This window comes from Humulus lupulus, chromosome 1 (assembly GCF_963169125.1).
Source record: "Humulus lupulus chromosome 1, drHumLupu1.1, whole genome shotgun sequence".
NCBI lineage: Eukaryota > Viridiplantae > Streptophyta > Magnoliopsida > Rosales > Cannabaceae > Humulus > Humulus lupulus.
The window spans coordinates 9,153,356-9,225,444 of NC_084793.1; the positions used below are offsets into that span (position 1 = coordinate 9,153,356).

The 72,089-nt window shown below is 37.1% G+C and overlaps 4 protein-coding genes across 5 annotated transcripts; all 4 read left to right on the forward strand.

Annotated features, from left to right (window-relative positions):
- The first annotated feature begins 11,264 nt into the window (after positions 1-11,264).
- Positions 11,265-14,742, forward strand: LOC133785285 (CDT1-like protein b). Its single transcript, XM_062224538.1, has 7 exons — positions 11,265-11,681; positions 11,766-11,885; positions 12,218-12,452; positions 12,848-13,699; positions 13,780-13,981; positions 14,083-14,173; positions 14,334-14,742. The coding sequence occupies exons 1-7, from the start codon at positions 11,344-11,346 to the stop codon at positions 14,389-14,391; spliced, it is 1,896 nt and encodes a 631-aa protein (XP_062080522.1). The 5' UTR covers positions 11,265-11,343; the 3' UTR covers positions 14,392-14,742.
- A 930-nt stretch (positions 14,743-15,672) lies between these two features.
- On the forward strand, positions 15,673-18,632 carry LOC133807993 (CDT1-like protein a, chloroplastic). Its single transcript, XM_062245876.1, has 7 exons — positions 15,673-15,880; positions 15,969-16,088; positions 16,561-16,789; positions 17,187-17,789; positions 17,880-18,081; positions 18,163-18,253; positions 18,464-18,632. Exons 1-7 carry the CDS (start codon positions 15,705-15,707, stop codon positions 18,519-18,521), a joined length of 1,479 nt encoding a protein of 492 aa, XP_062101860.1. The 5' UTR covers positions 15,673-15,704; the 3' UTR covers positions 18,522-18,632.
- A 2,413-nt stretch (positions 18,633-21,045) lies between these two features.
- On the forward strand, positions 21,046-22,392 carry LOC133833148 (hyoscyamine 6-dioxygenase-like). Its single transcript, XM_062263418.1, has 4 exons — positions 21,046-21,237; positions 21,373-21,617; positions 21,692-22,013; positions 22,138-22,392. Exons 1-4 carry the CDS (start codon positions 21,046-21,048, stop codon positions 22,390-22,392), a joined length of 1,014 nt encoding a protein of 337 aa, XP_062119402.1.
- Positions 22,393-24,978: 2,586 nt separating this feature from the next.
- On the forward strand, positions 24,979-26,645 carry LOC133809569 (protein DOWNY MILDEW RESISTANCE 6-like). Of its 2 annotated transcripts, none has more exons than XM_062246128.1 (4): positions 24,979-25,282; positions 25,391-25,638; positions 25,742-26,063; positions 26,166-26,233. In XM_062246128.1, the coding sequence occupies exons 1-4, from the start codon at positions 25,091-25,093 to the stop codon at positions 26,166-26,168; spliced, it is 765 nt and encodes a 254-aa protein (XP_062102112.1). In that variant the 5' UTR covers positions 24,979-25,090; the 3' UTR covers positions 26,169-26,233. The 2 variants fall into 2 exon arrangements, with proteins under 2 accessions (XP_062102112.1, XP_062101977.1); XM_062245993.1 differs by having other exon boundaries at positions 24,980-25,282; positions 26,158-26,645.
- The last annotated feature ends 45,444 nt before the right edge of the window (positions 26,646-72,089 follow it).

A 72,089-nucleotide genomic window follows, 5' to 3' on the forward strand; every position in this document is an offset into this window, starting at 1 on the left:
GTTACGACTGCAAAACTTAGGTCGACATCCATCTCGTCTACCTCCTCTCTCTCGGCACATACAATCATATTGCTTTCCTTGGCTCCCTTCCTTGCTTGAGCTACCGAGGCATTATAACATTCCCTAGCCTCTCTCTGGTCTCCTCGGACGCAGCCTATGCCTGCACTGGCCGGGAACTTTATGGAAAGGTGCCATATAGAGACTGCTGTGTGCAAGGCTGTGAGCAGTGGTCGACCAATAACCACATTATAGGCGGACGGGCAGTCAACTATCAAAAACTCTGTCATCACTGTCTCATGCTTGGGAGCATCCCCCATTGTGACTGGCAACTTGATCGTTCCAGCTGGTGACAATCCTTCTCCAGTGAACCCATAAATGACTTGAGAGCATGGCTTCAAATCATTGATAGATAGCTTCATCCTGTCAGTTTATAAATAATGTTCACAGAACTCCCTGTGTCGACCAAGCATCTCTTTACTTTCATATTCGCAATTTGGACTGTCACGATGAGAGGGTCATTATGAGGATATCTCATGTGTCGAGCATCATCTTCATTGAAAGTGAGGGACTCACTTTCGTATCGTGGGTTCTTTGGAGGCCGCTCCTCCACAGCCATAACTTCGGAGGTTGACGCTGCATCCAACTCATGACGGAGGGTGCGAGCATACCTCTCCCTTGCCTTGTTGCTAGCTAGATGTGGACCTCCACATATGGTGTCTAGAGTGAAGTCCACAGGCTCAGGTTGCAAAGGTGGGGATCATTGCCGCTTGAACCCAGGATTGTTGCTACTTCCCTCTCCTTGGGTTTTTTTTGCTCGATACTTTTTCAGTTTCCCCGACCGGAGGAGAAACTCTATCTCATCCTTGAGATGATTGCATTCATTCATGTCGTGACCATAGTGTTGGAAAAAGCTTATACAAGATCTTTATTTATTTTCATGTATATCTAATATTAAACAAATTAATACGAGATAGCCTAAAACATGTTTCTAAAATTGAATTCAAGAGAAACAAAAAATAGAGTACTTACAGTATACGCAGCAGAATTAAAGAGTCATTCCTTCAGTTTCTCTAACTCTTGTGTCTTCTTTGTCGCAGAGTATTATCAAGAAACTGAACCGATCTTCTATTTTCTTCACGATCTTCCAATGTATCCTTAGAACCACCTAGACTAGTGTGGACAATTCTCAACACATGAGATAGATATAGAAAGAAGAAGAGAAAATAACAAAGTGGCTTAGAAAAGGACTTGTGTTTAGAGAGAATATAAAACTATCAGAAAATCTGACTTGTGACTTATCAAACTTCTTAGAAATCTTAACTGATGACTTCTCTCTAAGCACTCCTTTTATAGACTCAATTAGGCCATTTAATTTAATTAAAAAATCAATAAAATAATAGTCATTTTGAAGCCCTAGATCGAAATTATCATGGGCTATAGGCTCGTGAAATTTCCCATTTGATTATAAGCTCAGTGGACTTAAAATGAAGGCCTGTATTATTTTTTATTAATTTAATTAATTAAATAATTATTTAAATCATTTATCAAATTAATTATTTATAATTTGAACCTTGATTTAAATTTATTTATTAATTTAGATACCAATTTATCTTAATTAATAAATCTGCCATAATTTCTCTTTTCTTCTTAAAATTACACAACTTTGTGAAACTATCCAAAATTGACCTGGTCAACTTTGATAATTCTAATTGATGATTAAATCAATTAATTGAGACTATCTAGATGATTTTATCCAAGGTACAATGTGTTAACCCAAGATATGTTTCCAAGAGGGGGGGTGAATTGGAAATTTAAACTAATTTCGGAAATTTAAAACTTAATATGCCAAATTATGCAATAAATCAAATTTATCAAGTAAAAGCAAATAATATGGCAATCAAATAGATATAGCAAATAATCAAACTTGTAATGTAAAGAGTTTAAGGTTAAGAAATTGCAAACTCTCGAATTTTACAAGGTTCGGTAGAACTAAGCCACCTACGTCCTTGGTCTTCAAAGCTATGGACCTAGCTTTGAGTTCCACTATCGAGCCAAGTTAACGGACTTGACTAACCCTTACAACCGGGAATTTTTCACCAAGGTATTTCCAAACCTCTTACAATAGTTTTCCACCACCAAGGACTATCAACCACTTTTTCGAATTGTTGAAGTGCCAATCTCACTCTAACCGGGTTGTTTACAAAACCGGTGCCAACCTCACCTCAATCACAATATGGGAATGTGTTTGATATTACAAGCAAAAATCACTCTAGAAGTATGATGATATAATGAGAAACCTAGAGTGATTAGCAAGCACACTTAGAAGAAATAAATACAAATTTTGGCTCAAGTGTGTGAATATGTGTTTGGATGATTTAAACTTTGGGAGCTCTTTGAAATCAATGGATTAGGTTTGATATATGTAATAAATGCTCAGCCAACACCTAATTTCGAGTGAAAAACGAATTTATATAGAGTTTGGGAAAAAACTAGCCGTTTATAGCCGTTGGGGGTTATTTTTTGAAGCTGCCTGCCGCGAACCGGAAGTCCGGATGGGGAACCGGAATTCCGGTCTGGGAGCAACCAGAATTCCGGTTGCCAACCGGAATTCCGGATGGCAGGCAATGAGCAAAAGTTCAAAATATGCCTATTTTCCCGTTTTTCAATTCTTTATAACTTTTAACTCGTTTATCCGATTTCAAAAATTCCAATTGCGTTACGACCGTATCGGGATGTATTTTCTTAAAAGTGAATTTAGGATGTCTAGTTCTCATTTTGAAAAATCACCATTTTTAGCACGTGAATGAGCCAAATTTTATACTTATGACTTAAAGTAAACTTGCAATCACTTTACAAGACTAAGAAATGAAATTAAACCTTTATCTTGAGTTTTTTGAGTCTTGAAATCCATTTTGGGTCATTTCCGGAAAATTTGGTAGAATGACCATTTTGCCCTTGGTCATAAGTTTGACTTTGAATTTGCTAATTCACTTTGGTTTTTGCTACAAAATCAACAAATCATTAGTAACAAATAATAATCAAATATTTGTTAATCATCAAAACAAGGAGACTTAAGAGTTTGGGTCAACACAATGGGGACCATGGGCCTATGAAATCAAGCTCCAATAAGTTATCATAAATCTAACAAATATAGATACGCTATTAATTATCCATTGATACAACCATAATTGTCACTCAATCTTCTATAGATGGTCTACAATGAGATAGGACTAAAATACCGTTTTACCCCTCATTGTATTTTCTCCTTAAAACACTTAGTTCCTTGTAAATGATATTTCAGTAAACGAATTTAATTACTGAAATGAGATCTCTATCATTTAACACCTTGAACCAAACTAAAAGGAAACCATTGTTTCACTTCTTCATTAGAAGCTATAGATGTTCATATCTATGATTAACACTCCCACTCAATTATACTACCGAGTTCCCAAGATGTAAGTATGGGCTAGTCCGTAGGGTAAGCTGGTAACGAACAAGTCAAGGAACTCAAATAATACAATCAGTTAGAATACTAACCACTCAGAATTGAGATTGAATTGACCTATGGTCAACTATATGATATGACTAGAATAGATAATAACGGTATGTTTACTTATCTTATCAACTGTCAATATCGGTCCTGTCCGATGTAACAAATACATCCGATCTTATCTACTTTGCTAATGTTCTGGAAAGAACATAACACTGTAATGTGTAAGTAGATCATATCGTAGATTGGCAAGTCAGTGTAAATCCGGTGCACTGACTAATCTTAGGACTAACTTATTTTGAACATATAATCATATTTATATTCCACTGTGATAACGTCACTATAAATAAGATTAGCTATATGCTCGGGATTTCATAGAAGTTTATATTAAACAAATAATCATGAAAATAAAACATGTGAGCAAAGTGATTGACCAAGTAAAAAAATGATTTCTATTCTTTTATTGATAATAAAATGAGATTACAAAGAATTTGGGTTTTAATTAGGGCATAAAACCCCAACACATAGTCCCCATGGAAACGACAGAACTTGTTCATATCTCTCTTACTCATATCCTTCTTTATTGGTGGGGGTTTCCGGTAGGGGACCTCTTGATGACTCACGAGATATATCTCCTCTCGGCTCACCGAAAGAGTGGTGTAATTGGTGAATCGAGGTTCATACTTAGTTGGCTTGTCGTTTGACCCCGACTTAGCCTTCTTTTCATTGTGGCGGTTAGACCCGTTATTCCTACGTTTCTTACCACCACTTTGATCATTTCCACCATTCTTGGGAGGATCAGTCGATCCACTCAGATTGTTCAGGCCCTTTTCTTCCTTCTCAATTGCATCATCCAATTTCATATACTTGTCCGCCCGGTCAAGAAATTGTTGTAACGTTGAAATTAGGTTGCGATGAATGCTGTCCCACAAAGGACTCCGATAGATTATGCCGGAAGAAATTGCCACCATCTTCCCCTCATCTCCAACTGTAGTAGCTCGGTTAGCTTCTCTCATGAACCTTTGTATGTAGTTCTTGAGAGATTCGTCCTTCCCTTGTTTAATATCCGCCAAGTGATTGGCGTAAACTGGAGGGGTCCGAGCAGCACTAAACTGCCTGCAAAACTCCTTTCTGAAACTTTCCCAAGAAGTGATGGAGTTTGGCTTAAACTTCCAATACCACTCTTGGGCAGTGTCGGACAATGTAGTAGGGAAGACTCTGCACCGATAGTCATCACTCACTCCGAGCAGCTCCATCTGGTCTTCGAATTTCCCTACATGCCTTATCGGATCTGCCTTTTTTGTATAAACTGGCAGTACCGGCGATTTGTACTTTGCTGGTGGCTGGGCTGCTCTAATTCGAGCACAGAACGGGTTGCCACTCCTGTGGTCTACTGGATCGATCACAGAGGGTCGTTTCGATAGACCCTGAACTACTGTTGTAAGAGCATCAAGCTGGGCTTGGATGCCTGGGGCCATTGCTTGGGACTCATTCTCGAGACCGCCTGGTCGGGCGCTCCTACCTGGTACACCATCATCAAGTATTTCTACTTGACTGGTAGGTCGGATCGGATCTCACCCTTTGACCGGGACGGTCCTTCTCCTGTCAGCAATGACGTCTCTTAAATCCTTCTGGGAGGTATGCTTTCCTAACCGATCGAACACCGTACTTCGAGTTTTTTCAGAAGGCTTGCCATGCGGAACATGCTCCTTGCCATTGCGCTGGTTGGGATGCAATGGTGGCCTTTCCGTCTGCGCTGGGCGTTCTTTTCCTCCTCGATGGTTATTATCATTCTTCTCCTTCGATTGGTCAGTGTGATGACTATCAGCTTCATCACGACCATGCCCATCTTTGAAGTGTGAAGTTTCTTTACCTCGAGGAGCTCTATTTTGCTCCTGCTCAGGTGGAGTTTTCTTGCTACCTGACTTGTGACTTTCGGATCTGGAAGTCTCTGATCGGTGGCTCCTTGAGGGGGTTCTGGAGTTCCCCCTTTGGGTTGAGGCAGTGCCCGATCGGACTCCATCTTCTTCCCTGGGTCAGCTGCGTAGCTGCCTCCAGAGTGAGTGCAGCCTCGCGATGTCACCTATCAGCCTCCTCCTGCTGTCGTCGGATCTCCTCGCTCCTAGCGTCCATCTCCCGTCTTTGCTGCTCGAATGCAGCCTTCTGCCTAGCCATTTCTTTAGCGAACGCCTCCTGCCTGGCGTTGAATTGTGCCATTTCCTCCTGGAAAGCCCCCATGGCCTCCTGGAGTTGTTCAACCTCTGGAGTCACGTCCTCAAGCATGACTCTAGGTTCAGTCTCATGGTCTTGTGGGCCAGGACCTTCTGATCTGGCAGGCTCTTTAGAGGAACCTGTCTTCTTGGAGGCCGCATTGGTGTTCTTAGGCGCCATAATACTTCAGGGATCGTCTGTCTTTCTCTTCAGGCTCTCAATGAAAGCACCAAAATGTTGACTGCGTTTTTGGCCAACGACGTGTAGACGTCCAAACGACAAAAGCCTTCAAGAGAAATAAACGACACAGACGATTTTTATAGTGGTTCAGCCCCAATGTGTTGGTAATAGCCTAATCCATTTAGAGTTGTGATTATAAATCTGCACTCAAGATCAGATGAACCTGAGTCAACTGAGTTTCTTCAGTGCACATTACAAGAATACAAGAATTCTCTCAAGATACAAGTACTCTCTCTCTAGAAAATCAAAATTCGAAAAAAGTCATTTTTATGATGCCATAAGTCTTGTATTTATAGGCTCAAGATTGTACAGATGATATCCCCCATAATCGGGATATTTTGTTATTCTCACTATATTTAATTTACAATAATATTCAAATTATAACGATACACTGTATTCATGGGATAAACTGAGAGATTCCCGCACAAGCCAAGACCGATTCTTGTTGAAGTCGTTTATGGGATTTCTTGCGTAGCCTTGCTCTGTCTAGTCAATCCATATCACATTCAGGCTGGTCGGCCAAAACTTCACTGGGCAGACATGCACCTGGCTGGGCAGACATGCACTTGACTGGGCAGACATGCACTTGACCGGTCGGACATGGTCATGACTGGTCGGCCAAGGTCATGCCTAGTCGGCCAAGGTCATGCCTGGGCAGACAAACATGTAACTGGTCGGACAAGGTCATGCCTGGGCAGACAATCATATGACTGGTCGGACAAGGTCATGCCTGGTCGGTCATGACACTTGACTGGCCAGTCAAAATTCTTCACTGGTCTACCGGGTCACTCCTAAGCCTAATCACCTAACCATTCCTTGCCATTTGTCATTTCTATTGCCACATTATTGTTTTCAAATTTTGGGGATAACAATGTGTAATTACACACAGCTACACATAGATACCCTATTTCACATTATATGGTTCCTTTCCATTTCATTTTAAAATTCGATTAAGACATCAAACATGAGATTGATTCTATTGTAAAAAATATGCATACTATTTCAAAGAATACAAAAAGGTCAGAACATGTAAGTTATCTTCCCAGTTCTGCAAACCTTTAGTGTGATGACCGCCTGTCTCTCTGCTTGGTCCGAGCTGCAATTTTCCATGGTCCAAGTCATCGACTTGAGGGTGTGAAAAAATTCCCTGAATATTAGTGAAAGCCATTTATTTAAATGTGAGTCTCTAGTAGTTTAAATAAAGAGAAACTCATAATGAAGTTGCAACCAACTAAACCAAGAATTGATAAACCTCTAGCTCTAGCATCTGATATCATAACAAAAGGTTTGATGAATCCACATTTATCAATGGTGTATACCAGGATTGTATGTGCTAAGAAATAGGTTGTCCAAAGCACAAAATACAATAAATCAAAACCCAACAAAAGAAATAAAGAAACAAACAAATGAGAGCTTCCTCCTACCATGTTTTCAGGAATAATTGGTGCGCTAGTAGTAGCCCCAAGCCCAGCCACCGTCCCAGCCCGAGCCCCTCCTTGCACAGTCGACCTAGACCCAGCCCAGCCCAACCCGAACCCTCCCTGCGCCGTCCTTGCACGATCGATCCCACCCCCCGAGACCCCCGTGCGGTTGAGCACAGCCAGCCCAGAGAACCCCACTTGCCGTCGAGCCCACCCCCTGAGCCCCTAGCCGCTGTCGAGCCCTTGAACCCCCAGCCGTCATTGAGCCCAGGTAGAGCGAGAGATGGGAGGATGAAGGAGTGAGAGAGCTGAGCCCTCTTCCTCTGCATCGAGCCCTCCGCCGTGATCCGACCACCAGCCACCCACCTCGCCGTGATCCATGCACGCCGTCAAAAAGGAGGGCTGGTTTTTGAGTTGAGGAAAATAGGAAAAGAACGAGAGAGAGAGTGAGATTGAGGTTGAGGGTTGATAGTTGATAGGGTTTAGTTATTATTATTGTTTGTTAAAATAATATATAGTTATTATTATAAAAAAAAATATATAAATACAAAGTATAATGATATTAAGAAAAAATAATACAATAAAATATTAATGATATATTATTAGTTTTTATTTTCTAAGTATATTTAAAAACTAACAACTTATAATTTTTTTTAAGAAATTATTAAAACATTTAACCATATATAAATAACTTACTTTCAGCCCAGTTGTTTTTAGGACTCGCAAAGCGAGTCCTTAAAGAGTATTAAAGACTCCCAAAGTAAGTTCTTAAAATTATTAAGTAAAACATTCATTTTTTAGCTCAGATTTTTTTAGGACTCACATATTTTTTTATGTTACTCATTGTGAGTCCTAAATTGTGTTTTTTCAGGACTCTCAATGAGTGTCCTAAAAACTCCATAAATATTTTTAAGGACTTGCATTTATGTGTGAATCCCAAAAAAGTGTCCCGTAAATGGTATTTTGTAGTAGTGTTAGTTTTTTTTTTCTTTAAAAAAATAATGTAAAAAACGTTTTATAAAATATGAATGATAAAAAATATTACGAATAGATTAAAATTATAAAAATAACGTTAAAATATATTAAAACTAGCTACTAAAATTGTATAAAAATAAAATATGGTATACAAATATATGGGAAAAAATTCCCATAAAAATGTAAAAAAAAAATGCCATAAAAACTTAAGAAAAAAGAACTGCCATATTTTTCAAAGTTAAAAAAAATCTCACATTTCGTGTAATTTTCTCAATAATAATAAGTTGTTTGTTCATAAAAATCAAATCATCAATTAATATATGAGATTGATTATTGATCAATTATTAAGCTAATTTGATTTTTTTCCCCATGAGGTTAAACCAAATGGAGTACTAGAATTTTACTAATAGTAAATTAGGTTGATAATTTGATGTCCTGAATTTTGATAATTTAAATACATAAATGAAATATAATAATAATTTTTTCTAACTCGATATACATAAATTGAAATCTAAAAATCATATTAAATGAATATACAATATTGATGTATTGTAAATTGAATGATAAAATAGTTTTTTTTCTTCTTAAATCTAGGGGGGATTTTATAGAAAAAAACTAATAAAATATGAGAAATTGGAATTATATTGGGAAATTTGACTATTGATGCATTAAATAGGGCACCATAAAAAAAATATCCTACCCACTATACACATGTCCATTTTATCATAGTATTTTCCTTAGTTTCAAAAATACCCTTGTCATTTGTTCACCACTTTCTCTCTCTACTCTCTCGGACTTTCTCTATTCTCTCCCTCACTCTCTCGATCCCAAAACCAAAATCCCCAAAATTCACAAAATCTTTCACTCTCCTTCGCATTCACTGTTGAATCTGTGGGCATTGTCTTCCATGACCACCTCCGCACATCAATGGCAAGAAATCTCGACTCGAGTAGGCGGGTAGGCGAGAAAACCCAAGAGATTAACGAAAAAGACCCAAAATAGAAAAATGTGAGGGATTTACTTGTTTATTATGTAATAAATTGTTTGTGCCTGCTTTATTTGTTGATTTTTTGTTCATAGGATAGATCGGAGCTGGAGAATGAATAAATTTGAGGTTTTTTCAATATTTTTATTCACCTCGATAGAAATCGATAGACCTTGATAATATATGTTAGGTTCTGGGTTTGATTGTACATCGATAAGCCTTGATAGGCCTCGACAGACCTCGATAGAATTAGACATACTCTAATTTTTGCATCTGCCTCGATAGAGTTAGATATATTCTGATTTTACATTGCCTCGATAAGCCTCGATAGCCTATGCAAAATCATAAAATACCTAATTCTATCGAGGCCTATCGAGGTCTATTGGAAATACACATCGATAGGCCTTGATAGGCCTCAATAGCCCAGAGAAAATCATAAAATACCTAATTCTATCAAGGCCTGTCGAGGTCTATCAAGGTCTGTCGAATGCAAAATAAGAATATATCTAACTCTATCAAGACATATGCAAAAATCAGAGTATGCCTAATTCTATCGAGGCATGTCAAGGCCTATCGAGGCACAATCAAACCCAAAACCTAACATATACTATCGAGGCCTATCGATTTCTATTGAGGTGAATAAAAATCTCGAAAAAACCCAGATTTCTTCATTCCCTAGCCCCAATCTATCATATGAACAAAAAATTAACAAATATACCAGGCCCAAACAATTTATTGCAGAATAAACAGGTAAATCCCTCATATTTTCTATTTTAGGGTTGTTTCGTCGATCTTTTAGGTTTTTTTGCCTACCCACGTACTCCACAAATTCGACAGTGAATGTGAAAGGAGAGTGAAAGATTTTGGGGATTTTGGTTTCGGGATTGAGAGAATAAAGAGAGTCCGAGAGAGTAGAGAGAGAAAGGAGAAACAAATGACAATGGTATTTTTGGAACTAAGAAAAATACTAGAATCAAATAGATATTTATATAGTGGGAATGATATTTTTTTGTATGGTATCCTATTTAATGCATTAATAGTCAAATTTCTGTTTACATTTTCAGACAAGTCATTTAATGAATTAGTTTATAAAATTAACTTTACATTTCGTTTATAAACTTTAGTTTTCAAGAAAAAAATTTGGAAGGAAAATTGAAAAGAAATCACGATACTAACTTTTTAAGAGGTTGGAGATTTAAGTTCTTAAGTATTGACATTGATGACCTTAATGTAAAAGAAAAATTATGCTAGCGACTTTTGCTCAAGTAGTGAGCCATAAAATTTCAATTAAAATATAAAGTATTTTACCCATATAGAAAAACAAAATTTATATTATTATTTTTAAATATATATAAATAAAATTTAATTTAAATGGTAGTGCTTATTACAATTCAAGTCAATAATAGGAGTTGAACTCTCTCTCTATATAAATATATATTTTAATGATAAAATGCAATAATAATAAATGGATCCAATATGAAGAAAGAAAATAACGTGAGGAAAAAAAAAGGTATCCATGTACATCAAAAAAGGAAAAAAAAAAAGAGAAAATAAAAGAAATGGTAAGAATAGTATAATTTAACAAAACTACATGGGATTTTTATATCATAAAAAATGTAGCTAATAGATCTCATATACAAAATAACTATCAATTTTAGGAAACTATACATTATAAAATAAGGTTTTTTTAAATATATTTTAATTACTATATTTACTTTAAATTTTAGTGATTTTACAAGTCGAGGGCTTTTCAGCCTTATTTAGCATTGTATATATTTATTATTTGAAAAAAAGCTATATCACCAAACACAAGCGCAGGGGCATTCTCACGCTCGACTAAGACCAGTCTAAATCGCTTGCCAAACAAACCCCAAACAAAACGAGGGAAGCAACGGTACATTTTGGCGGGAACCACGTGGCAGTCATATGGGCTATCACCAACTCAGATTTCCCGCCATGAAAACCCTAATATACATAGCAGACCCTTTCAGACAATCAGTGTCTAATCCAAACTCGCCAACATGAGCTCTTCCGAACGCTCTTCCTCCATACCCTTCAGATCCAAGAAACCCCTAAGCAAAATCCCTAAGGCCCAAAACCTAGATCTTAGCGCTGTTAGCTCCAAGACTCCAGAGAAGCCGCCGGTGCTTCCTCGCCGGGCCGGGAACCGAAATGTAGCTTTGTCTCTAAAGCAAGTAAGAAAAGCAGCTGAAAGCATCCGTGAATCATCGAACCAGAACAGCCCCCGCGATGGGAAGGACCGGATCTCTTCTGCTCGACGGAAAATCGTGGACTTTCCGGCGGGGAGCGCCGCCGGAAAGAAAAAGGCCGATGCCGATGTGCCTAAGTTACCGGAAAGGTAAAATATCTTTAGGTTTCTTTATGTATTTTAGGAATGTGACTGTTTGTTTATTCCTAATAACTGGGAGAAATTGTTTTGCAGGTTTGAGATTCTTGGAGAGTTTTTCAATAGTTTGGGTAATTCGATTCGGTTGTTGCAGCTGAAAGGTTCGGCGACGAATTTTACTAATATTCGCCCGAAAATCGAGTATTTTACCGATAGGTATACTATAATTTTCTTGGTCGATGCATTTTGTACTAGTCTGAAATGGGTTTTATTTGTAATTTAATGTTGGTCAATGAGGGGGAAAAAGAAGGAATTTGTGTAAATAAACTTTGATTGGTTGCTGATATTCTGGAAATGAAATTGATTAGAGGGATCTGTTTGGTTAGAGGTATTATGGAAGAATCAAATCCAAACTATTGTATTCACTAATTTTAACTAGCTCCTTTAAATGAAAGATCAAACTGAACTAGGTTTTCAATTTTTTTTTCTGTTCAAGCAAGGTGCTCTTACTTGTGTATCGTGATTAACATCTTGTATTTTTTTTTCAGGAGGTTTACATATAGTCACTTGGCTCAGTTGAAATTTATTTTACCTGAGGCAATTGAGATAAAGAAGACGCTAATATTCAATGAGAAAACGAGTTGTATGAAGCCAGATCTTCATATTTCTTTGAATCTGGACGCATTAGAGAGTGACGGGAAGTTAAAATCTGAAGATCGGAATTTGTACCTTAGAAGCGTCTTCCAGTCCCGGCTTGCAGATTATTCAAGATCTCATCCTGAGGTATATCTAATTCATTTTGAAGAAGACATATGTTTTACTCATAGTATTTATTTATCTTTTAACAAATTTTGACACTGTTAAGGAAGATTGACTTCAAATTTGAAAATCACATCTAGCTAGGTTGTAGATATCTGCTGATCATAATTTTGCTCAATAGATTAGGTTTTGTGACATTCATGTTCTGAGTAATTAATTTGGTGTTCATTTTAATGATATCATTTATACAAGTCTCAGCAATTTGAGACTTGGTGTGCTGGAATAGTGGCTGCTTATGATGGACATATCCATTCTAAGAGGATGGAAATCAGAAAGTAATTAGGAAGAATTGATGTAATGCCAATATCTTGTATTGTGCTTTTTCCCTAACCAAGTAAAGTTGTTTGATCTATTTTTAGGATCTTGAAGTACCAAAAGAAATGCTGCCAGAGCCATTCAACCTTCTAGGGCAAGGTGTAAATTCAGGCTCTATTAAAGTTCCACCATCATCTTCTTGTGAGGCAGTAGCTGATGTGCAATCAGTTGGTCAAGAATCTAATAAAATTCATGAAGAACTGCAGGCAATTCGGTCTTCTCCTATAAAAGAGGACAAAGTGTCTGATTCAGCACTGCTTTCGAAGACATTATCTGAGAAATCTGAAAACCGACGACCTGCAGTAGCAACTCATCTTCCTCAAACTTTCCAAAGTCGCTTTTCTCAAAGACTGAAAAGCAATAAAGTAGATGACATGCCCCCAAAATCATTCAAGCCTTCAGCCCAACCTCGAGGTGATTTAGTTGCTCACTCATGCCCAAACACAACTTCCTCCAGTGAGGAAGTGGACTTTGGCAAGGAGTTTTCCTCATTGAATGCAACTCCGAGCAAAGTGCTATCTGCCTTCAACAGCGACGAAGGCACTCCCATAAAAAATGCTAGTACTCAGTCAACTCCAGTTAAGCCTGCCTTCAACAGTGAAGAAGGCACTCCGATGAAAAATGCTGGTATTCAGTCAACTCCAGCAAAGCCTGATTCTACACCAGCCAGGCTGATGACTGCCACACCTGTGTTGCGTCCATCAAAGAGAAGTTACATGAGCCCGGAGGATAATTCTATTAGCGACAAGTTGGTCAGGCGCCAACCCCGCACTAGGTCATTAATTTTTGACAGCCCTGTTAAGAATAACAGAGCTAAGGATGAAGCCCTTGATATAAATTGTGACTTGATTGATAAGGACCTTCTTGATATTCTTCCTGAGAATCTTTTGCTTTCGGTAAGTCCTGTACTAGTTCTTAGTCTACACCATGTTGTTTTGATTGTATGATTTAGACTTAACCATGTTTCTCATTACAGATTAGAGAAAAAGAGATCAAAGCTAAGGAGGAACGAGATCCAGCTATCACTCTAGCAAAGAGGAGGCGACAGATGATTGCCAGCCTACCTAAGCTCTTCAACATGATTCATTTCTTATTTCAGTCAATAAATCGATCTGTTATCACAAAGGAAGAGCTTATCTACAAGATAATCTCAAGCCATTTTGATGTTGTTGACAAAAGTAAGACTAAATGAAGATTATCTTCCCATTACACTAAATGAAGATTTTCTGTTCTGTAGAAGTTTTTCTGAGCTAAATTCTTTTATATCCTATCTTCACAGGAGAAGTTGACGAGCAGCTTAGCTTGCTGGTGGAACTGGTCCCAGACTGGATTTCTGAAAAGTTGGGATCTGGTGGGGATTTGCTTTTCCGGTGAGCCTCTAATACCCTTCTGAGTTCCTTTTCCATACTAAAATTGACCATATACTCGAATCAACACTCCAAGTTTCTTTTCTAGCAAGTTCTATTATGTCTGTCATCTTTTGTAGCGGTAGCAAATACTTGAACTGATCCCATTTTCCTTCTCCTACAGTATTAACAAATTGACGAGTCCCGAGTCAATTCGCTCGCGTCTTGAAGAAGCAAAGTGAAGCCATTGTCAGCTGTTTTAATATTGCTGTAATAAGTGAAGCATTTTAGTTGCCAAAAAAAAGAAAGAAAATAGATAGGCTTAGAGTTACCACCCCTTCTGGGAGCTACCAGTAAGAATTTTGTTAATGAACTATTTATGCGAGGCTGAGGCACATGTATGTATATGACTATAACGTAGATTCAATCAAATATATTCAAGAAAGTCAGTAGTAGTTCCCATTTACGTACCTCATTATGTAAAGTAGTTTTGAGATATAAGTGGGCACAGGTTTCTGGGTGCAGAGGGTTGAAGTTGTAGTTCATCTGACTTGGAATGGTAGCTCTTCATTTTTTTGTTGTTTTCTCTTGAATTCTTTTGGAGTAAATTGGATATTTTTCATCACCAAAATCTTCAAACTTACACAACTATTATTTTGTGCTCAATTATGATTTATTGCACTGGACATATCTTTAGAGAAGAATAACCAATCCAATGGCCGCTTAGTGATATTCCCCACTTGTACATTAGATTCCAGGCCATTATAAATAAAACAACTAAGTACTAACAGAGTAATGATTTGTGAAAATTTGAAGCAAAGGTTTGAATAAAAGTTAATTTCTGTATTGAAGGTAATGATGAAAAGGTATCTTGGATCCTTGTTGTAGTGTTATGATGATTTCTCTCTCAGCTGTAATCCTATTGAGTAGATCCCTTAGTTTTGTGTTTTAGAGAATTTCTAAGTGGCAACGCTTGTGCCCAACACTAAAAGTAAGGGTGATAATGTTATAGGTGCAATCCAATATCAGGTCAGTTATTTAAATTTAATAAAAATTATGAGATATCGCTAACAAATCATGAAGCTACAACTCATAAAATTACGATGATATAAGATTAAAAAAAATAAAATTTTCAAATATAAGATTAAAAAAAAGAAGTGACTTTGATATAAACACCGTCCCGATGCTTTTATTTGTTTTTGGTAACTAGTTATTTATTTTATTTTTCAAAATTTAAAAAAAAAACAAATCCCATATTGAATAAATAATATTATTTTTAATCAATACTGAAATAGGTATATATAAATATGTTAATAAAAATAATAGAATTAAATGTGTGTAATTATGTGTAAATCTTCCCAATAAAAATTTGAATAAAAAAGGGAAACAAATTTGAAAAAGGGTAAGTGTGGTTTAAGAGGTGCAGAGGGAAGTAACGGCACAATTTGGTGGGAAACACGTGGCAGTCCAGCTCAGATTTCCCGCCAAGAAAACCTTTACCGTATAAATAGTAGATCTCTTCTATCAACCTCTGTCTGTATAACCCAAACTCGCCATGATGAGCTCTTCGGAACCTTCTTCCTTCATTCCCTCCGAGAAACCCCTAAACCCAAACCTAAATCATCTTAACACTTTTGACACCAGTACTCCGGAGAAGTCGCCGGAGATCTCTTCTGGCAGACGGAAAGATAAGACAAAGGTCAATGCCGACGTGCCTGATTTACCCAAAAGGTAAAATGTCTTTAGGTTTCTTAGTGTAGTTCAGGAGTGAGTGTAACTGTTAGTTTATTTCTAATAACTGGGAGAAATTGTTTCGCAGCTGTGGGACTCTTGGAGAGTTTTTCAGCATTTTGTATAATTCGATTTTGTTGCGGCGGAAAGGTCCGGCCACGAATTTCACGAATATTCGCCCGATAATCGAGCGTTTAACCAATAATAGGTATAATGAGTTTTTCTTGGTTTATGCTTTTTCTACTAGTCTGAATTGGGTTTTATAATTTTTAATTTAGTGTTGCACAATGAAGGGGAAAAGGAAAAAAAATTTGTACATAAACTTTTGTTGGTTGCTGATAATCAAGAAGCGAAATTGCTTAAAAGATTTCTGTTTGGTTAGAGGTTTTCTGGAGAAACAAATCCAAGTTTTCATATTCGCTAATTTTACTTAGTTCCTCTAAATGAAAGATCAAACTGAACTGAGTTATGTACTTGTAGCTTTGGCTTTGGATCAGTGGCTTTTGATCTTGCTCCACAAAATTTTTTATTTGACAAAAAAAAATTTGAAACTTTTTCTGTTCATGCAAGGTGCTTTGATTTGTGTGTCATGATCAAACTGAACTAAGTTTTGAATCTAATTTGTTCAAGTAAGGTGCTTTTACTTGTGTGTAATAATTAACTTGTATTTTTTTTAATAGGTTTACTTATAGTTACTTGGCTCAGTTGAAATTTATTTTACCTGAGGTAATCGAGATAAAGAAGACACGAATATTCAATGAGAAAACGAGTTGTATGGAGCCAGATCTTCATATTGCTTTGAATTTGGACGCATTAGACAGTAGGAAGTTGAAATCTGAAGGTTGGAATTCGTACCTGAGAAGGGTCATCCAATCCCGGCTTGCAGATTTTTCAAGATCTCATCCTGAGGTATATCTATTTCATTTTGAAGATGGCATCTTTTTTACTCGTAGTATTTTTTTTTAACAATTTTTGACACGGTTAAGGAAGATTGACTTTAAATTTTAATATCACATCTAGCAAGGTTCTAGATATTTGATTTTGCTCAATAGATTAGAAGTTTTGTGACATTCATCTTTTGAGTAATTAAATTGGAGTTCATTATAATTAATTCATTGATATAATGCTCTAAACAATTTGAGACTTGGTGTGCTGGAATAGTGGCAGCTTATGATGGACTTATTCATTCTAAGAGAATGGAACTCAGAAAGTAATTTGGAAGAATTGTTATAATACCAACATCTTGGTATAATTACTGTGTTGTGCTTGCTCCCTTACCATGTAAAGTTGTTTCATCTGTTTTTAGGTTCTTGAAGTTCCAAAAGGAATGCTGCCAGAGCCATTTAGTGTTCAAGGGCAAGGTGACAATTCAGGCTTTATCAAAGTCCCGCCATCATCTTCTTGTGAGGCAGTATCTGATGTGCAATATGTTGATCAAGAATCTGAGGAACCTAAAATCCAACAATCAGCAGTGCATTTCCCTCCCACTTTCCAAAGACGCTTATCTCAAAGACAGAGAAGCAAAGAAGTAGACAACAACATGACCCCAAAATCATTCGAGCCTTCAGTCCAATCTTCAGGTGATTTGGTTGCTCACTCAGGCCCCAACACAGCTTCATCCAGTAAGGAAGTGGATTTTGGTGTAGATTTTTGCCCAACGAATGCAACTCCGAGTGAAGTGCTATCTACACCAGCCACACCTGCGTTGTCTCAACGAAAGAGAAGTTGCATGAGCCCAAAGGATAATTCTATTAGCGACAAGTTGGCTAGGCGACCATCCTGTGCTAAATCATTACAATTTGACAGTCTTGAGAAGAAAAACAGAGATAATGGTGAAGTCTTTGATACAAATGGTGTCTCAACCGTTAAGGACCTTGTTGATATTCCTCCTGAGAAACTTTTGAAATCGGTAAGTCCAGTACTAATTCTTAGTCTACACAAAGACACTGTTTTGATTGTGTGATTTAGAAAAGTAATTGGCCATGTCTTTTCGTAACAGATTAGTGAGAATGAGATCAAAGCTAAGGAGGAACGAGATTCAGCTATCCCACTAGCAAAGAGGAGGAAAGAGACGATTGCCAGCCTACCTAAGCTTTTCAACACGATTCATTTCTTATTTCAGTCAATAGATCGTTCTGTTATCATTAAGGAAGACGTTATGCACAAGATAATCTCAAACCATTCAAATATTGTTGACAGAAGTAAGACATAATTAGGTCCGCCCATTACATGAGATTAAGATTTACTGTTCTGAGCTAAATTCTTTTAATCTGTGTCCACAGGAGAAGTTGAAGAGCAGCTTAGCTTGTTGCTGAAACTGGCTCCGGACTGGATTTCTGAGAAGTTTGGAGTTGGTGGGGATTTGTTTCTCCGGTGAGACTCTAATACCTTCTGAGTTCCTTTTGGAGACTAAAAAAGACCATATACTCAAATCAACACTCTAGTTTTTTTCTTAAAATGTTTGTCTTTTTCCACAAGTCAATATTCCAATTTTTTTTTCCTAGTAGGAAGTTCTAGTTTAATTGTCATCTTTTGTAGAGTGTAGTAAATACTTGAACTAATCTAATTTTGTTTCTCCTACAGCATTGACAAAACGAGGAGTCCTGAGTCAATTCGCTCACGTCTTGAAGCAGTAAACTGAGGCCGTTATCAACTTTTTTACTACTCTCGAAATATACGTTACTAAAATATATATACATACATATTTACGTTAGATCTTTAAATTTTTAATGGTGAATTTTTAATTTATAGATGCTATTTGTTTCTTCATTTTTTTTGCCTTTTTCTTGATGCAAACTTTGTGGGCTTCGTATTACGTGTTTTTATTTTAAATTAAATGGCTTATATATGGGAAATTAAAATCAGAGATTATCAACTCTTCATTGCTCACAACAATAAGTTGTTTTGACATATAAGTTGAAATAGATAAGACATTTAGAAAGTCATCATCATCTTCATTGCTCACAACAACAAGTTGTTTTGACATATAATAAGTTGAAATTAAAATAAAATAATTTAGAAAGGTAGCTCTCCATTTTTTGTTGTTGTTATCTCATTAAATTCTTTTGGTGCAATAAAATGGATGTTTTCATAACCAAAATCTTGAACTTATCGCTCCTTTTTGATTTTTCTACAAGATCTTCACATATATTTGGAGAAGAACCCAATGCTGCTTAGTGATATTCCTATACATTAGATACCAGCCCATAATAAAACAGCTATAACAGACTAAAAGATTAGAAGGGTGTGGTGAGAAAGAAGGTGAAGACATGAGTGGCCAGAGATCAGTGCCAGTGCCAGTGCCAGTGCCATTTAGAACGCCACAGCACCCATCACTGGGGACAAACCACTGGGGTGGTGCTTCTCCCTTGTTGGCAAGAGACATTCCCAAGGAGTCCCTCGAGCAGAGATATTTGAGGCTCAACTCAGTTCGAACACGCGATGAGATCTTTCCGGATGACTTTGCAGAGATTAAGCAAGATCATTATGCCTCCAAAACACCTAGCCGCAGCAGCATAATCAGAGGACTCTTACCAAAGTTTATTGTGTTTAGGAGGAAGCAAAATAGTGTTGTTGACATTATTGGTTCTTCTAGTTCAAGGAAAAAGAGATGGCTCCCTAGATTAGATCCTCACAATAGGTGGCCTCAGGGTTGGTGTTAGTTAATTTTTACATGTATGAATTATGATGGCAAACGAACTAGGACATGTTTGGCATTGATTTTTCATTCTTGTAAAGTTTAAAATTACTTTGGGGAATATTTGATTGAATTTGACTAATCTACTAGTTTCTCAATTTTTTTTGTGGAAAGAGAAAGCAAAAGAAACATGAAGAGAGATTGTTGATTTAATGTTTTTTTAGCCCTTTTTGTATAGTGAATTTAAGCTTAATTATTATATTTTTAAATAATTTATTTATTCATACATATTATTACATTTAATATAATTTTTAGTATTCACCACCTTACATAAAAATCCCGAGTTCACCACTGTTTCACAAGTGTAGCTCGGGTTGGAGTACATCAGAAATCTACCAAAAAATAATATCAAGCTAAAAGAGAAGTATTCCTACTAAAATGGCAAACAATTCTCAAGCTATCATATGAATCCCACCCAATATATTAATAAAAATCAAATAAAATACAAAGTCTATAACCTATGTAATTGCAGAGTTACAAACTATATATTTCTAAATGTTGGAATATGCCAACACCATGACTTGATCTGCACTAAACACACTCAGAATATTACAACTCTAAAACTTGTTTACAACAGAATATAACAGAACTAAAACAAAGTCAACTACTAGTCCTCACAAGAGATAAGGCTAACATATATATATATATATATATATATATATATAATAAGAGGCTAGAAGCACTAATAACTGTTCTTGACTTTCTTGGCTGATCCGAGTAGTGCTTTTTAAATGTGCCATTTGGGCTGATAGATATATCATCACTAAATGTAATAATGTTTTACTGAAAGGTCATTTGGTGTATGTTGTATAATCTATGTCGTTTGGGATCAAAGTGGTTGGGTTAATAGTTAACAAGGCGCAGAGTTGCTACATGGTTCTGAAACTTATTCTTTTCTTTGTTGTTCTCTCATTAGTATTTTTAATGTTTTGTTGGGTTGAGTAAACTCAGTGAAAGTATCCAAACACTAATCATACTAAGCCAAGTTGCTTGGACTTTTTTTTGGTTCTCTTTATGCCTTTGATTTGTTTCTACATGGTACTTTTAATAGATTGCATATATATATATATAAATATAGATATTGTAGTCCTCCAATCACATTGCATGATCACCATGGTTGTCCTCTAAGGACATCACATCACTCATGACTACTTCAGCCTAAAAGGACAGGTAGTGGCATCTGATATTGCTTCAGATAGTCATTGGGAGAGCTGGCCTATGCATAATAAAATTATATATTTTTATGCACACATATTTCTCAGGCCAGTTAATATTGCATTATTGAAATTTCTACTTTAACTCTTTAAAGTTTTGCCACATCAATACAATTCTTTTCTGCATCCAACCACCATCATAATATGAATTAGAAGTGGTTGACTTTGTTCTTTAACAATCAACCAGATTACCCAATTGAAGCAAAGTAAAATCCATTGTTCTTTCCATCCAATCAAAGTGGTGATCAGTAGAAATGGAGAAGCTGTTATTAACTAAGTCAGACTTGAAATTTGTACCAGAATCCTACATATTTCCATCTGAATCTAGACCCGGTAATGCCAAAGTTCCACTTTTTGAGACCATTCCTGTGATTGATTTGAAAGAAGAACCAACTAAACTCATTCCCCAAATCATAAATGCTTGCAAAGACTTCGGAATCTTCCAGGTTTGAAATGATCATCATGTCATTATTTTCTTCTTCTAATTGGTTATCAGCAAGGCTTCTGGGACTTTGTTCTTCTTAACTATATACTATTGTTCCAAGTACATGCTATCTAAACTGTTTGATTATGAGATACAGTTGATTAATCATGGGATTGGAGAGAAGCTATTACAAGATGTATTAGAAGTGACTAAGGAGTTTTTTGAGCTGCCTGCTGAGGACAAAGCAAGCTTATTCTCTGATGACCCCAGACAAATTTTTAGGCTCTACACCAGCATTGATTATATGAATGAGCAGGTACATTACTGGAGAATTGCTTTGAGACACCCTTGTCCTGTAGAAGAACACATCCAATTTTGGCCTCAAAAACCAGCTAAATACAGGTTAGTGAATCCTAACTCTCCTTGTAACCAACTTTCCATGTTTCCTCTTCTTAACATGAATCCTGCAATTCCAGAGAGTTGGTTGGAAGTTACTCAGTCGAGCTTAGGAAGCTGAGTTTGTGTATTTTGGATTTGATTGGTGAAGGATTAGGACTAGAACCCGGATACTTTCGAGAGAAAACTGAACTCGCTGCAGCTCATTTAATGAACATGAATCATTATCCACCATGCCCAGATCCAAGTCTAACCTTGGGACTACCTAAACATGGTGATGCCAACATGATAACTTTCCTTCTCCAAGAAATGGATGGTCTTCAAGTGTTGAGAGATGAGCAATGGTTTGCAGTTAAGCCTCTCCCTAATGCATTCGTTGTGAACATTGGCTACATTTTGGAGGTGAACCCTTTTGTTCTCTCTTGCTATGGATGGTCTTTATCAAGTCCTTGAAAGTTCATGGTTAATTAGATTTATTTTTGAGATTTTATATCATAAACTTATACCATGATTAATGAATGTGTAGATTGTGAGCAATGGGAAGCTAAAAAGTGCCGAACACAGAGTTGTGACAAACCAAAATGTTGCGCGCACAACTGTTGGCAGCTTCATTTATCCTTCTTTTGGTTGCCAAGTTGAGCCTGCAAAAGTGCTCATCGACGACAATAGTCCTCCACTCTATAGAGAGTTCGTATTCAAAGATTTTCTGGCCACCTTTTTAATAGATACTAATAGCAAGAACAAATCACCACTTGAGCGCTATATGCATGAACAAACTTGATCTAGCATTATAATATACTCAATTGTTACCTCCTACTTCTAATTCTGTCAACTCAAAAACATATATTTATAGATTCAAATGTCTGTTTAGTTTGTAATAATTAGTGTTCCTCTTTTGACGTGTGACAATAATCATGGATTAATGGTTCAGTATTCTTACACTTGTTCTATGTGAGGTATTATACTCCAATATTCCCCTCAACATGAAGGCTAATTTTTGATGACCAATTTTGAATCACCGGATCATATATGGTATTTCTGAACTCGCTTGCTATTTGGATCTCAAGTGTTTTGTGCACTATGCAGATCTTATGTGGCTCACTATTTGGATTGGTGTGTATCGAATGTCCACTAGGGATATGACTCATGATATCATGACAAGAATCATGAGGTTCTATCTAAAAGCCAATTGGTGATTAGTGGAGTTACCTATGTACTTATCAATGATTCAATATTCTTACACTTGTTCTATACAAGACATTATACTCTAATACTGTAGCATAACAAATGTAGACATAAATCACATCAAAAGTATTTATATCATAGTAAAAATATTTGTATTATTATGTGATGTTGAGTTGAACATGCTCGAGTATTTTCCGAAAACAAACTACTATAAAAAGGTAAAAGCATTTTTGCAGCAAACGTAGATGGTCCATTGTCATTTGAACAAAATAAATTGACGTTGATATGCATTTTGTTTCTCGTTGAAAACTAAATTGAGATATATTTAAATTATAAAAAATCCAATGTTTATAAGAGCGGAGGGAGAATATTTGTTAAGAGCAGGGCTGATAATCATGTATCAAGGAAGAAAGGAAACTCTTTAATTAAAATAAATTGAATAAGGAAAGTTGCTAAAAAATGCATTTTAAAGAGAAGAGATAGACCCCTAGATTCATTTAGGGTTTTTCTTTTTCTTTTAAAAAAATATGTAAATAAAGGAAGGAATCCACCGTTCAAGAAAAATAAGAGCAAATAAATTGTCCTTTATTGCTTAGTTTTGATCATGACAATGATTATTTAAAGCAATTAATTTTGAAATTGTATAACAACATTTTTTGTGATATTTTAAAGAGTAATAAATAAATAAATAAATTCCATGTTAATATTATAATTTTGAGCTAATAAAAATATAATTAACTCTAAAAAGTTATATTTGTCTTCGAAGATATCGTTTGTAAGTTATATATTGTCGTTTTTGATGATTTATTCCCCATCGGTTGCTGCCGACCTAGTAAAATCGGCCACAACCACCACACTTCACCCAACTTTGTTTGGTCACTTGTTGTCGTTTTTACTTTCGAAGAAACTGCCGATATCTAAGAGGCTTTAGGATTTGAAGTCTATACGTTGTCGTTTTCTCATTGTCGTTTGCCAATACCATAAGACTTGGGCTACAAAATATGTCGTTTCTTCAGTTATTACCTGAATCTTCTCTTCTATTCTCTACTATGTCGTCGTCTTCTTCTATAAACAATGAATTAAGGTTGTCTTCATCATCTTTTTTGCGTTATGATTCTATACTTTGTATCTTAGAAATTATCAGCATTATTCCCAAGAGATTTAAATTTTGTGACAAATTCGTACTATTTCTAAGTCAAACATTTGACTTTTGATTTGAATAGAGAATTTAGAAAGTATAGGAAATTGTCCAAAATAAAGCCATCAAGAAGCTAATGTCCTTATTTTTTAAATTGTAGATAAATGATCATTTTACATTGTTGATTACCTAAATTACCCTTTTTTATAATTTATTTATTTATTTATTCAGAACTGTATGATTTTAATATAGTAGTATATGTATATTAGTTTTGTTTAATTAATTTTTATTTAAAAGTTATATTGATTTTTTAAGTTTTTTTATAGGTTGTTAGTATATTATTTTTCAATTAGTGTATATGTTTTTTGTGGTATGGTATATAATTTTTTTTTTGTGATATTTAATTTCTATTTTATTATACATAGTGGTAGTATATAATTTTGTATCATTGTATATATATTTTAATGGTAGTATATAACTTTGTTAGCATAGTATATACATTTTTTAATAATAATTTTGTAAGTTTTGATGGTATATTATTTTTCAACTCAGTATATATATTTTGTGGTATGGTATATCATTCAACAACCCATAAAAAACGAAAAAAAATCAAAATAACTTTAAAATAAAAACTAATTAAACAAAACTAATATACATATACCATAATATTAAAATATTAAGAATAAAATATTAATTTGTTAAAGGATGTATTTGGTAATATGTGATATTAAATAGATGATTAGACTATTTTACTACAAAATTAAAAATATGGACATTTACTTACTTTTACACAACATCAAAGGTCATTTTGCACCATGCCCTGGATAGAGAACATTACGGGTCATTTTGCACCTTGCCCCTATAATATATGCTTATAAAAAGTAAGAAGAAAAAAAAGCTTGGATTTTTAATTTTAATTTAGAAAAGGGTATAATTTTAACAAAACATTTATTAAGTCTAAGAACAATAATGTTATAATATATATATATATATATATATATAAATTGAAGGAATGAGTCATGAATAAAAATAACATTTTTTATTATCAATGAAAGTCTCTGCTTCTGTTACACAAAGTTAATCTTTAATGAAATTATTAGATCTAAGTGGTTGACTTCTTGAAGTTCTTAGTGGTGTTCGAGAGAAGAGAAGAGAAATGGAGAAGCTCTTATCTACCAAGACAGACTTGAAGTTTGTACCAGACTCTTACATATTGCCATCTGACACTAGACCTGGCACTACCAAAGTTCCTCCACTTGAGACCATTCCTGTGATTGATTTGAAACAAGAACCAACTAAACTCATTCACCAGATCATAGATGCTTGCAAAGATTTTGGATTCTTCCAGGTTTGAGATTCTGTCATTACATACAATATATTTTTATATATAGAAATAGAATATGTAAACCAAAGTATTGGAGCTGAACTATGTGATTATGATTATGATGAAAACCAGCTGATTAATCATGGGGTTGAGGAGAAGCTAATACAAGATGTATTAGCTGTGACAAAGGAGTTTTTTGAGCTACCAGCTGAGGACAAAGCAATCTTCTTCTCTGATGATCCAAAGAAAATTTGCAGGCTTTATACCAGCATTGATTATCTGAAAGAACCAGTGCATTACTGGAGAGATGCTTTAAGACACCTTGGTCATCCTCTAGAGAAACACATCCAATTTTGGCCTCATAAACCACCTCAATATCAGTATGTGATTTCTCATATTAATTTTGTTTTCCTTACCAATGCCATAATAATGCACAACACACTTTAGATTATAACAAACATGTGTTTTTTTTTGTGTATTTAGAGAGGTGGTGGGGCGTTACTCAGTTGAGGTGAGGAAGCTGAGTTTGTATCTTTTGGATCTGATCTGTACAGGATTAGGACTTGAACCTGGATATTTTAGAGGCGAAACTGAACTGACTGAAGTTCATGTAATGTCTGCAAATCATTACCCACCATGCCCAGATCCAAGCTTGACTTTAGGATTACCTAAACATTGTGATGTTAACTTAATAACTCTTCTTCTCCAAGAAATGGATGGTCTTCATGTCATGAAAGATGGGCAGTGGCTTTCAGTTGAGCCTATCCCTAATGCAATTGTTGTCAACATAGGCCACACTTTACAGGTCACTCTTTATGCATATCTACTCCTTCTTAGCAATTATATATGTATGTCTATATCAGATCTTTGATTAGAGTTATTATGTACTGTTATTGTAGATTATCAGTAATGGGAAGCTAAAGAGTGCTGAACACAGAGTTGTGACACACCAAAAGCTTGCGCGGACTACTGTGGGCAGCTTCTTATTGCCTTCCTACAGTTGCCAAATTGAGCCTGCAAAGGTGCTCATCAAGGACAGTAACCCCCCACTCTTTAAGTCATTCACATTCAAAGATTTTCTGGCTACCTATATGACTGATACTTATGAGAGAAAACCACCACTTGAGCGCTATAAACTTCAAGTTTATTAGAGATCATTACACAAGTTGCTTGGTCATACTTGAACCAACCACCATTGAAATCTTGTCAAAGGGCATCTCTTATTTTCGTTTGTATAAACTCAGAACTATTGTTTTACAGACTTCTTGTATTTTATGGGTTGTAATATTAATCAGTCAGTGGATGATGAATGTTGAAGCAAAGCATCAATGGTTAAGTATACATATCTACTTCAACACATTATTTATATAAAATATTCTTTTGACTTTTTTAACATGTCTCATTCAACTTCCATCAGCTATATTTAATATGAGTGTTTATTTTAATCTGGTGCAACATTTTTATTTTCAGAGATTAAAAAAAAAAATGATCAACCATCTTATTTGACCAGAAAACAAAGACATTGGCCGGCCCAAACTTTTGAGTGGCTTAGGTAAATTTTATTTTATTTTTTGACAAGGAATACATGATAACCAAACAGAGAGAACACTACAAAGGAAAGGGCAATTCTGCTCTAAAACTCTAGACAATAAGGCCAACTTAGTAACAGTGTGAGCTGCCATATTAGCTCTTGTAGGAACAAAAGAAAACCCAGAAAAACTAGAACAAGAAGTAAGAGAAGAAATCAGGAGAATGAGTAGTCCATCCAAGTCACTATTGTAACTTTCTCTTCAATGCCTTTTGCGAGAATGACATTCTCCATTTGAGCATGCCAAAGAAGGAAGTTGGTACGATCGAGTTTCACAGGTAGAGTGTGATTGAGAGCCTGTGACAGAACCACAAATTGTTGCTGTTGTGCCGTAAGTGGAGTGAACGTGGACGAGGTGGCCACTGGTGCATTCGAATTGCCAGGAGCAGTGGATGAATCTTGGCAAGTGTTGGTCGCCATTGATGAGCGTGAGAGAAATCAAGAAGATTTCGAGAAGAGTGAAGCGAAATTGTGAAAGTGAGAGAGAGGATCAGTTTAGGCCTGATACCATGTCAATAGTAAAATGCAAAGAGTGAAAGTGAAAACTCAAGATCAAGTTGTGATCTGAGTGTAGCTACAGAGTTGTTACAACAGAAAACTAACTGAACAGAGTGAACACAAGTACAACTAACTCAACTAACAAGCTAACTATGACATCTAACAGTGACAAACCAAAGTCATTTATCCTTCTTCCGGTTGTCAAATTGAGCCTGCAAAAGCTCTCATCAAACAGAATAGTCCTCCACTCTATTATAGAGAGTTCATTTTCAAAGATTTTCTGGCCACATATGTAACAGAAACTTCCAACATATATAATATAATCAAATGTTGCCTAGTTCGTACTGCCATTATGTAAGCTTAAAAACATGTCTTGTTGGTTTGTAATAATCTGGCGGGTTTGTAGATAGTGAAGCAAACATCATGATGAGTAATGCTATGAGACACAACATTAAATTATGACATGAAACTCATATTTGTATTAGTGTTTTGCTCAGCAGTACTGGTATGTATTAGCATTACATATTTATATCAACTTTCTATTGGAGTGTTACTATTTTTTATGAATTAACTACTTGGTGATTGTTTTTTAAAAAAATGAATCAAGTTAAATTAGAAATATTTAACAAAAAAATAGGTGTTAACAAACTCAAGCTTTTATTTTTTTTTCTATTTGTTTATGGGACCGTTTCTAAAAAAACAAAATTTTTCTTTAGAAACGATAATATTTGGAAAACGACAATATTAATGAAAAGCGATAACATTTATGAAAAACAATATGATTCTTGGAAAAGACAATATTTTCAAAAACGAATCTTTTTTTTTGAAAACAACAATATTTGTAAAAACGACAGTTTCTCCCAAACGACAATATTCATGAAAGACGACACCATTTACAAAAAACCACATAACGACATCATTCTTGGGAAATGATAACCTTTACAAAAAACGACAACTTTTAATAAAAACAACAATTATCATTAAAAATGTCAATTTTTATTCAAAATGACAGTAAACTCGAACACAACATATTTTATGAAAAATGGCAACATTATTACAAAGACGAGAAAATTCCATAAACGACAACTGGGGGTGAACATATAATCCGAAAACCAGTTAAATCCGGTCGACCCGAACCCGCGACAACCGAAAATAAAAAAAAAGCACATTTGTCGGGTTAAATCCAAGCTAGACTTGAAATTATTCAGATCATTTCAGGTTTTATAATTATAAAATCAAAATTTCAGTATAAAACCTGAAACTCGATTAATGCGTTATGTAAGAATAATAAAACCCTAATTATTCTAGTTTCTAACCCTACCCCTCTCTTTTGTAGAATCTTTGGATTTGAACCTTGGAAATTGAGGAGGAAGGAAGTAGGATGAAAGAAGAAGGATAAAGAAGATTATGAAGAAGATTATGCCATATATACTATGTTTTGGGACTTTATGGACATTTATATATTTTGGGACTTGTGAACATGTTTGCATTTTTGGGACTTTATGGACATTTTACAATTTGAAATTGTGGACATTTGAATTTGATCTAATTAGTATTTTTTTTTAGGGAAAACTAGTTAGTATTTAGAAACTACTAAAAATTGTTATACACATTTTTTCTTTTAACTTTCTTTTCATATTATTAAAATTTAAAAATAATGTTTACAAGTTATTTTTTCCAAAAGCAAAGTTAAACAAACTTGAGAAACGTTCAATTTATTACCAAAAAATGGCATTTTTAAAGATTTAGTTGAAAGGTCCATGACATGCCCATAATCCAAAAAGCAGGCCCAAGCCCGACCGAAACCTAGCCCACCCGTTCGGGTCCGCCCGTAAAATCCAAATATGAAATCTGATTAAACCCGACTTAAATTTGAACAGGTTTGATATGTATTTTTCAAATTTGAAATCTGACACAAACCTGAATTCAATACACCTGAACCCAAAAAACTCATCGGATGTTATTTAGTTAATACATTTTATTTTCATTATAAGTGATATCTGTTGGGGAGAGTGAGATAACATCACCACAAAAAATAGAATCTACACAAAATTTGGATTGATAGAGACTTAAAAAAGATTAAGAAAGAACTTACAAACCCAAGTAGATCAATGGAGTTCTTCAATCTTTGATGAAGCTTTGAAACCCTAGGCAAGACTACCACTTTCTTTTGAGCAAAACCTTTGAGCAAATCAAATCCACAAACCAAGGCTCATACACGTTGAGAAACGCTGTCCTATACTCTATTTCCCAGCCACAATTGATGCTTAAGGCCTTCTCTTGAGGAAATGATGATTGATATTGAACAAGCCTTCAACTTTCTAAGTCAAGCACTTTCGTGGAGAAAACTAGAGATGCTTGGAGCTACAGAGAGAATGAGGGTAGAGAGAGATTAGAGAGAGTGATCAAGTCTCTCAAATCATTGTTTTTGATCCATATATACAATTGGCACTGTCATTAGGTCTAACCAATAGTATTAGACTTGCAAAACACTTCATAAAGAGCATCTACGATTTTTCACGTAATACAGCAGGCGACACGCTAGGGGTTTTGGAAACCTTAGCCAATAGGTGACGTGTCACCTCTTGGGTGGCGACATATCACCACCCCCTTTGACTTTGGACACTTCCAAAGGTCCAAAAAATGCTCAAAAAATGCCACCAAACTTTTTGGGAACCCTTAGATACTTTTATGTATCACTTTGGACCCAAATTTACATTTTCTAAGTGCCTACAATTTGAAATTCAAATTCACATCTACACTATGTGAATTCTACTAAGTGTTTATACCTTTCTTGTATTTTAACACTTCATCATTTGCATTTAACCAATCATAACAATATCTATTTAAAAGATGGGATATATATAACAATTGAAACCCTATTAATTTGACCAATTTAGTTTCTCCACACAAATTAAAGATTAGATTGATTTATGAAATGCAATTGGTTAATCATGGTATTGAGGAGAAGCTATTACAAGATGTATTAGAAGTGAGCAAGGAGTTTGTTGAGGACAAAGCAAGCTACTTCTGTGATAACCCCTTGAAATTTGTAAGAACTTTACTAGCATTGATTATCCAAATGAGGATGTACATTATTGCAGAGATGTTTTGAGACACCCTTGTCATCCTCTAGAAGAACACATCCCATTTTGGCCTCAAAAGACAGGTAAATATAAGTATATATGTGGTTCTGAAGTACTACTCTCTTATATATATTTATATATATCAATACTATTACTACTAGTTTCAAAATAATAACAAATTATCACTACTACAAAATACAAAATTTCCATCACCACCCATGCTAGTCAACTATATTGATTGTCGATATAAATGGGATAGGATTAATTGGGTTAGTAGGTAGATCTCCCACTTGAAGACTGGTTTTAATCTGTCTTTACACCTCGATTAATGCAACAATCTCTCCCTTTCTTTCTACTTTAGCAAGCCAACTAAATTTGGACACAAATTTAGTTTTCCTTCAATCTCTTTCACAACTAGAGCAACAATGTCAATGTATATACTCAATTTCCGCCTTCTGCTAAATTCTTCTATCTTGTACATTCATATATTGTGAAATTTCTTTGTGGACAACTTAACATGTTTCCACATTAAAGACTTTTTTTTCAACTCTCACTTGTTGGAGTTTCCAATCTCACATTCTTCATTGTAGCATTCAAGCCTTCTTCGTTGCACGTTGCTCTGCCTAACAAGTTATTCATCCTAAGAACTTTCGTCAGTCTGCACCATCATAGAACAAATGGGATCCCCTCAACTACACACTGACCTACTTTGCTCCAAGTCTGTAACACCCTGGTTACTCCAAGACCGTTACTGTGGACTTTAAATAATGCTTAACTCACTAAAAGAGTCATTAGGTTATAAATGTGCATCTAGGTATTATTAACAGGCCAGGGTGAAAATCTCGGTCAAAAGGAATTGATATATTTTAATTTAAAACGTTAAACTGTACATGGGCCCATAAAAGTTTTTACAAAGTTATTTACAATCCAAAATGGTCATTACAACATAAATGTTACAACCCGCCGAGCTAAGCGACAAAAATAGGGTTAAACCCTAGTTCCCCTGAGAAACACCTTGGTCGTGGTGGTTAAGCGGCCACATAAGTACACATCACCACCTAAGCTCTCCACTCAAGGATGGGTGAGCTTTTCTTTCCCTTTACCTGCACCATATAGCATCTGTGAGCCAAGGCTCAGCAAGAAAACTTATTACTGCATGTATATAATGTCAATAAATGATCATGTAACTATTCTGGGGCTTGCAGCCCTATTCAGATAAGTGACTAATGAGTCACACTTTGAATAGGTGACTAATGAGTCACACTCTGGATAGGTGACTAATGAGTCACACTCTTGGGCTCTACACCCTATGCCATGTGACGTTTCAGTCACCTGAGCCTTTTTGGGCATGGCTCTAAGTAATTAGCCTTTAGACTAGACAAGCACTTTAGTTTTCTTTGACCTATAGATCGGTTAAGCATTTAATGCTCATGTTGATTAGATATAATCATTTCGGCCTGCATTAAACACATTAATGTCGTTCTAGACTCATAAGCCAATACCATACGGCCAGTGCTCAGTACTACTACCGATTAAGATTGATAAGTCAAGACTTCACGACCAGTACTAACACCAATGCCATTTATGACTAGCAAGTCAGTACCATTCACAAATAAGCAAAGCTACTAGGCATTTACAATGCAATCAATGTACATATATAGAGCACTCAACATGCCTCATCAATAACCATGCATGTCACATAATGGGTGCAGTTTTCTTACCTTTGGTTCGAGCGTGAAATAATAAAAGAACGACCCTTGAGAATGATTAGTCCTTAAGTCCCTTAGCGGTCACCTAATCATAACCAAGTATGAAATTCCATTAATAAAATAGGTAATAAAAGGTTCATGGTCTAAACCCCACTCCCGGGACCTCGAATCGTACCAAAACGGTTAGTAGATTCGATCTCGAGCCTTAAGAAATGAAAACCCGAGCCTAAAACTCTTGAAAACCCATCCTGGCACAAAAGGGAGGGACGGGCCGCGACCTGCCCCTAAGGGCTGCAGCATGCCCCCAAGACAGAAAGCCCCTGTCTGGGGTGCCAGGGGCGGGCCGCGACTTGACCCTGTGGGTTGCGGTGCGCCTGCTAGACAGTAACCAGGGGAGGCTTTGGAATGGATTCAAGTCGCGACTATCATGAACTCGGTCGCGAATTGACCCCACGAACCCAGCTCCCCTGCCTATCTCTCAATTTAAACCTCAATCAAACCTTCACCAAATCAATCCAAAAATAAAGACCAAACATCAACACAACATATCCACCAGTTTAACAACAAAACCTATGCCTTAAACCACTCAAAACATCAACACATACCCAATTCCATGATCAAAACCTCAAGCCTTAAACTAACCTTAAAAACAGAGTAAATACCAGGAATTTAAACTGAAATCCTTACCTTAAACTTGAATTGAACCCTTTCCAATGGGTAAACACAACCCAAAACTCTTAAGCCTTAATTCCTAAGCTTAAATCCTCAAGTTTAGCTTCAAAAATCTCAACCCGAGAGAGAGAAAGGGATAATTGAGAGATGGAGAGAGAGAGAACTCTATTTTCCTTTAGCCTTAGGACCTTCTACAGCCACCAACCTTAAGTATATCCCATGGTCAAAAGACCAAAATACCCCTAGGGTCATTTAAAACCTTAACAACCACCCAAGGGCAAAACAATTATTACCCATATATCCCGGTAATTATAATTAACTTCCTTAAATTCCCATTATTCCCAATATTTTGAAATAATTAATAAATCATATCCCATTACCCGTTCATTCCCAGTAATGTACTAATCATCAAATTACCCCTAGACTCACCCCGAGCTCAACAATTAACCCCGTCATGACCAAACTGCTAACTTGCAACCTAGGATCGTCTCATGCCGAATAGCTCGAAAATATCCGCATAAGGATGTGGTCTCACCCATATATCACAAATAAGCATTTAATCACATAATTTCATTTTAAATCAATTATGGCCCTCCTGGCCCCCTAATCCAGGCATTAAGCCACATTGGGGAGTTTGAGACATTACAACTATCCCCTCCTTACAGAAATTTCGTCCTCGAAATTTACCTGAACAACTCGGGATACTGGCTTTGCATATCTGACTCCAGCTCCCAGGTTGCTTCCTCAACCTTGCTATTCCTCCATAATACCTTAACCAAAGGTATAGTTTTATTCCTCAGGACCTTGTCATTTCTGTTTAATATCTGGATTGGCTGTTCCTCGTAGGAGAGATCTGCCTCAAGCTCCAGATCCTCGTAACTCAAAACATGAGTCACATCTGATACATATCTCCGAAGAGCTGAAACATGAAATACGTTATGCATGGCCGACAATGCTGGTGGTAAGGCCAACCTGTAGGCCACCTGACCAATCCTCTCCAGGATCTCAAATGGACATACAAACCTAGGGCTCAACTTGCCCTTCTTCCCAAATCTTTGCACCGCTTTCCATGGCGATACTCTAAGGAAAACATAGTCTCCCACCTGGAACTCTACGTTTGGGATTTGCATAACTTTTCTGTCTGCTTTGAGAAGCAAGCATCCAAGCTCTCATTTTCTGAATGACCTCATTGGTCCTCTGAACTGCCTCAGGACCTAAGTATCTCCTTTCTCTTGTCTCATCCCAATGAATGGGAGATCTGCATTTCCTACCATACAACATCTCATAAGGAGCCAGCCCAATGGTCGACTGATAGCTGTTGTTGTAGGAAAACTCTATCAGAGGTAGATACTTACTTCAGGACCCACCAAAGTCCAGCACACATGCTTGCAGCATATCTTCTAATATCTGAATCGTCCTCTCAGATTGTCCATCTGTCTGAGGATGATAAGCAGTACTGAACTTCAACTGTGTACCCATGACCCTCTGTAAACTTCCCCAGAACTTGGAAGTAAATGTGGGATACCGATATGATAAGATCGACCTCGGTGCTCCATGGAGGCGCACTGTAATGCCCCAAATTCTCCGATGTGTTTTAATGGCAGGAATAGTAGGCCGGGAGGGCCATACTTGTTTAATTATGCCATTAAATGAGTATATGCATGTTTATGTGAATTATATTATAATATGATGTTAAATGCATGCATTTGGGTCCACATTTTAATTACAGGGGTGTGATGATAATTTGGCCCGTTGAGGGCATAATTGTATATTTGTATGCGTGTCGGTGATATATTGTTGAGACCACATTATAATGTGGGTTTGTTCGAGCTATTCGGCATGAGACGATCTTGGAATATTGATTAGCGATCTAGTCATAACAGGTTTAAGTTCGGAGCTCGGGATGAGTCTCGGGGTGAATTTTAATGGTTAGAACGTTGCCGAGAATTAAAGGGTAACGAGATATGAATTATTGGTGTTTGAGATTATCGAGAATATTGGGAATTGGAGAGTGTTAATTATTATTAACGAGATGGGTGGGAAATACCAATTTTGCCCTTGGGAGCCTTTAGAAACCCTTAATTGACCTAGGGGTATAATGGTCTTTTCACCCCTAGGATTGGTATAAACTTTATTAGGCTGTGAAAAAGAGGGAAAACAGAGCAAGTTCTTGAAGCTTTCCCGTATCTCTTTCTCCTCCATTTCCTTTGTGATTTTTTGAGCACTTGTTGAGGATTCAAGCTTGGGAAGTAAGCCTTGGGAGTTTGGGAGAGTGTTCCACCATTGAAGAGCATCACAACCTGAGTTTGAGGTAAGTTTCTAGCCACTAGTTCCCTGGTATGCTCTGTTTTGGTTTTTAGTTTCAGCTTGTGATTTTGTTGTGGATAGTTGGAATTAATGGAAGTTTTGGTTGGTGTTTAACTTGGGTTTTGATGAGGGTGTCATGTAGATCAAGTTTAAGGGTTGTATTGGATGTTTGGGTGGTGTTTGGGCTTGGTTTGAAAGGTTGGTTCCAAGGAAAATCGCAAGGGAGGAAAAAACCAGAGTATTGGCTGAACTGTAGGTTGGGCTGCGACATGGCCAGGGAGGGCCGCGGCTCTTGAGGGGTGCTGAAGGAGGCTGCCTCTGTTTGAGGGGCGGGTCGCGGCATGGCCAAGGAGGGCCGCGGCCCTTAGTGGCATTTTGTCCAGAAATGAGTTTTTAGCTTGGGGATTCTAGCCTTAGGCCTCGGGATCGATCCTACTACCCGGTTTGGTAGGATTCGATGTCTCGGAGGCTAGGTTTTGGTTTGGGAACCCTTGTTATTCATTTTATTGATGGAATCCCATAATTGGTTATGACCAGGTAATCGCTAAGGGACCAAAAGGTCGATTGTTCTCAGGAGTCGTTCTTATTTTATTTCTCGCTCGAACCTGAGGTAAGAAAACTGCACCCTGTGTATATATGACATGCGTGATTGTTATTGAGGTATGTTGATTGATAAATGTGGACATGGATTGCATATTAAATGCTAGTGAATGTTGTTTACTTGTATATGGTACTGACTAGTCAGGGACACTGACCTAAGAGTCAGAAACGACATAAGAGTCTTGAACGCAGGGCCGAATGAAGATTAGATCTAATCAATATCAGTGTTGAATGGCTCTAAGGCATTAACGCTAGACCGACCCTAAGGTCGATGAAACTTATAAGCGCTTGACTATTTTAGGCTAGTTACTCAGAGCCAGGGTCTAAGGCCCAGGTGACCGTTTGTCACATGGCTAGGGAACGATGTTCCAGGGTTATGACTCTATAGTCATGAGGAAGGTTATGTTGGTGACTAGTCACCATGCACCTACCCTGTTTAAGCTAGTGAAATGTTCACTTATCTGTTAAGCCCCGGTGACCCTATCATCATAAGGCTAAAGGGAGTTGTACCCACATTAGTGACTTTTGCGACTGTCACCTACCTGTTTTGGACTGATAGTCCTGAATGATTATTATGATCATTGTTGATATTATATCATGCTATATTGTGTTTTCTTGTTGGACCTTGGCTCATGGGTGCTATGTGGTGCAGGTAAAGGGAAAGAAAAGCTCACCCAGCCTTGAGTGGAGAGCTTAGGTGGTGATGTGTACATATGCGGTCGCTTGACCACCACGGCCAAGGAGTTCTCAGAGGAACTAGGGGGTTTACCCTATTTTTGCCGCTTAGGTTGGCAGGTTTTTGTAATTTTGAAACAGTAATGACCATTTTGAGTTGTAAATAACTTGTAAATGTTTTGATGAGCTCATGAGCAGTTTATATACTTAATAAAATATATCCTTTCTTTTTTATTGATTTTCCTCCTTAGCCTGTTAATAACACCTAGAAGCACATTTTTAACCAAAGGACTCGGGTAGCGAGTCAAATTTCCGGTTCATCGATCACTGTAACTATTCTGGGGTAACCAGGGCGTTACACGCACGATCTCTCTCACATAGAGATCTACGTACTGGTCAACTGTAAAGTAGTCCTCACTGGTAGAAAGTGAGCTGACTTGGTATATCGATCCATAATAACCCATATTGAATCATGTTGACCCACTGTCCTGGGTAACCCCACCACGAAATCCATCGTGATGTCCTCCCATTTCCACTCTGGAATGTCTAGAGGCTGCAATAGCCCTGTCGGCCTCTGATGGTCAGCCTTGACCTGTTGACATGTCAAGCACTTAGCCACATACTCTACTATAACCCTCTTCATCCCAGGCCACCAATACAACGATCTCACATCCTGATACATCTTCATGGTGTCTGGATGCAAAAAGTAAGGAGTAGTATGAGATTCATCTAGAATCTCCCACCTCAAAGCAATGTCTAACGGAACACATATCCGACCCTTGTATCTCAACAAGCCTATCTCTGATACTGTATAATCTCTGGACACTCCAGCTAAAACATATTCTCTGATCTTGATCAGTTGTGGATCACCTAACTGACCTTCCTTTATTCTCTCCAACAGCATAGCCTGTAGCGTAATGCTGGCCAACTGGCCCACCAGCAACTCTATGCCAGCTCTGGTCATATCCTCTGCTAATTCTCTAGATACCAGCCTCGCACTAAAAATCTGTCCCGGACCCTTCTGGCTTAAAGCATCTGCTACCACGTTGGCCTTTCCTAGATGATACAGAATCTCACAATCATAATCATTTACTAACGCCAGCCAATGCCTTTGTCTCATGTTTAAGTCTTTCTGTGTGAAGAAGTACTTCAGGCTCTTGTGGTCAGTATAAATCTCACACTTCCCTCCATAAAGGTAATGCCTCCATACCTTCAATTCAAATGGACAGCAAACAACATTAGTTCTGATATAATAGACAGGATGAAGTACAGGTTTTTCTTTGTAACAAATAGGAAACTCTCAACCCTTGAGCAGATGTTTTTAGATAGATTAATCATGTAATTTTTGTTATTGGGTTTGGTTGTTTCTTGTAGCTTGCGTTGGAGGGGGTCCCTTTTGGGTCTGGTTGTAATTTTATCTGGCTTGTAATTGTTTGTTTTGCTGGTAGATTAAGGAAGTATTATTCTTCTTGATAAAAAAAATGATATAGAACATTTAATATATAAACTACAAAAACAAGGAAATATCGGAGATAGTTTGAAAAATTTAAAACAAAATGATAATCCAATATGTAAATTATTAATAAAAAATCCAGATTATAAAATAACTGGTCAAGCACTAAAATTTAATCCTATAGACATAGAAGATTTTAAAGATCATATTGGCGAATTATTAAAAAATAAATTTATTAGACATAGTGACTCACCACATAAGAGTCCTGCTTTTCTAGTAAGAAACCATAGTGAAACAATTAGGGGAAAAAGTAGAATGGTAATAAATTATAAAAGATTAAATGATAATACTGATGATGACTCTTATAATATTCCTGATAAAGATGTTTTAATAAATAAAATACAATGCTGTACAGTTTCTAGTAAATTTGACTTAAAATCAAGTTTCTACCAAATAAAGATGGCAGAATTTAGTATTCCCTGGACAACATTTGTATGCTCACAAGGACTATTTGAATGGTTAGTAATGTCAATGAGACTTAAAAATGCCCCAGTAATATTTCAGAGAAGAATGGATAAAATATTTTATGAATTAAGTTATTGTTTAGTATATATTGACGATATTCTAGTATTTAGCAAAGATTATAAGGAACATGAGTATCATTCAAAACAAGTTTTTTAAAAATTTGAACAGTATGGTTTAATTATTAGCAAAAGGAAAATGGAATTAGGAAAAGAATATATAAAATTTCTAGGATCCGAAATAGGAAAATGGAAAATAATATTACAAGATCGTATTAGTAAAAAGATACTAGACTTCTCTGAAAAGTTTGAAGATTTAAAAAATATTCAGCAATTTCTTGAATTACTAAATTATGCCGATCCATATATTAAGAATTTATCAAAATTAATTGGGTCATTATATAATAAAACCAAACTTAATGGTCAAAGATACTTTAACATTGAAGATATTAAACTAGTAAAGAAAATTAAAGAAATAGTTAATATTTTTTTTGTAATTCACTGACATTACCTATTTTTACAAAAAAAATATAATAATTATAAGAGTAAAATACTTTTAAAATTTTAAGTATTTTTTCCATCATTTATTTTATTATTATTTCTTTGCATGAACAAATTAACTATTAGTTTATGATCCAATAGTGAAAAATATTGTCATTACATGTAGTGATTTTTTTTTTAATAAAGACCCTTAAATATTTTGTTCACGTGCTTTATTTCTGTGGTTTTTTTAATTTTTTTAATTTATTTATGATGAAGAAGATGAGTGGGCGTGAGATTTATTATATAAAAATAACTTTATTGAGTAATTAGTGGTATAGTACTATATCCAACCGCCATTAAAAATATTAAGAAAAATAAATGATATACTTAAATATTAAGTTCATGCTTTTCTGTGATTTATTATTATTATTATTATTAAGAAGAAGGAAGATAATTAGGTCCGGTTTGGGACATTAGAATAATGGTGTTTAGTAAACATTCATAAAACAATTTATTAAAAAATTTATGCAATTTTTAGCTTTTTCTAAAAATAATTTTTTTAAAGTTTTTTTACAATAAACTTATTTATTATATATTACTCAAAATAAAAATATTTAAATAAATTAATATTACAATAAAATTAACAATATTTAAATTTTATTTTTTTTTCAAAAAATATTTTTATAATTTATATTTATGAGATATTATTTTATTTTAGTAAATTTAAATTAATTAAAGACATACAAAATATAGCTTAAATTTTACATATTTGTACTATCATCATTATAATTAAAATCTTAGCTATATGGATTAACTATATAATATATATACACAATAAAATATATTATATAATATAATATTTTTATTTATGATTATTTTACCAAACACTGAATAAATTTCTCCCCGACACAATTATAATAATTTTCCTACAACACAACTATAGCTGTATTTTCCTCGCATCAGAGCTGGACCAAACTCGCCATGTTCAAGAATGTTCATTTTTTAAAAAGGTAAATAAATGTAAAAGAAAGAAGAAGATGGGTGGGCCTAAGATTTATTATATATAAGTAATAACTTTGTCGAGTAATCAGTGGCATGGTCTCCGGCTCCGCTGATAAAAAATATTAAGAAAAAAAGAGAAAAGAGGACACTCATTGTGGTGTTCTGCCAACAACTCTACTCATTCCCTAAATATTTGTTTAACGTGGATCCCACATATTGTTGAAATTATGCATGCAAAATTTTCATATATATTGTTTTTTTTTTCTACACAAAATTACTATTTTAATTCGATTTGAAATCTCATAATAATCACAATTTACATAACCAAAACACATCCCAGAGCCGCTCGTTCTTCTGGGAATAACTCACGATCGTCTTCGCCAAGCACCTCAAAATTGTCAATTGACCAAATCGTCTACGTACCCTGTTTTCTGGGTCAATCCAAATAGGACTACTTTGGCTCAACTCAGCCTCTCTGGAACGAGCTTCACTCTCCCACTCACCCAATATAATGTTATATGATAAGAACACAATTAATATATTCTTGTAGTACAGACCAGACTTTATATATGGTAATATTCTCAAAATACAAATTAGACTAACAAGGATATACTAAAGTAAACAATTATTGGAAAAGCATTAACACAAGTTTGCCAACCTTTCTTCTACTTTTGCTTCCACTAATCTGATATCGATATCTTGACCTGAACTCAGAGCAAAACCCAGAATCTACTTTCTTATGTAGTCTCCAAAAAGTGATGCCTGTACTGTACATGTATGCGCAAACAATTGCAACCAGCAGTACATATATCAACCCCAGTGGACTTAAATTGAAACCTTTATTGGTAAATGCTTCTAAAGAACAAGGTGGTGTGGTGATCGTAATGATGGGGGCAACAGGGACTGGAAAATCAAGGCTCTCGATTGACTTGGCGACACTTTCCCCTGCAGAGATCATAAACTCAGACAAAATGCAAACATATGAAGGCCTTGACATAGTCACAAACAAGATATCTTCTTCTTCCGCCACATGACTTCGCTCGCCATCGCCAAGACATCTTTGGACTCATCGGTTCGGGTTGATCCGATATTCGTTATTAATCGAGTTGACCATATCTGCGATGGTGTACGTAGCCGAGGTGGGTCTGGCCCGGTTTAGGGACCAGGTTGACGCGGCAGAGGGGGAGACGAGAGCCAGGCCTCGAGGTGGATCAATCGCAGCGTTTCACTGTCCTCTCGAACTCGTTGAGGCACACGGCGCACTCCAAAGATCCCCTCCCGAGAGTTAGGTTTCAGCGTCAGCTTTCACGGTGGAGTACATGAATGTGCGAAACGTGTCTGTATGATTTCCGACGTAACCGAGCGTGATGTCTTTCATAAACTTAGATTCGCGAAGCTGTCTTCCATGGATGGCGACCGAAGACATGTCTCAGAAGAACAAGATATCTTATTTGTGACTATGTGAAGGCTTTCGTATACTTGCATTTTACTGAGTTTATGATTTCTGCAGGGAAATGGGTCGCCTAGTCAATGGAGAGCAAATCCAGTCCCTGTTGCTCCCATTACGACACCACCTTGTTCTTTGGAAGCTTGACTAAAGGTATGCAATTTAAGTACACAACCACATGGTGGGTATATGTACTGCTGGTTCAATTGTTTGCATACACGCATTATTTTTGGAGACTAAATAACAAGAAGAATAAATAGCATTTTTTCCCTCCGAACTATGATCACTGTATGAGTGTACCCCTGAATGATTTACGGTATTAAAAATTCTCTTCGAACTATGCACGTTACTAAAATATGAGACTTCTGTAAGATTTCGTCATAGGTGACTAATGGAGTGATGATGTAGCATTTTATTTGTTGATGTGACAGTCTCATGTGTAAAATAATTAGCAATTTTGCCCCCAAACTTTGATCACTATCAAATTGTGCCATTTTTATTAAAACTATTTTTTTTCTTTTTAAAAATAATAATTAAATCCTTAAAAATTTAAAAACAAATCATTTTAAAAATTTAGGAAAATAAACAAAACTAAAAGTTTCAAATTAATTAAATAAATTTTTAAATACTCAAAAATTAAAAATCTAATTAATAACAAATAACTTTTCTTTTACAATATAAAATAAATATATCTTAAAATAAAATGTAACAATAAATCCTAAAACAAAGTTTTCCCCTTTTGTCGTCCTGCTCTTAAATTAAAAGTTTTATTTGTTTATTTGAGTCATTCGCCCTCCTCTTTAATTAAAAATTTTTCCTTTGTTTTTTTATTTATTTTAAATATTCATTCTAAAATAGTTTTAATTAATATTGTAAAAGAAAAAGTAAAAAAAATAGCTATTTGTTGATAATTAAAATTTTAATTTTTTATGGATTTAATTATTATTTTTAAGAAAGAAATATTTTTTTTATAAAATAGGTATTATTTGGTAGTGGTCAAAGTTCAAGGGCAAAATTGATAATTAATCTACACGTGTCACTGTCACATCAATAGACAAAATGCTACATCATCAATCTGTTAGCCACGTAGGACGAAATCTAACCGAAGTCTCATATTTTAGTAACGTGCATAGTTCGGGGAGAATTTTTAACACCGTAAATCATTCAGGGGGCACACTCATACAGTGATCATAGTTCGGAGGGTAAAAATGCTATTTATTCTAATGGCTTTAAATTTAAAATAGAGAATGATGAAAGCTAGTATTTAGTTATGAGTATTGCTATTTAGCATCTTAAAATGTCCAACACTATATCAAGTGATATTTTTTAGTTGGTTAGTGACACTCATAATACTTATTAAATTTAAATTTTTGGGATTCTAAATTAGATTGCAATCTTTTATTCCAGCTTTTGATTCTGAGAGATGGAGCTCTAGAAGTGAAGTTCCAAACAATATTGGTTTTCTGCCACTGAGACTGAACATCCACCCGTCTTTGGGGTATCGTATATAAGAAAGAGAACAGCTGCTTTTAGGACTCCGGTGGTCACTTTCGAAAGAGAGTCTCGAGGTGGCGGTGTACGTGTAGCTCCGATAGCATGCATACCCAATCCAAGACCCTAATGGGCCTGTTTGTTGTCGGTGAAGCAAGCAAACGTCTCATTTCGTTCATTGCGAGGTTAGGAAAGGGAGCCAATGAATCCGCGGAGTAATTTGACTATGAATTGGATATTTAGGTAATGCCAAGGTTGATTCACCAAACAGAAGGAAAAGGGTGCTAAAAGCCCCAATTGCCTATGTCTACGGGTCAATCAAAACCTTTTGAGGTTGAAAGAAGGAGCTGCCAAGAAACCTCAATTCCGTCCAAGTTTTCGGCAGGTTGGAAAGAAAAAGAAGGCGCTTTGTTCTCGATCACAATGTGACCCTACTTGCTGCGACTTGTAGCAAAATTGTTTATGTAAAGTGACTTTACTTGTTCAATAAGTTTGGACCAAGTCAAAAGTTATTGAATAAAGTAATAACAAGGTGTATCACAGCTTGCAAATCCGCTTATTCACTGCCACAAAGCACTGCCTCTATGTCCTCTGGAGGTCGTTGCTCGCAACTTTTGCAGGCTTTGGACCAACTGAGCATTGAGGAGAACCACGTAGTTTGGAACGGCTCTTCAATCAGGCTGTCCAATTTTAATTTTATATATTTATATAGAGAAATTTATGAATTTTTTAATATACCAACATAAATTATTATCACAAATATATGATAATTTCAAATTATTTTAGATAAAAATACCCATAATATTTAAACATTTATTTTCTCTTTCAGTCTGAAATCTCTCTCTCTAACGTCTTTCATTTTCTCACTCTCTATCTTAAGAATGTAAATGGGGTGAGTCGGCCCCGCCTCACTAAAGATCTGCCCCGAATATGATAGGGGGTCAACCCTGACCCGGTAAAGTTTTTTTTCTTTAATAAAAAAAAGACTAATTTTTTTAAAATGTTACAATATAAAAATAAATGGCAAAAAAAATATATCATACTAGATAGAATCAGTTGCTTAATTTTTTTTTATAAATAGTCTTGCATACTAAAATAAAATAAAATTTAATGTACTTCAAAGCAAAACATAAATTTTCTCATCTATCTCTCTTAAATATATTGTCTTATTTATATATATATTTGTATTGTGAATCACCATAAATAGTGGTAGTAGTTAGTCTTTTTTTAAAAAATTATTTATTATAAAAAAAAAAAAACAACAACAACCCGACCCACTTCAATTGCTAGCAGGTCGAGTCGGATCTCGACCTGCCCCGATTTTGTCCCGCTTATATCCAGATTAGGGGTCGCTCTGTCCCGTCCTGATCCACTGAATTTTTTTGTCATCTCTACTCTATTTTGAATTGCATTGCAAAAGCATAAAAAAAAACTATCAATTTCGCATAATTTTGTTTACTATGACTATAATGAATATCATTAAAAAAAAAAAAAACGGAATAAGATAAAAGTTAATTTATACGACTAGAACAAGACATTACCATATCTTGCCTTACCTTTAAATTTCCCCATCCTTTTTTACTCTTCATTCAATGTAGTTTTTTAAGAAAACATTTACTTTTTCTTGGTGCATGTTCAAGAGTACTAAAATCTATGTAGTGCTTGATTGAAAATATATATTTTTTCTTTTTAGTTGTATTGAATTTGTCAAATATTAGTAATGACAAGATCATCATAATGTGACATGATGGTACTGCTTGCTGCACTTTTGTTTTTTTGTCCTTTATTAGTTAATTTCCTTGACAGTGTATTTAATTTGAAAACTATAAATGATAACATTGAGATTACTCTTAATGATATTGTAGGCACTAATCCGTCTTTTAAAATATTTCTAAAAATCACACTTTTATTTATTTTATCTCTAAATTTTATATTATATCATATTCTTTGTATATTTTTTTATATTATTTAAATATTATATTTTTAAATATATTTTATTAATTAAAGTAAAATAAAATAATTAAAATAATAATAATAATAATAAATATATATATTAAATAGGAGAGAGAAAGCTTATAAAAAAAATATTATATAAAAGATATGTAAATGTTATGTAAATGTAGATATGAATTAATTGGAATTATGCATAGCTATTATAAATATATGTATAAAGAAGTTGATAGAAAGTGTTTTTGTGAGTTTAAGCTAAATATTATAGAGAAAGTGTATTACAAAATACATCACCAAAATATTTTTTTTTTATAATTTACTTCAAACTTTTACATTATACCATATATCAACTTCTCTATTTTTTCTCTACATCATTTAAATATTATATTTTTAAAAAATATTTTATTTATTTTAAGAAATAAAATAATTAAATATAATAATATCACACTCATATATATACAAAAGTTTATTAAAAAATAATAAAATATTTATAGCTTGATTAATAGTATTTCACTTCATATAAAAAAATACTATTCATTTAGGTGAAAAAATATAACTTTACATTATACTATTTAAATTTTTTTTCTCTATATTATAAAGAATTAGACATTTTATCTCATCCATTGGGAGTGCTCTTATGAGGTACATTAATTATCTTCTATTGATAGTATTATAATAAATTATATTTTATAATATATTTTTATGTAATAATATATTTGGTATTGATTTTTAGTAAAATATTATATATTTATATGTAAATATATAACTTAATATTAAATATGTTATTATATAAAAATATGTTAGAAAGTTTGTATCCAATCAAGATTAGTAAACAATTTCTATTATTAACAAATTTTACTTCTTTTTTTTTCCCAAGTATTTCTTGCCGGTCAGTAATTAAGAAGGATTTACTAAAATAAACAATTATTGGAAAACCAATAATTCAAATTAAATAAACCCATACGTACCATTACAAAGTAAAAACTCATTAACGAGGCACACTTTCACATTTGTGCTTTTTTTATCTCTCTTTTTCATCATAATTTAATAGTTGATTAGGCAATTGATGGTGGTAAACTTCCTCTTAAAATTAAAAAAGAAAAATATGATACAATAATTAGTTATCAGTTTTTTTTCTCAGTTTTAGAGTAATAATTTGTAAGATCTAAATTTTCTCATGGTACCAAAGGCTAATACTTGTATGATTACATGAAATATTTTAGTGAGCATTGCGTACATTAATCTTTTTTAGAAAGCTAGAGTCATGACTCCCTACTCTCCTAGCTTTGTCAGTGATGTTTTGTCTTGTTCATAAGTGTTAGAAATATTTTAATAATGAGTGAATGTAATTATTATATTTTTTTTCTGCAAAGTATATCTATAACCAATTAATAAGACTTGTACTGTGAGTTAGTAAGAAAAGTCAAATTTATAAATAAAATATTATGCAAGTGGAATATTAGAGAATCGGCGTTAGTTAAAACATGAGATCTACGTGAAATTTCTTTTATCTTTTTGTTAAGACTATTGGGAAGTTTCTAAAAATATGGTTTTTTTTTTTAAAACTAATGTATAAAAATATGACTTTATTATTTGTGTAAATTTTGTTAAAATTATTTTTAAAAAGTTATTTTATATGACTTTTTTTGACAATTAAGTTTTAAAAATTCTCATATTCTCACATAGTTAATGTTTACCGAGATTTTCGGTAACTATATTAATGAATATTATCTAAGAGTAACGATAAGAAAAGTAGAAGGTTAACACGGGATTTTTACGTGGTTGGGGTGTTAATGAGCCTTAGTCCACGAGTCAATAATATTAGAGTTTGGAAAGTCTTTTACAATGGAGTTTCTCTCTATATTTTGACAGAGTAACTGTATCTTAGTTGAAGAGAGATCCTTTCTCCAGTGTTCTATAGCCTGTATTTATAGGCTTATGGGAACACTGGGTCTGGGACGGGTATGACCTGGGCCCATCAGAGATATGGATATTCTTGGCCTTTCTAGTGGAAGCCAAATATAAAAGATAAAACATACATGAATTCCAGACCAGTTAAGGCCCAATAAGTTGACCCAAGAGCTATATTTCGCCCGACAAAACGGTGCTTTTGGTCTGGACACTTCGAGTTACGAGGCAGATTCAGGGGACAAGACCAGTCAGAGTACTTGGCAGCGCTGATCTGAAACAACGGCGTGCAATCCCGAGGTGGCCTTTTCCGCAGGTGAAAAGTGGGGACAACGCCCACGCGGAGTAGGGCGGCTTCAGGGTCCTGGATGCTTAGTCCCTCCAACCGGTGACGATGTGATCCGGGTTCGTTTACCTTTGTCCCTCTTCATTTACCACAGGCCTGGACCGTACCAGGGTCCGGGACCAGGACGCGTATGTCGTGGGGGGTTCGAACGGTCTGCACCGCCCTTTGGCATCCGCCCTTCCTGGGCTGTTAGATCCGAGATGGCGAGGATCCAATATGAGGGGGCTCATAAATATCCCTGCGCAACTCCTGACCGTCCGATGGGGAGACACCTGTCCGTTGGATCGGAGGCCAGAATTTGGGGCCATTATAAATTCCCCACGAAAGCTAATTTGACATTTTTACACTTTCGAACCAGTTTAAGAACCGATAAGCTCTGCTCAAGCCTTGAATGTCCGACATCGCCGACGGCATACACCACCTTCTGCTAACTCTGCGCCGCCGCCTGTTCCCCAGAACCCCAACTTCTGCCCTTCTGCCTGAAGACGCATCTTGGGCCTGTCCTGTCGACGAACTGCTGAACCGGCTACATCATTTCAAGAACGAAGTTCTGCCGTCCTTACAGTCGGACAACCACCACCTTCTACGGCCAACAACTCACAGTAAGTCCCCTTGACCCTCTTGGCGACTATATTAACTTATGTTGTTATTTTAATTCGTACGTTTAGGCATTATATTTAGGAGTTGTTAGGAAGGTCGCCTGGTTCAGGTTACTCTGTATCCATATGCTTCCCGGACAGTGAGCGGATCTTAGTAGTTTCTTCTTTCCTGATCAGGGTCTCGTGGCTCTTCGGTGATCCCGGACCTGATCCGAAGGGGCTCCAAGCAGTCCTTAGGAGACCCCCTGTACCTTAACCGACTTTCTTGGGTTTAGGTACTGACTGCTTGGCTTTCTTTCTTTGTTCCCAGATCGTCAGCTATGGCAACATGCGTTACACTCCATTCTAAAGAAGAGGTCAATAGGGCCCCTGTCGTCATTCTTGGATCCCGGACACCCAGGGGCAACAGGTGGGAAATGGACGTGGCGCCCAACCTGTTCCGAAATTATCGGATGATGCTACTCCTGGAGCATCGTCTAGGCATCGAATCAACCCCTGGACTCTTTCACAACCGCATGGCCAGGATTGAGGAGCGGGCGCATACGTCCGTGGAAGGCTTCGGGGCCTGGAGCGCCGGCCACATCAGCGCAGGAGCTACGCTCCCGCTTCACGACTATTTTGTGCGGTTCTTGACGTATGTGGGAATCGCACCGTTCCAGCTTTTGCCTCAAGCGTACCGGCTACTCGCCGGATGGTGGGTGCTTTGTATCGCGAAGGAGATCGCGTAGCCCACCCCCGCGGAGATCCTGTACTTCTACAAGCTGGAGCCACAGGTCAATGTCAAGGACAAGACCCTGGACGACTTTTATAGACTGAAGCCGCGGAGTGGCTATCCCGCTCCTACCAGCTCCTGGAGGCACCCCCCGGACGTCAGGCATTACTGGTTCATGACGTCCGGGTTCCTTGTGGAGAAGAACCCCACACTGCTGCTGGACTTCCAGCGAGTGGGTAAGTATTTTCCCGGTCCTCTCCTTTTTTATTCTTTATCCTTTTTCGTCGTTTCTTATCGTATCTTCCGGGTGGCAGGGCCTTTCGCTCAAACTCCCCTTACCGAGTTCATTATGGAAAGTAGGAGGTTTTACTCCGGGTTGAGCGCGGAGGATCTGGATGTGGGTGGCTACGTCACGGATGACAATCTCCAACTGGTCGGGATGCTCGCGGCCACCCAAACCATCGTTATCCCGAACCTTCGGGGCATCGCCTGCGAGAAGAACGTCGACGTTCGGGAGTAGTTGGCCCTGGACCACATTGCCAGTGTGGAAAGAGTGGCGCGAGCCGACGCGGCCCGACGCAAGAAGGACCAGGCCCCGACAGAGGCGACCACTTCAGGGGAGCTGGAGGAGCTCTTCGAAGACGCCCTACCAAACATTGGGACTCCTGGGGCTAGCGTATCGGGGCGAGGTAACTCCCCTTTAATCTTAACTTATGCTCCCCGAGTCGGGGACTTAGCTAGGGATAGGCTAGTGCCCCCGGGCCCCGTATTCGGGGCTGACGGGGAGATGAGACCTTCAGCCCCCGTCCCTGTAGGCTCGGAGATCCTTATGTTCCTATCCGGGTTCCTCCAGTACGGGAATTTCCTGAACCCGGACGACATGGGGGATCGAGTCCATTCATTTGCTTTAGAGGAATTGAGTTGCGCCCGAGGCATAGATGAGGGTTCGTGGGTTCGTCCCGGGTCATTTTTAGCTTTGACATGTGTGTTTTTGTTTCTATTTGGTTTACCATCCTAACTCCCTTTTCTGTACTTTTACAGGGGATTCCGATATGTCAACCCCTGCTAGCGAAATGAGGCGGCTCCTCAAGGACAGGGCGGCCAAGAAGGCGGCCAGGAAGAACAGCGAGGCGACGGGCCCGGAGCCCAGTCTCAACAGGGAAGCGTCCGGGGCGGAGTCTCGTCCTGGTGGGGGAGCCTTGGCCGCGGTCCCCCTCCAAGCCGTGGAGCCTGCTGCAGTCTCCGCCCCCGCCCAGCACCCCATAATTGACTTGGAGGCGGGCGCAGCGGTCAACAGAAGCTCTGGGAAGAGGGGCCCGGACGCTGGCGCCGAAGAGGGCAACACTGGGAAGAGGCCCCGGACGAGGCGAACTGGCTCGGTTGAAGAGTCACATGGTGAGAGTCGGCTGGCCGCAAAGGAGGTCCCTGCACTGCCCGTTCTCCCCATACGTCCGACTCTTCTCGAGAAGGAGGAGTCTGCTTTATGGGATGAGCAGTCCCGGCTGATCAACCGGACCTGGGAGAATGGTCGGGGCTGGAGGGACGAAACTTATAGAGCCCTGACGATCCGTCGTCAGGTTGAATTCGCGGAGCGTCCTGCCGAGTTCAGCGCTCCTCAGCCGATCGTGGAATCGCCAGCCGCCGAAGCGGGCTTCCGCCCCAAACTCGGACTAGACACGACCCCCCTGGTGGCTGACCTGCTAGACCAGGTGGGGAACACCATGTCCAACCTCCAGCTCAAGAGGTACGCCACGATAGCCAACCCGGACGCACTGTTCATCTCCCAAGCTCTCTGCCACCAGGCCACTGCGGTAACTTTTACTTGTCTTCTTATATTCCTTCCCTTACTTGTTGATGAGGATTTTATTTTCTAACTTTTCTTTGTTCCAGGTTGACCTGTTGTCCCATCAGAGTGCCGATCTGGTGGCCGAGCTAGCCATGAAGATGGAGACGGCCAAGTTGGAGCTGGAGACGGCCAAGTTGGAGCTGGAGGTGGCCGTGAATTAAAGGGAGGCTGCCAGGGAGGCCCTTGGCCGGGAGATGGCCCGTGCTCAGACGGAGCGCGAGGAGTTCGACCGCGCCAAGGCCAGATTAGAAGAGGAGTTGTCCCGGAAATCAAAGGAGGCCGATGAGCGGGCGACACTCTTGGAGGCGGCCGCAGCTCAGTCCGTCCTGGATAAGGAGGAGATCTAGGCCTTGAAGGACCGGGTTTGCGAAATGGGCGACTCTCTCCTTGAGGAGAAGGCAGCGCACGAAATATCCCGCCGCGAAAAGGAGGAGGCCGAGGGCTTGCTGGAGGTCACCTTTGATGAGGCCATTTACATGGCTTGGTGCAAGGATAAGAGTATGAACCTCCTTGTCTTCCCTGATCCGGAGTCGAAGTGGGCCGAGTTCGAGGCCAAGGAGAAGGAGGACGTGGACCTCCGGGCGGACGAGTTGTAGGCCCGAATCCCGGCCTTGTCCCCTTTTCTTTTTATTTTTTATTAGTACTTTTGGCTTGTAATTAAGTTCAAAACACTGCTACCTTCTTTGGTTAGTTCCGGTTCCAACGGCCTGGACTAGACCCAATGACTTAACTCACAGAGTTTTTAATCCTGGTACCAAGGCCAGGGCCATCGGGGCTTAGTTTAACTTGGAGCTTTATTCTCCTTTTATCAGCTTTAGGCCATGGCTTTGCCTTGGGGCAAACCGGATGTTTCTTTCTCCCGGATATCAATTTTTCGGAATGGACGAGCCTTGGGCTCGGTCCTCTCTATTTTTATACCCCCGGACACCGTTCGTCCGGGGTGGGACCGGCCTTAGGCTCGGTCCTCTTTATATCTTTATCCCCCTGGCCCGGAACATTCTATTGACTAGCCGCTGATAGGTGGCTCCGGCATTTTTGAGTCCGAAGGGCATGACGATGTAGCAGTACACCCCCTTGTCCGTTTGGAAACTGGTATGTTCCTGTTCCGCTACGTGCATAGAGATCTGATTGTAGCCTGAGTAGGCATCCATGAAACTCAGGATCTCGTATCCGGATGTTGCGTCCACCATCTGATCGATCCGAGGGAGCGGGAAGCAATCTTTAGGGCAAGCTTTGTTGAGATATGTGAAGTTGATGCATGTTCTCCAGGTTCTGTTTGGCTTAAGCACCAGCACTGGGTTGGCTAGCCACACGGGATATAAAGCTTCTCGGATGAAGTTGATCGAGTATAGCTTTTCAACTTCCAGCTTGAGGGCTCCCGCCCTTTCTGCCCCTAGGGATCTTCATTTCTGCCGGACCAGGGTCGCATCCTTGTCGATATTCAAGGCATGGCAGATAATATTGTGGTCGATCCCGGTCATATCCGAATGGGACCGGGCCAGGACATCCTAGTTCTCCTTCACCCGGGCAATGATGGCGACCCGGACCTCCGCTTTTAGGTTCTTCCCGACTTGGATTACCTTGGTTGGGTCGGTGTCACTGATGCACACCTCTTCACTCTCCTCCATGGATTCCAGCACGCGCTCCTCCCCTATCCGCGGGTCCAGCTCGTCCTTTTCTCGGACAATCCGTCTTGCCGGGGGAGGAGGCGGGACTGGATCGGTAATTTCCTCAAGAGGTTCTTCGCGGACCATGTAAATGGGTCGGGCGGATATGTGGTAGCATTTTCATGCGCTCTTTTGATCTCCCCGGACTGTCCCCACTCCTTTGTTATCGCAGGGGAATTTCATGCATAGGTGGCAGATGGAGGTGATTGCCCCAAAGTTGACCAATGCGAGCCGACCAAAATTGATGTTGTAAGCGGTGGGGTAGTCCACCACCATGAACGTACAAAATTTGAACGAGCTTTGCATCTTGTTCCCCAGTGTTATGGGCAACTGGATTTTTCCCATCGGGAGTATTGAATCCCCATTGAAGCCATAGATCTGGGTTGGGCACGAGGCCAAATCTGTGTTGGTCAAGCCAATTACGATGAAGGCAGGTTTGAACAAGATGTCGACGGCGCTTCCAACGTCCACCAACACTCTAGACACCATTTTGTTGGCGATTTGGGTATCAATGACTAGAGGGTCATGATGCGGGGAATGGACGTTGCGGGCGTTGTCATCCGTGAAGGTGATGGGGAGATTCATCAACTTTGGGCATTGAGCCGGTGCTTGGACCAGGGCGCATACCTCTTGATCGTGGTCAAGCTCACTGAGGTAATAGTTTTGATCATGCCGGGATGGTCCCCCCAGATGGGGCCCGCCCGAGATGGTGGCTACGTGACCATCTACTCATGGGGGCACTGTCCAGGTCAGGTAAGGCATTCCAGGCCTGGACGCCTGCACAGTGGGGCCCCCCTGAGGGGCCTGTGATCCCAGGCTCTTTACGTATCCTCCCTGGGGAGGTGGGTACGCTCCAGGTGCGCCCGGGATCGTGGACTGTCTCGGGACTGCTGATAGTCCCGGAACTCCCACGGGCATCCTGATCCATTGGTGGAGATGTCCCAGCTTGATCAAATTTTCGATCTCGTCCTTTAGTTGCCGACATTCTTCGGTTGTGTGGCCCGCCTCCTTATGGTACGCGCACCTTTTGCTGGCATCTATGGGTTTTTTTCCTCCTTTGAACATGAGGGCTGGTTTTCGGTAATAAACCGCCCTTTCTGTGGCCAGGTAGATGTTTTCCCTAGTATACACTAGGTTGGTGTACTCCGAATACTGGGGCTCATAGCCCCTCTTGCCCTTCTTAGATGGTTCAGAACGATTTTGTCCGTTCCCAGATCTCTTTCCCTAGGAGGGATTCACACTTGCTTTAGTTTCCCCCATCTGGGATGGCTGGGACCCACCGGGAGCAGCACTGTACCCACTGGTGAGATGCCGTACCCAGGCAAAAGGGTAGTTTGGGCCGGGGTGTATCCCAAAGATGTAGGGCCATAGACGGTAGGTGCGACAAAGTTCATTCCAAGCACGGTTGCCGATCCCGGCGCTATTGGTGGAGTCAGGTACTGTTAGGCCAAATACTGCATCCCATATCCCGGAAAGGTTGGGCATTTGGCTGAGGTGTCGGCTGCCATTCAAATGACTGGATTTGGGCCTCCTCCCAGTTGATAAAGCCTTGGGCCCTCCTTCTGAATTCCTATAGGTTGGCCACCTTGCTGTGGTGCATGTTGTCCCAGAGGGGAGACCCATCTCGAATTCTTGATTGTAGGACCACCAGGCGCTATCCATCGTCCACCTTGGTTTCTACAAATGCATTATAACAATTATGAAAAATAAGAAAAGATATTTTTATTCATATTTTTGAGTGCATTACAATGTTAATCGAATGCTAGAGCTATTAAGTAAAGTGGAAGAATAACTAATGAATACGCAACTATAATATTCATGGGCATTTCATTAGTATAATACCCATAGAATGATGTTAAATACAAGCAAACAATCACTAAAGTTATGAACAATAAAGAGAAATTCATGTTTTGATGATGAATTTTATATAGAAGGTTAAGAGATGAAGAAGTTGTGCAAGTAAATGGTTGAAGGAACAAGTATTTATAGGACAATAAAAAAAAACTAGCCATTATGACCGTTGGTGAATAGTGACTTGACCGTTGGGGATATGTGTATTCTATTGTGGGATTTTAACAATTCTAAGTTGTTGAAGTAACTAACACATGAGAATAATTAATTTATGGATGTTAGAGAAACTTTTTCAGAAAAGTTTGTGAGTAAAAAATGTTGGACTAGGTAATATAAGAAGATTGAGAAATTTTCATTTTTTTACTATTCACCAGGTACTATTCATAGTAGGTCCCACAGTAGGGTCCACATGGGTCCCACAGCGGGGTCCACCCCATGGTTCCCACATGATGATGCAGTAGTGATACAATGATGACTTTAGCAAACCACCATGCTTATATTTTGAATATTTTATTATTCCACTATGCTTGATATTTTAAATATTTTATTAGCATATTAACCCAAAATTTTCCTATAAATAGCCCTTCCAAAACTCATCTTGAATCACAAAACCTCATTTCCTTTCTCTTACTCTACCCAAAAATCTTCTTAACACCCTTCTAAAGTTCTAAACCTCGAAGATCTAGGCGAAGTTTTGTCCGTAACGCTAGCCTACGAAAACCTTTTAGGTAAGCTCTTTCCCGAGCCTTTCATTTCAGTTATTTAGTTATTATATATATACAGATTATTTTACTATGCCGTTATAATGCCAAAATTTATATATAGATTATTTTACTATGTCGTTATAATGCAAAAATTTATATATAGATTATTTTACTATGTCGTTATAATGTCAAAATTTATATATAGATTATTTTATTATGCTGTTATAATGCCAAAATTTATATATAGATTATTTTACTATGCCGTTATAATGCCAAAATTTATATATAGATTATTTTACTATGTCGTTATAATGCCAAAAGTTATATATAGATTACTTTACTATGCCGTTATAATGCTAAAATTTATATATGGATTATTTTACCATGTCGTCATATTTTACAATGCCAAAAATTGAAATATATACTATTTTTTTTATGTATCGTTATAATACTAAACTTATATAGGCTATGGTCACACTTTGGACTATTTTGACTTTTATTATATGACCTTATTCACTATTATTATGGACTGATACTATGACCTGGACATTTCCGTATGACCATGACCGTGACTTTTAGACCGGGATCTTGCCATGGACAATTATAGTATGACCATATGCTTGGACATAAAATAAACAATAAAATAAGAAAAAAAATATAGAATAACAACAACTATAAACTAAAATTACATCATGTAGATTTTATGTAAGTTAATAGTTTGTGTTTTTATCAGGAAGCTAATAATTTCAATTGTTTTATCAAGACGCAAGGTGAGTAGAATCCTCATCTACAATACAAGTCTTTTATGTGTCTTATGTGCATTTATATGCTTTATATGTTATCCTGCCATGTTATTATGCATAAGTTATTTTTAAGAATGTTATATTTCTTATGCATAAGCACGCTTAATGTTCATAAACAAGTTATTGAAAGCGTTAAAGTAGAGGTGCTGCTTGGGAGACCTACGTCCCAAAAATGTAAGGAGGGAGATGTACTTCCCTATATAATGAATGTTTATGAGGGAGAAATTCCCTATTATCATGTTTATGTTCAGGTGGGAATGTGATTCCCTGTGTAAGGCCGGCAGCAGCATCCTCTAGGGCCCAAAAGAAAGGAAAGTGAAAGAAAGAAAATACATAACATGCTGCACGTTTATTTTAATGCATATGAGGTAGTTATTCTACTTACTGAGCCTTAGCTCATCAGATAATGTTTTGTATTGTAGGTAAGATGCCCCAAATATAAATTGTTGATGAGTATACGTGGAGCCAACATGACTGTACATATGGGACTGACCTGAAGGGAGTGGAGTTCTGCTATGCTATTTTATAAATAAACAAGAAACTTGATTTTATATTTATATGTCATAAAAAGTACTTTGTGAACTGTATAATTTACATAAACCTTTAAAAGTATTTCATAAACATTGTAATTTACATAAAGCTTTTAAATTTATCGGTTGGATACATCTCTAATTCTACGTTAAGGTGTAGTAATGCCATGGAAAATTATTTATAAAAGTATTAAGGTTTGTATGCAAGATAAAGTTTTTATTTAGTTTTTGGGTATTGTATGGTTTGAAGTTATGAACATTAATTTATGTATTGTTTAATAAAGTTTTTGTAAATTCAGAATTTCAGTATTGTCGTATTCAGGTTAAAATTGTTTGTTTTTTTACAATATATATGTATGTTAAGAAAGGAGGTCGTTACACTTCCTCTATGAAACATTGGATGTAGGTCCTCAACGTCTCCGTGGGGAGCTGCTTGATGTTGGCGAGGGCACTGATCTGCATGTCCATCCTCATGGCGACCACAAACTGTTTGCAGAATGCTGACTGTAGTCCGAACCAGGATTGGATGGATCCCGGCTTGAGCTTCTTCCACCATTCCTCTGCAGGTCCGCCTAGAGTAATCGAAAAGCAGAGGCACTTGCCGTTGTCGTAGATGTGGGCTATGATCATTAACCGATTGGCGCGACAAATGATCTATGGGGTCGGTGTTCCCAGTGTAGGCGAACAGACTTGGCATTTTGAACCCGTTGGGGAGCACCACATCCAATATGTGCTTGGCGCAGGGCTCCTTTTCTTCTTCGTCGGAATCAGTGTATACTCCCTCCTGCTTGTGAACCAGGCGGTCTGTGACCTATTTTAAGGCGGTCAACTGTTCCATGAACTGTCTAGGGAACTCTCTCGTTCCTTCTATCGTTGAGATTATTCCTCAAATCTCCTCCTCAGGGGTGGATCTTTTCCTTGCGGGCCTGGTCCTTTCAAGCGTTCAACCTGTCACACAGGTCTACCTAGGATGTATCGTCCCTGGAGCTAAAGGCGTTCGGCTCGTCATTATGCTGGCGCCCCTGGTGGCCCTTATTCACAGAAGCGCTTGGGTGGAAAGACCATTCCCATCTAGTCTTCCCTGGGGCAGGTCGGGGCTTGGTACCATGTGGGTGCGTCCCACGCGGATTGATTGGGTGGCCTTGTCCTGGGACGGGACACACTCTCTCTTTCCTAGGGAGCGGCCGGGGACGGGTCCCAATTTTTTGGACGGGAGGGACTTCCCTCTGGGGGTTTGCTTTGGCCTTCCCTTTCTCTTGGGCCGAGTAACCGGGCCCTGCCCAAGAGCTTGTCCCGGGGCAAGAATTGGCCTCGGATTTTTGGGCACGCTATTCCTAGCCTACAGAGCAGGCGGTTGTGTTCCTAGAGGCGGAACAACTGGACGACTAGCCGCCAAACATTGGGCGGCTATGAAAGCTTGCAGGGCTTAGAGGGACTCTTGCATCCGTCAAGTGGCTTCCTTTTGTTCGGCAATCCTGGCCTCTTGGTCCAGGACTTGTGGTCTTAGTTTGGTCACCTCCGGGTCCTCCTTGTTGGGGTCTACTTCTTCTAGGCTCGTGGGATCCTCAGCTTTGAGATCTTGGTATTCCCTTTCATTTCCCTCCTCTTCCTCGTAGTAATCTTCCTCATACTCTGCTCCACCTTCATAGTTCTGCGACTCGTCAGGCTGGGACATCTGATGAGGTGTGTCCTCAGGTTGGCTCTGAGGAAGAGGTTGGCTAAGCAGTGGCTCTCCATTGCGTTGTTCTTGGTCAGTGGGGTCGAAAGTGGTGTGTCTTGTGTTCACCATTGTTGCAGACGTTCAAGATCAACTCAAGCTTTCTCAGGCTCTCAATGAAAGCACCAACATGTTTACTGAGTTTTTCAGAAACTAGAATTATAAAAGATTAGAGAGATTAAAAGAAAGGATTTAAGAAAAGTAAACAAGGTTTTTACGTGGTTGGGGCGTTAATGAGCCTTAGTCCACGAGACAGTTGTATTAGAGCTTAGAGAGCTTTTGACAATGGAGTTTTTTGCAAGTTTGAGCAGAGTAACTGCTTACAATCAAAAGCTAGGATCCCCTCCTCAGTGCACCACTAGTCGTATTTATAGGCACGCGAGTGCACTGGGCTTGGGCCGGGCTAGTCCGGGCCCAATAAGGGTGTAAGTGCCATTGGCTTCTCTGATGGGAGCCCAATACAAAGGATTGAAATATGAAACATACATTAATCAAAGCCCATTGGGCCAGCCCAAACAAGATCTTATTATAAGACACGCGACAAACTGGTGTTTCAGTCTGGGTGTTATGGGCTACGAGGAAGATGGGGGACAAGATCGGTTAGAGTAGTGGCGGCGCAGTTCTGAACCAACGACGTACAATCCCGAGGTAGCCTCCTTTGCAGGTTACTCGTGGGGACATCACCCCATGCTGTTTGGGACGATGTCAGTATCGGGGATACTTTATCACGCCAAACTCGGCCAACCTATCCAGGTTCGTTTACCAACGTCCCCCTACGTTTACCAGGGTCCCGGTCCATTTACCAGGATTGAGGTTTATCCATGGAGATCTCAGCCCAATCTCGGATTTGGGAGCCACGACCTCCTTTACCGTACCTCAAGGGACATCCTGGCACGTGGTCCTGGGATTATACAATGCCCCGACGATGGTCCCGGCTTACTCTCCCGGATGCCCTTTGGGCCTTGCCGAGACTTGGGCTACCAATATCCGTTTTCCCTTCGCCTAATGGGCCTGATCTAGGCCTTAACTCCCAGGAAAACTACCCCATGGACTTAGAGTGTGGATCCGTACATTTTGGAAGGAACAGGGATAACAGGTAGCATATGGTTCGCCCAGTGTAGTCGCATTTCATTAATCTGTGCTGGTGTATATGGCATAGTGTTTAGCTATAAAAAAATACAAAGTAAAATATATTAGTTAAATATTATTTAATTATATATACTTTAATAATAAATAAATTGTTAACTTTGTATAAATTTATATACATACCTCTTTCTTTAAGTAACGTCCAGTTCGTGAATGTTCAATATAATCCTTCAACATTCTCATCACATAATATCCACATGACACATTGTCAGGTTGGTGTGGACACTAATATTTAAATAAAATGTCAAGCAATTAATATAAAGAATATTAGTAGATTTCAATTATAAATTTTCAAAATAATTAAATTCGTAGTTACTTACTTTCGGTTGCACAATTTCTATATTATTTGGAATCTTGGGAGGTTTTGGTAGACTGGTCAGAAAAATGTTGAAAGCATTGACTATTACTGCCACAATTTCTTCACGGTTTTCAAGTTCTAAGTTCACCAGATCACAACAACAAACGTAATATGCATATGGGGCCAATATAATCAACATCCAATGATCACTGCACAAGAAAAACAATACTTGGTATAAGACTCCAACGCAAATGTTATAAGGGCTAAGCATCTGACAATAACAAATTTTTTAACTTACCCATGGTTCTAGGAGACAATCATAAGTTGCTCACTTGATCTTAATTGACGACATCGCTTGAATAGACCTTGAACACGCTCTTCGAATGAACTTCCTTTAGTGGCTACAACATTAGGATTGACAAATAAAAACTTATTTTGGCGCCCTTGTTCTACCGAAAAATTGTATAACAACCTATTAAAAAAAGAAGTAGTAGTCAAAAATATAATTTAGGAAATTTGTTGTTAAAATAAATCAATTAAGAAAGGTTAATTAAAAAACTTGTGAGATACCTCATGTAGCAAATGAAAATTCCTTGTCCAATCTTTTCCATTCGAATAAATTGAAGTACGCCCTCTTTGCATACGTGAAGATTTGAAATATCTTGACCGAATACATCCTTATCTATGCATGGATTGACACAGTCGTCATTCCAATGGATATATTATTGTATATCTGTTCCAAAGGACTGGTGTCTTGTGTCAAAGGATCACTCAAACGTTGTATTCTTTCTCGTGGTCGTTGTGTTGAGGGAATAATTGGTCGTTCTGATATGTTATTACTTCTAGAACAAGTCTGTAAAATAATATTAATAATTAGAAAATTTACAAACAAATTGAAATATATAATAAAAAATATGATTATATAAGCATGATACATCACCTGTTCATGTATATCATCAGATACGATGACCAATTCCTTAGGCCACAATATAGGATGCCCAATAGCCTGAATGACTATGCACATATTCTGATCATGTTTTTCATAAGGAAGAGGCATCGCTGGCTTAATAGCGTCAGTAATCACCACTTGGTAGTTGTTACTTGACTCTTTGTCAATGAGCTTGCCTGATGCAACAATATTGGATAGCAAACCAATGGCTAACTGATAACTAGGTACCTGCACATTATAATAAGTAGCATTATGTATATATGTGTGTATGCATGTACATACATAGTCATTTTCAACTATCAAATTGAAATGACCTCAGACACAAATGGTGCTGGTGGGTCGGGCACATAGCAAGATGGCCCTGGAGGGTCGGGCACATAGTAAGATGGTGCTGGTGGGTCAGGCACATAGTAAGATGGCCCCGGTGGGTTTGGAACTACTGGTGGGACTCCAATATTGGATCCTGAGCCACTCTGTTGGGCCATGAAAGATCTCAACATTTCCTCTTGTTTACGAAAACGTTCTTCTAGACGCGCTTCTTGTTGACAATGTTGTTCTTCTTCTTGTTGACGAAATCTTTCCTCAAACTCATTTCTTATAGCACTTGCTGAAACAATATCTTTCGATTTCTCTTTCATTTTGGTAGGTTTTGAAGTATCCCAAAACAATGTGGGGGACACACCGTGTCCTTTAGCCCGAACACGCCCTCGTGGCTGGGGGTGCCCAATGCCCTCGTCAACACATCATCAGGGCCTTGGGGGTTCCCATTGACCCTCCTCAATGAGTTTTTGATAACGAGCTTGTAAAATAGAAGTAATTAATTTGAGTTAGTTATATAAAAATAAATATGATTTATATAAGTTCAAAATAAAAACAAATAATGACTATAGCAAGTAACAGTATATATAAAAACTTACAATGTTTTTTTGAACCTGAGCTGCCTCTCCAATAAGTTCTCCTTCTTTATTCTTCGGTCGACCCATCATCCATAAGTCAACTCTATCAATATCAGATAATTGTTGCCCAGTCTGTTGTTGAAGCATCTCTTCTACACGCACGTAACCTCCTCTAGATAGGTTGTGGTTGTATTTGTTCATTGCTCGATATTCTTGCATCTGTAATCTCTTATCTTTCCACTTTGATGTTAATCTTGAGTTGGCAAATTCTAATCATTGCTCATCATTTATGATATCCCCAAATCCATGTGGTTTCCTAGGCGGAAACTCATCTGGTCTTTTCTCTAAAGCATTGTAGATGTGTTTCCTTGTCGTGTCAGTCTTCCACTGTCTGAACATCTTTGTTGCGTCTTTCATTGTCTACTTTTTGGAGCTATATTACAACTGAAAAGTTTTCTGCAAGTTTGAAATAATAATCATACTAAATCACATATTTTAAAATCTTTAAGTAAAATAGAAGCAATTAAATCATACTTTCATTAAATCCCATATCTTTGTTTTGGTCTCCACTGGAACTTCGTTCCAGAAGTTACAGTTGACGGGCACAACAGTCCTCACTATAGAACCCAACGCTGAAGATCAATTACTTCTTGCAGTACCTGTTACTTGACCATACTCATTGAATGTTACAGATATAAGATTTCCTTCACTTATATTCTTAATCAATTTATTCATCCATGTACGTCCTCACACAATTTTTTCATCTGTAATCTCTGGCTCAATATCAGGATTTTGTTGAGGATTTTCCTCCTCATCGCTATCACCAAAAGAATCTGACATCTGTGAAACATAAAAATCAATATGATAAGTTATATATATATATATAGATAAAAAATATGACAAACAAAAACATATCATAAACAAACCAAAATCATTTTTTCAAGTATGACAAACATAATTATATTATACCTCACATCAGGTTATCAATCCATAAACCTTCACCATTATCACGTAAACAAACACCATCATCATTACAGATTGGTGAGGTGAATGTGATTGATTCTTCTTGAATAGGTATATCATGCAAATCACCATCTTTGGTATTCCATTCTTTTATTGTCATTGTAAGCATAATTGACCATTGGTTGTCTGAAGGATCATTCAAATAAGACACTTGTTTTGCTTGTGCAACCATTATAAATTTGTCAGATTTGTGCCCTAGTTGATTTAGGTTTACTAATTTGAAACCAAAATCTTCATATATTATGCCGCTGTCACTCTTCACCCAATCACAAAAGAAAACAGGTACTTGAGTTGTGATATAATCTAACTCCAAAATTTCTTTAATTACTCCATAGTTAGCCATATCACTTTGAACATGATTTTTGTCTTTCGCACTGGATATTTGCATAGTTCTAGCGACAAGACTAACACCACTATTTTGTGTGGTTCTGTTGGTATCACACTCCCTAATATTAATTTGTGTACCATCGATTATATATGATGAAAACTTGATGACTCTATGAGATGGGCCTCGAGAGATCCACTTAACAATGTCTGACACATTATTTGATGTGTTTTTCAATTCATTGACAACCTAAAAAAATAAAACTAGTCAAACAACATACATTACTATATAATAAAAATAAAATCGAAAAATCAACATAATATACCTTATTTTCTATCCAACTATTAAAAGTATGATAATGTTCGTCTTGTAACCATTTGGGGTTCCTTGACTTTGATGGAGATTTTGTCTTAACCCAGTTAAAATGTTCCCTTCAAAATTACATATGTTGTTAGTGAACTAATTGTGAAAGTGATCACATATTTACATTGCATATGCATTATATCTATGAAGATAACCTTATTCGATATAAGGTTGAATTTCATTAATATTTTGCAATACCAGACGATGTGCTTCATCTAGTTCATCCCGACTCACTGCGCAAACAACACTACCCCAACGACTCTGAATCTCAGCATTATTAACTTCATTTACCCCAATCCTCTGTACACCAGCCATGTATTCGGAAACAAATTCAGCAATATAACATTCCACAATGCACCCTTCTGGGTGACTTATATTTCTGACATATCCCTTAAGAATCTTCATATATCGCTCAAATGGATACATCCATCTTAAATAAACGGGACCACAAAATCTCAATTCTCTAACCAAGTGAACGGTAAGATGAATCATTATATCAAAAAAGGAAGGTGGGAAGTATTTCTCCAGCTCACACAAGACCTCAGCAATTTCATCATGTAACTTGGGTAACTTAATAGGATCAATCACCTTACAACACAATGACTTAAAAAACAAACATAACCTTGTGATAATCTCTCAAAAATTTTGAGGTAAGACAGAACGAATTTCCATTAGTAGCAAGTGTTGCATTAGAATATGACAATCATGAGATTTCATACCACTCAAAGTACAACTTTTCATGTCTACCAATGACCTTATATTTGATGAATAGCCATTTGGAGCTTTTTTACATTAAATAGACAGGAACAAATTTCATTCCTTTAATCTTTAGTGAGAGTGTAACCAGCAGGAGGCAAGTATGTTCGTCTCTTATTTATTTTTGGAGTTAATCCTTCACCTATACCCATTGCAGCCAAGTCTTGTCTAGCCTTAATTCCGTCCTTAGTTTTCCCAGGAATATTCAACAAAGTTCCAATCAAACTATCACATACATTTTTCTCTATGTGCATAATGTCTAAATTATGGTGTACAAGTAAGAATTGCCAGTATTCAAGCTCGAAAAAAATAGATTTATTTTTATAACAACTTTTGGGCTCTTCCACAACCTTAGCCTTCCCACGACCCCTCCGCTTTGTAGGTGTACAAACTTTTGGCTTACCTAACTTAAACATGATTTTAGACATCTTCTCAAGTACTTCACTCCCATTTAAAGGTTGAGGAGCCTCCTCAAACTCTTGTTCACCGTTGAATGCCTTTTTCCAAGTTCGATATTTATGCGTACTAATCAAGAACTTCCTATGACCCATATAACATACTTTTCGGGAGTGTTTTAAGTATTCAGAACATGTTTTTTCTTCACAAACGGGACAGGCCTTATATCCTTTCACACTAAACCTGGATAAATTTCCATAAGTCGGAAATTCATTGATATTCAACAACAATACAACTCTAAGATTAAATTCTTCTTGCCTGTATGCATCATAAACCTTAACCCCTTTATCCCACAAAGTTTTCAAATCATTGATATAAGAGGCGAAAAATATACGTCGATGTCATTACCAGGTTGTTTAGGTCCCGATATCAACAAGGTAAATTTTCTCTTCATGCACAACCATGGGGGTAGATTGTAAATGACAAGCATAACAGGCCAACAACTATACTTACTACTAAGAGAAGTGTGTGGATTAATCCCGTCAGTCGAAAGACCTAGAAGAATATTGCGAGATTCATTTCCAAAACTAGGCCACTTCAAATCAACCCTCTTCCAAGCTAGGGTGTCAGCTGGATGCCTTAATTTACCATCATTTATTCTCTCATTAGCATGCCACGATAAGTTTTTAGCATGTTCAGCATTTCTAAACAACCGAATGAAACGAGGAATTGGAGGAAGGTACCACAAGACCTTGGCGGGTACTCATTCCTTGACATCCTCACCATTTCTTTTCTTTTGCCATCGTGACTCACCACAAGTAGGGCACATTTTTGCATCTGCAAAGTCATTCTGATATAAAATGCAATCATTTGGACATGCGTGAATTTTTTCATATTGCATGCCCAATGAGCATACTGTTTTCTTTGCTTCATAAAATGAAGTTGGCATTTCATTACACTCTGGCAACAAATCATTCAAAAAACAAAGTAGATCAGTCATCTCTTTATCACTCCAACTGTTTTTAGCATTCAAATTGTACAACCTAAGGAGTGTGGATAACTTTGTAAATTTTTTACAACCGGGGTAAATCGGTTTCTCAGCATCACTAACGAGTGTCTCAAACTTATCTGGTTCTACTCCGGATCCATAATATGCGTCATCAATCATATCATCTAATGCATCACAGTTCTCCTCTACTATATTCCTCCTTACTTCATTGGGTCTACTTGGCGGAGTTAGAGCGACATGCATTCTCTCCCCATGCATATACCAAACCGTGTAACTTTTGTCGATTCCATTGAAAAATAAGTGTTGTTTGATCTTACTAAGATCAATTTTCCTTACATTTCCACACTTAATACATGGGCAACGAGTAAATCGACCCTGTTTTTATATTCCACAGATAATTTATTTTCTGACATCCATTTTCTATCCATATCTTCTCCTATGTCTATGAAAAATTGAACAATAAAAACTAAATAAGCATACGATCGAGCCTATGAAAAATTGGGCAGCATTTCTTCTATATTAGTAACCTAGCCATCTATCAATCTAATCAAATCCAATAAAAAAAGCACAATACAATTCAAATATAATAATAGAATACATAATTCTAGACAAAAACAGACAGCATTTCCTCTATAATAGTGATCTAACCATCTGTTAACAACAAGTCAAATGATTCAAATAGCACACAATAAGTTTCTTCCTTATAGCTCCGCAGCACACAAACAAATTTTCCAGAACCTACTTCACTAAAACACACAGTTCTCAACCTTCTATTATCACCGCAACACACAATTTTAATCTCAAAACTTACTTCACTATGGATGAATATTTAAGATATTCAAACTCCTCCAACAAAAATTTAATAATACTAAAACAACAAATAAGATAATGTACGCACATCTTGTAATTAATAGTCTTAGCTAGCAAATTTACTTCACTTTGCAACTCACTTTTCTATTCAATTCACAACCTACAAAATCAAATTAATTAATAAATAAAAGATTACTAAACAAATATCACTAAATAATTGGACAAACAATAACTTATTCTTGCAATTTTAGAAACTTAAAAACCTCAAATGTGTGCTTGAAATAGAAATTTTGAGGCAAAAATCTCTCTAGTTAAAACCACAACCTACAAAATTAAATTAATTAATAAATAAAAGATTACTAAATAAATAAAAAAACATAATATATTATAATCAACCTACTTCAATGTTAATAAAATATTTAAAATATATAGACAAATATATATAATTTTTGAACTAAATAATAATATAAATAAAAAAATCATAAACATATATAATTGAATTACTTATATCTATACATGCAATTTAGTATGTAAATTAAAATTAAATTATTTTCCTTATTTTAGACATATATATATACTTAATCAACCTAAAAAATTAATTAAAAAAATCTACAATTTTCGGATTAAATAGTATAATTTTTTTTAAAAAAATAGTAAATAATGTGGTATAATATTAATATCCCAATTATGTAAGTCAAATCTTCATTAAAATTATTTTTCAATCTTTAAACAAATATTTCTAATATCCTAAAATTACCCAAAATCGCAACATATACAAATACCCTAAAATCCCAACATTAACCAACTATAATCAAAGAAAATAAATAAAAAGACATTATTCTAACTATTATAAATTAATTAAATCTTAAAAACATACCTAAAATTTATTTTTGGAGATGAAAATCATGCAAAATCGGAGGCTGAGATCGCCCAGAAATCGCTCTCTTCCGTCTTTGGTTCGTGTGGCTCGGGGAAGGAGGTGCAATAGGGTTAAATATAGGGGAGGCCTCTAACGTCTCCCCTGGGAAGACACGCAGACTTCCAACGTCTTCCCTGGGAAGACGTGTAGACTTCCAACGTCTCCCTTGAGAAGACCTCCGATGTGGCACGTCTTCCTAGGGGAGACGTTGGAAGTCTGCATGTCTTCCCAGGAGAGACGTTGGAGCTGTGCACGTCTTCCCAGGGGAGACGTTAGAAGCCTCCCATATTCAGATAAATATATCATTTAATTATTTTATTTCGATTTTTTAATTTATTCTAAATAACGTCTCCTACCACTTTTAATGACTTACACCCTTAGACTTGAAATATCACTGAATACTTTTAATGTCTTACACCATTGGTGTCAGTCATTAAAAGTGAAAATTGTTGTAGTGCAAAAAAGATTCACTTGCTGACGTGGAAAGATTAGTATGCATGTGGGATATGCGTGACTATTTAAGTGGTTACATTCTGGTCGACCATCGACTAGAGGGGAATTCATACGGCAGAGGGCATGTTTCATAGGCGACCAGGGCTGATCGCAGATATTTTATAAAGATATTTGATCTTGCATTTATGTAAAAATTGGAATTTCCATTACTATTAAGATATGTTTGTATTAAAAATGGACAAGGCCCATCGACCCTAGAGAGATCTTTGAGCCTATAAATAAGACTCAAAAGGCTCGTGAGGGGGGGCTGGAGACTGAGAGAGAAAATTAGTGTTTTTACACAATTCTTTGTATCTATTTTTGGAACTTGTGAAACTTGGTAAACCCTCCTTTATTGATCGCAAGTTCTAATCGTACATTAATAAGAACACTAAGTGGATTGTAGGCCATTACCATCACTTGGGGCTGAACGACTATAAATCCTTGTGTCATTTATCTTCTTGAGTTGAATTCATCTTATTTCTATCGTTTTTATTGACTCTGTGTCGTTCACCAAATTAATGGTCAACAATATATATAGAAAAAGTAGGTTGTTATACACATTTTTGGAGTATCACTATCCATCAACCCAGAATATATATACATATAGATATATATATATATAAGTTATTGGGTAGTGATTGTTTTTAATCACTACCCATAGGTTTTCAATACATAAATAAGTTGCAATTCTATTTTTTGTATGGTGTTTAATGTAGTTGCATGAGACGTCCTACAAATTTTTAGGAAATATCGAATGATTTAGGATGTCAAAATATGTTTTCAAACAAATTATTGCACACGTCTTATTTCAAAATTTATATGCGTGTGCAACAAGTTGTTTGAATCATGATTTCGGCTCCTTAATTATTTGGAATTTTCTTTAAATTTGTGAGAGGTCCCCTGTAGTTACATTATACACCATTATGTAAAAAAAAGTAAAGTTGCAACTTATTATAAATATATAATTATTAACTAATTTTCATATATTTCTTGTATACAGAGACACCAATGTAAAAGTACTCAAAAAAAGAATTGAATGACTAGCTTTATATATATATATATACATTTTGCTTATATACATTCTCAATGATTGATTTAATTTTACCCAATCTTAATAATAATAAATCTATAATTCTATTAAAATAATCGAAACAAGCAATTGATTTCTGGGTGGAATTTGAATTTGAAATTGTAATTTTTTTTTTTCAAAATCTTGTAATCACGCCATAATAATTGGTTACAATGAAAAAGTTGCAAATGGTTACAACTATCATTTTTTTTTAGAGTTGTAACTGGTTACAACTATTCTCTTTTTGAGAGTTGTAACTGAATCTATATCTGTGACTATTTTTTTTTCAATTTGGTTCTTGACTTGTAATCAGTTACCATTCTAAAACTGAGAAATGTTGTAACTGGTTCTAAGTTTGCGTTTTTTTTTCTTTTGATTCCATTCTTGTAACTCGTTACTATTATCAAACTGAAAAATATTGTAACATTTACCAATGTGAAACTGAGGAATGAGGTTACAAAGATAAATTTTTACATAAATATTTTTATCTCACTTGATTAATATTTTAAAATTTTAAAGTGGGCAACCGGTTACAAATATGACACTAATTGGTTACGGTTTTATAGGGTAATAACTGGTTACAAATTAATATGTCACACTAGTTATAGTTTTTAGATTGATAATTTTTTTATTTGTTTTCTTATTTTAATACAATTTTGAAGTGTACATATACACAAATACAACTAGAAATAAGTTGATGTGCTTTTATTATTTATGAATAAAAATATATTGCTTTGAATATATTTATAAATGTATTTATACATAACTATGTATATAGTTTCGTACTATATTTAAAGTAATCTTTTCTAGTTTTTTTTGTTCTGTTCTAGTATTTAACTTGGGATTTCAGAAGCTAATTCTATGAATATTTTTATACGATATGTTTACATGATCAAAATAATTATAATCTAATAACGTACAAAATAATAAGAAACTAATTATTTAATTACATTCTTATTTCTCTTATTATTATGTAATTATACTTATTATATTCATATATCTAATAAATGGAAAGAAAAGAAAGATAAAATCAATACTTATTTTATTTGTATAATATTAATTGATGAAAAAAAATCAATACTTATTATAATTTATTAACATACAACATAATATGAAACTCATTATTTAATTACACTCATATTATTATGCAAGGGATATTGGCGGCGATAATACCCAATTTTTTTTTTTTCAAAAGTTGCACATTAATACCCAAATATTTTTTTTTGCAGTAATAATACATAAATCTATAATTTTGGTGCATCCGTTGGTACTCACTGTTAACTGCCCATTAAGTATTCATGTGACACATTTTTATTAGTCTAATTGACGGCGATAATACACAAATCTTTTCAAAAGTTACATTTTAATACCCATTTTTTAGCGGTAATACCTATATCTACAATTTTTGTGCAATCGTTAGTACTCACCGTTAATTACCTATTAAGTATCCACGTGCCACATATGGATTTTGGGATGATTTTAGACTAAATTATTTAAATATTATAAAAATCATTTTCAATTTCAAGATTAAATAAATGTGACAAATAGTGTCACATATTGTAACATATAATAGAGAGTTACAATATTTAGATATATGTGATATATCCAAATATGTAACATATTTGGTGCTACAAATTTGTAACTTCCAAATATTATCCTTTATTTTGGAAATTTGGTGTTACATAATATTGAGATGAATTTCATAAAGCCATATGTGAAATGGCTGTTAGAGATATGATTTTAACCCCAATAATGTGTTTTGGGGGTTACAAAATCAATTGGGATGGTTTAGAACCGTTTGGAAAAACAGCACAAAAATGTGTGCTGAAAATGGTCAGTGGCCGCGACCACAAGAAGTTGGTGGCCGCGGCCTGTGGGACAGAGAGCAGTGGCCGCGACCACTGATGTCCCTGGCCGTGGCCACAAGTGTAAATTTGACCATTTTTTTTCTTCAGTTTTTTCAATCTTTGTTGAACGGCTCAAAAAACCCAAATAACTCCTAAATCTCATTTTTAATTCCATATTAATCCAATTAAACATTGGTAACAACCATGGGGGTTGGTGGAATTTGAAATTCAAAGGGTGTCTCTAAACTCTATAAATAGGAGCCTATAACTCACTAGAAAGAAACAACATTTCTATCCATTAGAGTTGTAACGACCCAAAATTACTAATAAGGCTTAAATGCCTTGATTAGTGTGCCGGGAGGGCATAATTGGAAGTTATGTGAATTAATGGTGTGTTATGCATGATTATGTGAAATGCATGTTTATGAGTATTAGGTAAGCATGCGGCCCTGTTTGGTTGTAAGGGTATAATTGTAATTTTGGCCCGTTAGGGCATAAACGTGATTTTGTGATAAACTGTTAAGACCACATTATTATGTGGAAATATGTGTTTGCAGCTTTCGGCACGAGGAGATCCTAGGGAGCAAGTAGCGGGAAAGTCACAACGGGACCCGGTACTTGACTTAAGGCAAATCAAGGGGTATTTCAGGTATTGGATGATTATTTGAGTTATCGGGTTTGGAAATAAATAATTGGAGATATATTTGAGGTTAGGAAGTCTAGGTGGAAATATTGGGGAATTTTACCATTTTGCCATCGGGGACGTTTTTGGTACACCGAGCCTTGGGATTGGCTTAAGTACCTAAGGATAGACTAAGTAAATTTTAGAAAGCGGTGGAACAAAAGCTAAACTGACCCTTCTCTCTCTCTCCTTCTCTCTTAAGGAAAACTTATGAAAAACTAAGGGGATTTGGCTGGAATTTAGTGATTTGAGCTGAGGATTTGGTGGATTAACTCAGTGGAAGCTAGGGAAACTAACTAGAATCTAAGGTAAGCTGTAAGTTTTATGTATGGTGGTTAGAATTCTGTGACTTTGGTTGAATTCTAAGAGATTTTTGGGTTTTGAAATTGAAGACTGAATTGAAGCTAGGAACTTGGGAGTTAGCCCAGAAGTAGCTTGGAGAATTTGTTCTGCAGTGAAGGTAAGTTCGAAATTATGATTTAATGTTTGAATTATGGTGTTTTCATGGCTGGTTTGAGTGTTCTTGAGTGTGTGGGTTCAAAAGATTGAAATGTTATTTTGATGGGTTTCTAGACTAGATTTCTACTGGGTTTTGCTGCTGGAAGCATGTTAGAGAGTTGTGATACTTGAATTATGTTATTGGGATGGTCTAGGGTGGATTTGGGTGAGGTTTGAATATTAAAAATGGTGGTTTTTCTGGGTTCGCGGGGCTGGGCCGCGACTCTGTTCTAGAGTGTTGCGGCCCTAGGAGCAAGGAAGAGTCAGGGAGCCTCTGCGACAGGGGAGCGCCGTGGCGCCACAGGGCAGGGCCGCGGGGCGTGTCTGTGATCAGAGAGGCCGAGCCTCTGTTTTCGGGGGCGGGCCACGGCGTAGGTTTTTAGGGCCGTGGCCCTAAATGGCATTTTTGGCTAAATGGAGGTTTTAAGCGCGGGGACTTAACCTAGGGTGCTCGGGATCGATTCCACCACCGTGTTTGGTGGAATTCGATGTCCCGGAAGCTAGAACTTTACCTGGAAACCTTTACTCGAGTATTAATGGAATCCTTTATCATGGTTGTGACTAGGTGTACACTTGGGTGATTAGTGCCAAAAAAAAAACACATTTATTGATTCTAATAGTCAAAATAAATTAAGTTTTATTCAATATTTTCATAAAATTAATGTGATATATTCTTACATTGGAAATATTTGATTTTAATTTAATTTATTTATATTTTGTAGAAAATAAAGTGTATTTTGGCACTTAGAAACAAAGAAAAAAAAGAAAGCAAGAAGAGAAGAATTAGAACTGAAAATATAGTGGAATTGTGGCATTTTTGAAGAAAATAGGCCCAAGAATTCGGCCCAAAAGCTCAAGCCCAGTCTCCTCATCCCTCTCTCCCAGTGCCAGGTGTCGCCGCTCCCTCGCGCCACGCATCCCAAGCAGCCCGCACCCCACCTGGCGACCCGACCCGTGACCCGCGTGCCAGCCTCCCTTGACCCGCGTGCGACCCGGTTCAGCCTCTCTCCAAGCCCAGCGTAGCAAGCAATCCTCCCTCAACTCCTTCAGCATCTTAGGCACTCCAGGCCCAACGCAAAGATGCTTGGCCAGCTCTCCCAAGGCACCCAGCAAGCCCAGCTCCCCATCTGCCAGCTAGGGACACGTGGCACCTCTCCATTGGCTGGGAGTGGGTCAAAACCCTCT

Coding starts and splice junctions, on each gene's coding strand:
- LOC133785285 (XM_062224538.1), top strand. CDS start 11,344: ATGAGCTCTTCCGAACGCTCTTCCTCCATACCCTTCAGATCCAAGAAA. Junction 12,453..12,847: donor ATTCAAGATCTCATCCTGAG/GTATATCTAATT, acceptor ATCTATTTTTAG/GATCTTGAAGTACCAAAAGA. Junction 13,700..13,779: donor CTGAGAATCTTTTGCTTTCG/GTAAGTCCTGTA, acceptor TTCTCATTACAG/ATTAGAGAAAAAGAGATCAA.
- LOC133807993 (XM_062245876.1), top strand. CDS start 15,705: ATGATGAGCTCTTCGGAACCTTCTTCCTTCATTCCCTCCGAGAAACCC. Junction 17,790..17,879: donor CTGAGAAACTTTTGAAATCG/GTAAGTCCAGTA, acceptor TTTTCGTAACAG/ATTAGTGAGAATGAGATCAA. Junction 18,254..18,463: donor GGTGGGGATTTGTTTCTCCG/GTGAGACTCTAA, acceptor TTTCTCCTACAG/CATTGACAAAACGAGGAGTC.
- LOC133833148 (XM_062263418.1), top strand. CDS start 21,046: ATGGAGAAGCTGTTATTAACTAAGTCAGACTTGAAATTTGTACCAGAA. Junction 21,238..21,372: donor AAGACTTCGGAATCTTCCAG/GTTTGAAATGAT, acceptor TATGAGATACAG/TTGATTAATCATGGGATTGG. Junction 21,618..21,691: donor CAAAAACCAGCTAAATACAG/GTTAGTGAATCC, acceptor CTGCAATTCCAG/AGAGTTGGTTGGAAGTTACT.
- LOC133809569 (XM_062245993.1), top strand. CDS start 25,091: ATGGAGAAGCTCTTATCTACCAAGACAGACTTGAAGTTTGTACCAGAC. Junction 25,639..25,741: donor CATAAACCACCTCAATATCA/GTATGTGATTTC, acceptor TTGTGTATTTAG/AGAGGTGGTGGGGCGTTACT. Junction 26,064..26,157: donor ACATAGGCCACACTTTACAG/GTCACTCTTTAT, acceptor CTGTTATTGTAG/ATTATCAGTAATGGGAAGCT.